The following is a 72,089-nucleotide window of genomic DNA, read 5'->3' on the forward strand; positions in this document are numbered from 1 at the left end:
CAAGCAGGTGACACCTCCATTCCCTCTGACATGAATCCTCAGGACACTGAGGGGTGGGGGAAGTAAAATAAAAGAGAAAAAACACCAGGGTATTCCTAGGAGCATCTTGAGGACTGTCAGGAAAAAAATCAGATGGGACATGAACTCAAGCCCTCCAGCTACAAGCAATACTTATTGCTTTCTCTTTGGAAAATCATTACAGATGTGCAATCAAATTGAAGTAAACTTGGTAAGAGCTTGTGAAGTGAAATCATGTATTCCATTATGAAGCTTGTTTGCTTTTTTTTTTTTCCCTGAGCCCCAGAGAGCATTTTAAGATGCTTTAAAATGTTTTCTTTGACTTAAGTCAAGATTAATTAAGTTTTCCTTGGCTATAACTGGGCATGGCCGGAAACAATGGGATGAGCACGAGGTACAAGTATAAATGGTAGGAAAGAACTCTAACTTTTCATATCACTCCTAAATCCTGAGGCAGATGATTCCAGATTGCAAATTATTAGAAAATTATTAAAGGAAAAGGGAATCTTTTGTTCTCTGATGCTTTTAAGCCTTTCTTTCTGAACACTTTTCTGAAAAAAAAAATTATATCAACTTATATTGTGCCATGAATTCCAGAGGAGTTAGTGACTTCAATAACTGCAAGGATGTGTGGATTTTAAAGCTAAAAGAGACTGTTTTAATCATGTGGGTTGAAGGCTTCCTAACACAGGCCAGCATATCTAAGCCAGTAATTCCTGTGGTGAGTTTAATAACATCTGGTTGAGATAAGCCAAGTGTTTCTCAACTGGGTTTCATAAGACACCTCTTCATCTCAACCTTCACGTCTTATCAGTGCTTATGCTATTCCATGAAATATTCATGGTTTACCAACAGAATAACGGAAGGAATTTTCAGGGGTGTCTCAGAGAGGGAAGCCCTTGATATTCAGCCGACAGAGAGATTGATCTCAAACTGGAGCAACATGAAGGACTTCACTGCGTGTTTGTTGAGGGGCGTCTCCACAGTCCTGGAGATGAGGAGGTGGATAACGAGGAAGATCTCCTGTCAAGCCTTTCAGACTTGCCCGGGGTGTTCATTTTCCATCCTTTGGGAAACCTAATGCATGTTTAGAATATCAGCCTGGCTGGGAAAGCAGGAACAGTTCGTTCTGAGCTGTCCCACACTCCGACCCCTCTGTTTGCTCCGCGTTATCAGCGCGTTGGCTTTGCTTTCCAAACACTCAGAATTAATCACTTTGCAGGCAAACAGGCTGGCTCTGGAGGTTTGCAGTGCTTTCTTCAGAGGGTGGGTTTATTTTGGAGGTCAGATGAAAACTGGCCAAGCAGCTGCCAGAGCTGATGGATAGAATGCAATTTCAGGAATGTCCAGAAATGTTTCATTGTTCTTTAGTTGTTTAAACAAATGGATGCAGGATGAACTCCAGGTTGTGCTGGGTGTGGGCATTGGCCAAGAGGAGAGTTTGCAAATGTATGTGCTTTTATTTGTTTATTTAAGGAATTTCATAATTATTTCCTCTGTTTCTGCATTACTGGAGAATCCCAGGAATAATAACTTTACTATTTGTTGTCGTCGAAATAAATTATTGAAATTTAGAAATTGTTTTGAGAAAGGGTTTGTATGAATTGGGATCTAATGGGCCTAAATCACTTTGCTGTGTTATGGTGACTGCTGAAAGTGCAGCTGATACCACAATAAAAAGTCCATTTTTATCACAAAACAGTAACTACACGTGTAGTGGTGTCTTTTATATTTGAAGATTAAATGGGCCAACATACAGGGATGCACCATGTGAGCTTTTCTTATCAATATCAGCATTTTACGTTTGCAACCTATGGGTTGAAGAGATTTCATTCCAGGCTGGTTCCTGGAAAAAATGCCCCTCCCAGCAGGTTGATTGAATTGGAAAGGAAGTGAAAGGACAAGTTGTAAACCTGGAGTTTCACACACACACAAACTGAGATGCACGTGAAGCACAAGTCGTTTATCTGCCCTGGGAATTAATTATTTCAGGAGTAACAATTTACAGAATGAAGAAGAGTACTGATGACCAAGAATCACTGGAGTGCTGGTATTTAAACAATACATGTATTACAAAAAAATGCTGTCAGCTCAGCAATTAGGCTTCAAAATCTCTCTAGAAACCAGCTACTTGGCTGTTGAAAAGAATGGGGTTGCACATCTGGGAAGTCATGCAGTGTTCAGGTGCCTAAAAATGGCAACTGGGTTACAATTTAACTATAAATAAATGATGAAAAATTCCTTTACCCCACTGAGGCAGCACCAGGCCTTTAGGCAATTAATTAAGTCTTGACAGTGGTACTGGCAGATTAAGGGATAACTTACCTACAGAGTGTTTATTCCTAATAATGGGAGCTGGTACCAGTTCTTAAATTTTAGTTAGGCCAAGTATTGCCTAAATAGGAGAGCGAGGGCCTTTGTAAGTTGACTTGTTCCCTGATATCTTCAGTGGTATTTGCAAACTTTCTCATGTGGTTCTGGTGTTCTTGAAAAGGAATGCAATGACTGTACAACCTGCAGTATGAAATATTATTCATCATTCTGACCTTTTGAGAAGCTTTTGTGTTTTGGGAGGGATTTTTTTTTTTTTTGGGTCTGGCTTATTCTGTGGAAAAAAAACCCAAAAAAGGTATTAAAAAAAATCAGAGGAGGAAACAGTGAAATGAAAAATTAGCTTCTCTGAAATATTTGCTGCGTTAGGGACAAGAGTTTCTTCTCCACCTCATATTTTGTGCTTCTGGGCCAGCCTGTTTTCTTACATTGACTTTTCCTGAACGTATTTTGGTCACATTAAGCAGGCATGGAAAAATCAACAAAATAATTCAGAAACAAGTCTTGTTACGAGAAAGTGCTTCTTGGAGTGTCTTGCTTTTCTGTCATCATATCTGCAGAACAATGTGCATCTCACTCTGTTCCTTCTGTAGGGGAAGAGAATCTGTTCTCCTCGAAGCCTGGGATGGAAATGTCTATCAGTATTGGAATGTGTTGCCAGTATTTCAATTATTCCCTATGTCTATGTCACCTGGATCACCATTTTCCTGATGGAAACACACCCTTCCACCTCTGTCCCTAAGGAGCTCAAATTTCCTGCATCCTTATGAAAGTTGATTGTAGCAGACAATGGGAAGGGAGATCTTCCTGTCACCTCATTATAAGAACCAAATTTGACACCAAAATCAGCAGTTTAGGCTCCATTATTCAAAGAAGAGGGATGGGTGTTTGGTGACAGCCTCTGGAGAAACCTCTCTTTACACCAACAATATGGAGATAATAAAAAATAATAATAAAAAATCATTATTAATAAATAATTAGTCCCAAGGGACCATGGTACAGAGATTTGCAGCCCAGAAAAAGCAAATCCTTTTAGTTTTTGCAAAGATGAGAACATCCCAGGGAGGACCACTTGTCCTGTTGGCATTGGCTGGATCCAGTCTTGCTGAAGCAAACATTTGACAGTAAGGTAATTGTAGCTCAAAGATACTTTTGAACAGGTTTTTTTCTGACATTGAAGGAACAGAGGGAACCAAGTAACTACAGGTTTGTGGTGGATTTAAGACCTAAATCAAGGATGTTACTTCTTGCAAGGGCTGAGCAAAGAAATGTCAGACCTCTCTGTGTCAGGAGTAAATCTTTGTGGCTGATACCCAAGGGCTGGTTATGGAGGTTTTGTGCACTGTGAAACCTGGATATTTGGTTGGATGGAGTGAAAGAAATTTTAGTGGGCAAAAACTTTCCTTCCTCTGGCCTGTGCTCAATGCAGCTGGTCCTGTGCCTGCTCTGATGTCTCAAGAGCCTCAAGACTTTCCCTTCTTTCTAATTCCTGTGGCAAAAATATTTTGCCTCCCAAATAACTTGCCTGCCTTTAGTTACCCAGTAGGAGTGGCTTCCACTGAGATTTATTCCCCTCCTTTGAGCCTGATCCTCCTCCATATCTGCATCAGTGCCCATTGCATTCCCACCTGGCCAGGAGACTTGTTAAACTTCCACTGAAGCCAGCAGGATCCATTTTGTGGCCTCCAGTGGCCAGCTTGGATTGACCTCTGAAGACTAAAAGACAAACATAAATAAAAATTTTAATCTACCACTCCATTAGCAACACACAGTGCAGCATCAGGAAGGCATTTATTTCACATTAAGGATAAAACTGTCAGTAAAGCCAGAATCATTAAATCTGTCAGGACATTAACAGATAGAAATGATTTGGAGGAGGTTGTCAGGGAAATCCCAAGACTGAAATATAAATTATGTTGAAACAGTGCCTATTCAGTGATAAGTTAATGCTCACAAATACAACATCTGCACAGTTTTCTCAGCCCGATAAGTCCTGAAACAATTCCATATGAAATTACAGCTTCTTCTACCAAGACATCTTTCATCTGATGTCCATCCCACTCTTGGAATGGTTTTAATAAATGCACAGAAAAGAACTGGAACAACATCAGAGGGTGATTCATAGGCAAAACCCACGTGCAGTGGGTACACAAGCTTGTTTGTTGAGCAGAGCTGCTGCCCTTGGCTCTCTTATCACAGACTGGAGATAGGTGGGTCAGCAGGGATGCACTGGAAATAAGCTTGAAAAAAAAAAAAACAAAAAAATTGTTGTTCCTCTGCCTCATCAGTTTTGATTATCCTCATTCTTGTTTTTCTGAATTTTCCTCATGAAATTAATAAGGAATTAGTGAGCAGTGCCCTTGCTAATGACAGGGCACAGGGCTTTGCAGCAGACCAGAGTGGGCACAGCCAGGTGTGTTCCATTGGCCACCTCCTCTTGGGGATCCCTCATGTTCTAAGGCTGATTAGAATGATCTGGTCTGAGGAATTGCATGAGCTGCTCTAGTAACTCTCCAGCTCTTTTCTCCCTTTTGACTGACTGCAAACTCCTGAAAAGCATTATCTGAATCTCTGTGGCTCGTTCAGTCCCTGAAGACCTTCACAAACTACAGAGATGGGAAAAGACTATTAAAAGGTCCAATTCCTTGCCAGTGCAGGTTTTCTCTCCAGTGCACACTTGTTGGATTTGAAAAAGCTTATACTTAGTATTTCAAGAAATTTTGTGCTCTTCACTTCCCCAAGGGAGCTCTTATACAATTGGTCCTGTTGGGAAAGTTTCTCCTCCACCTTGGTAATTTTCTCTACCTAGGGGTGTATATAAATATATATATATATATATGATATATGATTACTTTACATATATTTATTTCTGATTTGTTTTTTTTAACACATCATTAAGTGATATGATACCTAAAGCCCTGCACAGCCAACAACTTGGATAAACAATCAGCTCTTAAGAGTCTTTCATTAACACTCATTAATTTTTCCAGCTTTCTTCTAGGAAGTCAGCACAGTCCCAGGGCTGCAGGTCTGGGAAGAGCTAAATCCAGTTCCTTGCTCTGCCATATTCTTTCCATCACACTCTGAGTATTCATTGTTAGTTCTCTTCATTCCTTTTCAGTGCAAATGTTTCGGTTGCTTCTCTTTTCTGTAGCTGTCTCAGCTTTATCAAAATTGAGTCTCACTCTGTTATTTTCCTCTCTTTTTTCTTGTCTCTGTTTAGAGTAGGTTCTTCAATTCACTTTTTTTCTTTTTTTTGTGTGAGTTTGTAGCCTTTCCCAAATTGGTCTCCCCCAAACCTACAACTGAATTTAAAGCCTCCCATTTGCTTTTACCTCCCTGACTCTCTGGGCTAAATTTTTTGGTTAGAAACATTGACAGATCTGGACAACAAGTGCTCCTCTTGAGAGGAGTAAAATTTTCTTGTCTTTATTTGTGGTATGTTTTTGGTACAGGAAATACCCCACTCCCTTTCTCCTGATCTGATTCATCCAGTGATTTCACAGAAAATAGCAGATAATTTGAAAGGAATTATGGCAATTTGTGCCTGGTGGGCTCGAGAAATTTTGCAGTACCTTTCCCTTACTTTTGATGAAAACTCTAAAGGTTTCTGTGTGGGGAGAGATTGGCAGGTTGTTTTTGTTGTTAAGCTGAGACATCAACGTGTGGGTGGAAGAAGGTTTTGTTTGATTCAGTGCTGGGAAACGGGGGGGACTTAATCTTGCCTCCAATATCCTGCTCCTCTGCTCAGTGGAAAACACTTGCTCCAAGTGAACAGCTAAAAGTCTCTGGGAGCAGCTTGATGGTCTTGGGCAGCATCCAAGGACAATGCCCAGAGCATATCTAAAATTGTGTTCTGTGTCTGAAAGCCAAGGAGAAAGAAGGTCTGGAGGCTGCAGCTGCAGCAGGAAGATTTGCATTGCCATTATTAAGCTATCTCAGCCTTGTGTAAACTGGGATATTTTAGCCCTAATGGGTCACCACCTTCCTCTTTATCCTGCCCACTATGCCTGGACTGTGCAGATCCCAAATCCAAAACCATCCAGGGGGAATCTACTCCTCATCCTCATGACTCGCTCGTGTTGGACGTGTGGAAGTAAATTGAATTCTTCATCTCAACAAGCAGTGCAAGCTTAGCTCTGAAACAAAACTAGTTTGCCTAATTCTCTTAGTTAGGGGGTAGAAAGGACACTGGTGAAAATTTAATTCAACTCCCTAAAAAAATCAGAGAAAGAAATATATTTGGAATTTGTCAGCAAAGAAGGGCTTGGCCGGACATGGTGTCCCCCTCATGTAACCAGGAGTATGGGCAGCAGAAAATAAAAAGGAAAAAAGTGCCTCCTGGGAAGCATAGTAACCAAAGAAAGTTTTGTTGTTTTTTTCCCCCAAGCATAATTTTATTTCATATAAAGTGTCATTTAAACTGCAGGAGAACTTTGTCAGGCTCTTCACACGATACCAAAGGATATGCTCCATGTGGAAGTAGTCTGCATTGCATGAGAAATCAGGCTGGCTGCTTAAGTTCAGTGCTGGAATATTTGATAACCATGAGACTTCCAGAAATTATAAATAGTTTGAGTGGATATTTAAGCAGACAGGATGAACTTTTTTAGAATTACAATTCAATTAGAGCCAAAGGTCACCCTTATAAACTTTTAAAATCTTGCAAATGTAGAAGACCCTGCTCTAGAGTGTTTATGTCTGTTTTAAATTTATCATCTCGGTTCCAAAGAATAAAGTATAAGAATTTGGCTAAAAACAGTGACTGAGAAAGGCTTTGCTGTTTTTTTTTGTAATAAGTTTGAGGGAAGATGAAGAAGTGAAAAAGCAGAATTGTTTAAGGTAAAGCATGGCACAGGAATAGTGGGGTTATTTTAAGAGTAATATATATGTATTTTGAAATTATGCTTTCCTAGCCATGTTTGGGAACAGCTTTGTAATGGGAGAAACAGAGGAAGGAGAAGAAGAGTTAACTCCTTGTAAGATGGAGTTTTATGTATTTCTTCAAGTAAGAATATGATATGGAATCTTTTTAACAGCAGTGAACTGAATTTGATGATGGAAGAGGTCGTGCAGCTCACTGTCTTTTCCAAGAAACAGATGCTGACAAAACCACATGGGCCAGCTCAGAGGTTGTGAATGCCATTCACATCCACGCAGAGGAGGCACATGGAATGAAAATGTAACTCCCTGTTTTTCTCTAATATTTGTGCTCGGGGGCTGAGATGGTTTAGGAGATTAGGGACAGGATATGGAAGATTTCAGCCCAGGAAAGCTTTTGAAGCAAGGCTGTGGTTCTCAGCAAGTGAAGAGGCTGGTTTACATTCAATAAAATCATGGAGTTATCTCAGGGTAATTTATGGGGAAACACACATAAGTCTATTCCTTCACGGCCCGATTTATTGCATTCAGCAGTATCAGAGCCTTTTTCTCAATCAGCTCATCAATTTTAAATAGTGGAGTCAAAACTGGGAGCAGGTTATAATTTATCCCGTTGGAAAATCACTCTGCTCATCTCTGTACTCAAGTCCACTGGCCAGTGCCAAAGATGGTGGCTTTTAAGTCAAATGTAATCCAGCTGTTCCTCTCCTGGTGCTCTGTTTGCTGTGCCCCAGGGATTTCAAGTTGGATGAGGCTTCCTTGGCTTTCATGGCCAGAAAAGACTCTAAATTCATTTATTCCCACTTCCTGTACTGTATAAACCATTTGCTGTCATCATGAGAATGTTTCTAGTACTTGCTGACTATATTTCTACTGTCTATTAGTAGACTACTACTAGCATACTCCTGGTGTATTACTGCTTCTCCATTAGTCCAGTATCAGGGAAAAGCCAAAAGTAGAGAAGTTTTGTCTGCATTTTAAAGACTCTGGCATTTGTTGGTTTTGAACACTGCACACAATAGGAAGAGAAAGAATCTGGAAATAATTTCTCACGCCCATCCTACCCCCTCTTTACCCAACGCTCCACACTGACTCTCCGAGTTAATAAACCTGGGTGATGCACCAGCCAGGCAACACAGCATTTGATCTCACTACCTGATATTCATGTTACATAAAACTAAAAGGAAAAATGCAAAAGCCCTGTGGCCAGGCCAGTTAATGGAAATGGAAAACCACTGCAGCCTGGTAGGAAAGAGGAGAAGTTATTGTGGTGCAGTAGAGCAGAGCTCCCTCCCCAGGACAGTCAGGAACAAGCCCTTGGGGCAGGAGCTGTGTAGTCTGCCCTCTGCTCCCGGAGTAACTAAAACCCTCCATGAAGATGTTCATCCATAATTCCTTTTGCTGCTGGTGTCATCTTGATCTTCTTGCTGTGTCATAAGTGCCTGGGTGAGGAATGTCCCACGTCATCCTAATGCCTGCCCAGAGAGAGATAAGAGCAGTCCTGCTGAAAGTCCACAGAGAAGTTTCAGCTACAGATCCCACCACCTCACCTCCTGTAACAGTACCCTGTGGATCCAGGTGGCTGAAATGGCCTTTGTTTGTACTGGAAAACTAAATGGGTCCAGAGCTTGGGGCTTGTCCCCAGCAGGCATGCATTTATATCATAAAATTGCTACCATCCTCTCTAGCACGGTGTGGTTGTCTTCCCAAATTTTTCCTCCCAGAAAGGTTGGCTGACAACTCTTCCAAAACACCAGGGAAGGGTTTAAAACCACCAAAATGCTTGGCTGAAGCACTGGAGCTGAGAACCTCATTGCTGATGGTCCTACCCACTAGCAATGCTGGAGCTCACTGGTTTCTCACCTGAGCTGGTGGAAGGCATCCAGCCACATTCCTGCTGATATCTTGACCTTGGATTCCCCACAAAACGAGTGGATTCAGACAATATTCTTTTGAACAGCACTCACTGTCCAAGTGCTGTAGATACTTGTACAGAAACCTGATTTTAGCAGGGTCCTGCAGGCTCAGAGGCACTTTTGGATATGAGGGTGAATGCAGAAATGTTTGGAGCAGAAATGTAAAAATATCCTTTCTATCATCATGTGGGGCCATGCTCAGTTGAACACTCACTACTACTGGTGACTAGTACAACCCCAATAAACCAGCAGCACTGAATGAAAATAATAGAAAATAACAACAGATTATCAATCATGTTTTGCTTTTCATGTTGACAATTAGTGTATTAAAAGCTGATCCCTGTGGTTATTACCATGAGTCAGTGCATGTCATCTGTCTCTTGGCACTGATAACTCAGCCAAGATCGATACCTGCATCATCCTACCTTCAGGTCTTTCTTTTAAAAATTGTTTTAAATTGCTTTGAGTGGTTTTCTTTTTAAGAACAATTTTCAGGCTTTAAATCTCTCTATTGAGTCAGTGTATTTATAAATCCTAGAAAACAGTGTTTGAATTCTTACTTCTTTAGGCCTGTCTGCCTTTCATGCAATTGTTACTCACCGTGCTCAAACTGCAACCAGAATTTCTGAATGTATTTCCAGAAAAGGTGGGAGTGCAGAGCAGTGGATCCTGTTGGATCACCCAGGAAAGGCTCTGAGAGCTCTGTGGCCCTTCTGTCCTCTACATCTTCAGGTTTGTTTTTACAAGAAATCCTTGACACAAGCCCAGGACTGGTGCACTCCAACATCCCATCCAGATGAGAGTCAGGAATGTGCCTCTGTCAGCCCCCCCCCGCCTCTTTTCCTTGGCTACACGAATTCCCAGTGGTTTGTCAAACCATTTGTATTTTATTTTAAAGCACAAGGCTCAATCAGCCTGTGACCACTGGAAGTCTTCCAAATACCAGTCAAACCCCAGCCTGAAATAAGCTATTTTTCCCTTATTTGAAACCTCCAAAACAATGCAAGCAATCTGCTTTCACTCTGTATCCTCCAAGGCCATGTATCACTGATTAATTTCTGTTTCACATTTTCTAGGACTCTTTTTTGTCTCTTTTCTCGTATTTTATTTCCATGTATTGCCATCATAGAAATTGCTATTGAGAATATTTTGTTGTAATTTAACCTTTAACAGATACTTTATAAGAAATGAAGCGAAATCAGAGTTTTCTTCACTCGGTGTCAGTTGGAACAGTAATAATTTAAAGAAAAAAATAAATTCTGTGGCCCTTGAAAATCAAAGGTTTTCTTCCTAAACCTGTTTTCTTGTGACCCTACACAACAAGAGCTCTGCTGTGCCAGGACATGCAGCAGAGTGTGGCTTTGCCACATAGCAGGAAGCTCTGTAGTGTATTTTGTATTTTGTAGTGTGGTGTTGCTCTAAAGAAATTGTATATGTTATTTAATCTCTCTGAGTACAGGCTTTGCTGTAGACCAGGGCCTGTTGTGGTCAGTGGCAGAAAAACTAACCATGAATCTGCAATTTTAGTCCATGGTAGAACTGCACAGGGGGAAGGAGCATCGTTGAAGGGCAATTTTAGGCTTGAATTGAAGGCCCAGGGCCAAGGTATTCACACCATGGGCTGGGGAAAGCTGACAATCACTTGGAAAACAACCAGGCCTTGGAATAAATTGCTGTGCAAAAGCCCATTCATTAGTTCTCTGGTTTTTAGAGAATTGGTTGCAGCAGCACAAATACACCCCAAGAAGTGCAACCCTGCAGCTCCAGCTGTTTTCACCACCAACAATGGTTTTTCTCCATTATTCCCTCCCAGCACACCACCAGAGATAGCTTCATTGTTTTCTCCTCCTGGATCACTTCCATTTATTGTCCTGGGAAAATCTGTGCTGGCAAATAATATCACCGAGGGGTCCTGACTTAGTCTCTCACATTCTCTATATTCTCAGTTTCGAGAGGATTGTTGCTTGTTCACGTGTGGGTAAACAGGGTCAGAACTGGACCCAGGGCACTTAACTTCACATTTTCAGGTGGTAAAGGACAAATGCAGCTGGAAACTGTAAGTTCACCAAGTTTGTATCCAGCTGATTATTTTATTCTAATTTTAACCTGTGGTAAGAAGCTAAAAAAAAAAAAAAAGAAATAGAGTGGATATTTTGAGTTCACTGTGTTTTTGTTCTCATGAATAACTGGCATATTACTTTGCCAAATGGCACTGTGAATCCATGATGGAAAAGGTTATGCAGAACCCCTCATTTCTCTTCAGAAAAGATACAACTCCTCATAGAAGAGAACACTTCATTTAAAACTGATGCAAGGCACAGCTTAGGCACTTAGGCTTATCATGTATGTCAGACCATAAAAGATGTTAAGTGTGCAGGAAATAAATTCATCATAATCCTAAAATATAGATGACAATTCACAGAAAGATGTTTTTTAATACTTAATATTTAAATATTACATATTGTGGCTGGAAAAACTGTTTTGAGCTACGTTATTCTAAATGTAAAACATCTACATGGAGACAGGCTGGAGTGAATTCAGGGAGACAGCAAAGGCTATGAAGAGGGCTGAAATTAATGAAAAAAGTAAGTTTTATAAATAACCTAATCAACAATGGTGGAGGGGCCTAAGAGTAATCTTAAAGTAATTAAGTGCAATAGAGAAAAAGGAACTCAGTGCTATTACTTCAGGGGAGTTGGAACTAGATAATCTTTAAGGTCCCTTCCAACTCAAACCATTCCAGGATTCTATGAATATAACCAGGAGGATGGAACAAAGAGGAAGAAAATAAGTGATTTAAGCTTAATACAATAAGCAGCTTTATAATCAGTAGGTCTGTCAGGTCCTGCACCCATTTTTCAAGGGTAGTAAATAACTCTTCACAATTAAGAGGTCCAAATTCAGGTTGGATAAAAGGAGTATTAAAACACTGTAGAAAGCAAGTGTACAACTGATATATAAATGTTACAATTAAAAGCCAATCAATATATAAACACCACAGTTAAAAGACCCTCACAATGGTTTGGACTGAATCCATTTGCTTTCTAAGTGTTTGCATCCAGGTATTATTTTTGAGAAGTTTCTTGGAACAAGGAATAAACTGACCCTTTCAATACGACACTTTCAGTTCTGGAATTGTCCATAGCATTTGGCTGTGGAACAAACCCTAATATGTACTGATTGCACTTTCCTTGGAAGGTCTCCAAACCTTCTGCTTAAAAAAAAAAAACAAACCTGCCAACAGCCCTTGAGAAGAGTATGTGGCAAATATTTGGTGTTTTTCTTCTACACATGTTTTTTCCAGCTGTTACTTGAAACTGTGTCTTGTCAAGAAATGAAATGGGCTGGAGGCAGCGTGATGTGAATCAGGCTGTCTAAAATATGTGCTGGGTTTCACCTGAGAGATCAAGACACTCATATTTAGATTTTTACATCCCACTGCAAACTGTGGATGTCCAGTCATATAATCAATGGATTATCAATTATTAAAGAATAATTCAGTTGGTCAAATACGTGCATTTTCCTCAGTTTCAGCTTCAAAAGTCCTGAATCTCCAGCAGTTTTACCCTCTAATTGAGTCGTCTAAAGACAGGGTCCAGTGTCATTTGTGATTAATCTACATGGAAAAAGTGACCATTAGAGTGGATCTACAAATTTATGGACTTGCAGCTGGTTGTCAGGTGGCAAATGGAATCCCAAGTGCCCTTGGCACAAAAATATGGCTCCTTGATACCTATATTAAGGTAACTGAATTAAATCCCAGACCTCAACTCAATAAAGGGGGATCATAGGCACCCAGTTTACATGTAGATATGAGACTTCTGAGGCTCTGAGACTTCTGGTTTTTAGAGCTGAATGACACCAGAAAACATCTTTAATAAAAAAAGAAAGATATAAATCATGGTATTCCTAACAAGTGAATACAGTTTGACAGAGGTAACAAGTTTTTCAACAGGCAGCTTTGTTTCTTTTGGCATGTTTCTTATGGGTTATTGAGTTTAAGATGTGAATATCTTATGAATTCTTAGCTGATCTTGGAAAAGAAATTATAGGGCTACCAATAACAGGACAATATAATCCCTGAAGAAAAGCAAAAAGAACTCATGGAGACATATTCCTATCACAATAATGCCCTGTAAGGTTTTCCCCCCAAATCTTAGCTCATGTGATATCTGAGGGATGTATCCCATGAAGTGAGATTGTGAGAGATCATGTTACCTGGGCTTCTGGAAGTTACTGACCCTTTGAAGTGTGTAGACAACTAAAATACTGAGATGAGTCTTGTTGGTCTTAACTGTCACAGGGATTTGAACCATCCCTCAGAGGTCTGAACCATCATCCCTCACGGAGCAGGGATGGACCAGACGACACCCCGAGGTCCCTTCCAACCTCAACCACTCTGGAATTCTGTGAAGAGGTGAGTAGAGAACAACAAAATTGTTCTGAACATATATACACATAATTTTTTTTTTCAGTAAAACATAACCTGGGAAAAAGTCTAATATGAGATCATGAGAAAATGGAGCAATGGAGAAAATGGAGAAAATGACTGCTTAGAGGTTTCTGTCAGCTTGTTAATACTTATTGAAAAGAAGATAAATATAATGAAAATCCCTGAAAGACTCCGAGATTGAGAGCAAGTAGTTTGCTTCATGTGATAGAAAAGGAGTGAGGTGAGGGATCAGAGGAGGAAGACAAGAGATCAATAACTCCCAGTTAAGGAAACACTGTGGAAAATTCAGGATTTTCCTAAAGCAAGGTAACCAGGATAGCAAGGATTGTGTATTTTAAGATCTGAGACAAAAGAGAACTGATGGAAAGAGCCCAAATGAGATCTGCCCTTCTGTGGATGGACAGGAAAAGCAATATGAAATCACATATTAACTGGAGTAAGGTGGGATGGCTCAGGACACGGCAGTCTTTCCCAGTAACACGGAAACTTTGAAAGCTGTGAGATTTTGCAGCCTACCTCCAGTTCCTCAAAGGGAGGTGAAGAGAAGAAGCCACACTGAGCAGGGTGACACTCAGAGGTGACAGATCCGTGTGCCACCTGCACGGGGTTGGCTGATGGAAAATGAGGCTGTGCAGAGCTGAGAAGGGGAAACATGAGCTAAGTGGTGATGTGAGTCACCCTGACACACCATTAATTATGTTTCCAACCTTGGAATGAGATGGTGCCAGTCCCGTATGTTTGTCGAGGGGGAAAGTGCCAGTAGGAGCTTCTGTGTGTGTCAAAGAGGCTTCCAGAGGAAATCAGGTGAGGCTGAAGTGATTCCTTATGGATGAGTTACATTCCATCCTCACCTGGTAAGAGAAACAGTACTGGGAAAATGTACACTGAGTAAAGTAAATCCATGAAAAGTTCAGGATGCACCTCACCTTTATCCACCTGAAAATGAAGGAGCGGGTTCTTCCCTAGGGAGAAGCTGGCAATTCCAGGGAATGGGCTGCATCATCTCTCTTGGGTGCTGTACTGGGACAAGGTGCATTTCCATCTCTCGGTACCTTCAGGTACTGGGAGGCCACAAAAAGGTCACCCCAGACCCTTTTCTTTTCCAGGGTGAACAACCCCAATTCTCTCAGCCTTGAACCCTAGAAAGATTCTTTATTTTATTTTATGACAATATTACAATGATAATTGTGCTTAATATTCTGATATTCTACTTCAACCCTAACCTCCAGAACCATCTAATCTTCAGAGATCACAAGTGTAGGAACTGGTCTTAAAGCATCTAAGTCTTGCACAGGCTTCATATCCTTTAACACACACAAATAAAGAAGCAGAGGCAGATCAGAAGGTTTCCAAACCAGACTCGAAGATGGTGTTAGAAATCTCTCTGTTTTCTCCTTTTCACCTCTGTAAACTGGATTTACAAGTGCTCTTGGGTAAGACTTCCCTGTCTGCTGCTAATGGGAAACACATGTGCAGACAATACACTGGAGAAAGAGTTCAAGAACATGTTATTCTAGGAGAAACACTATTTATGTGATCCTGCCAAAGATATCAAGACTGGGTAATTGGCAGTGTGTGTGCTCTCTGGGCAATTCAGTACCCACCACTGTGCAAGGAAAAGCTCCTACAAAAGATCTTTATCATTTAGGACTCTTCATTAGGTCTTATTGTCCCTTTCTGTCATAAATTATATTATTAGAGTGAACAACTTAAATGTAAATGAACCTTTAAAAGACCAACAGCTGAGCCTTGACTACATTGTGAGACCTTGAGGCCCCTCCTCTCAAGTGCTCATATTCCTTTCTTACCATGAATAAACCAGTAACACTGGAATTTCTGGAGAGTCTGGGACTTTTGCTGAGCACATGGAAGGACAGAAGTGAACCTTGAACCCCAGATGTTCCTCACCCACCTCCCAGGGCACGTAGGGGGAGAAAGCCTGAGAAGTAATTTCATCAGTTGCTTTGTAATTATAGCTCAAGATTCATGTGCCAGTGTGTTTATTTTCATGCTGACAATCCTTAAGGAACCAAAGAATCCAGTTGTCCATGAACTGCTGGCCACCTTGCAAAGGTAGGAAGGGGTGATGTGGAGTTTCTTTGCATTTCCCAACGTGCCTGCAGATTTCACATGAGTGAAAAAGAGTCAAGAGATAAGGACAGACACTGAACATACAAACCTGAGAACTGGAAAAAATGAAGTGCATCTTCAAAACCCAAAGAAACAAGTAAAACAGAGGACAGTCTGCAAGAATCTGCCACAGAAAAAAGACATACACGTGGATACAGAGAACTGAGAAATTGTTTAATTTAAACTCAGTAAGTGTCAGACAGAACTAAAAAGGCCTCCAGAACTGTATAAACTGGATAAACCAGAAAGACAGACTTGTCTTGTACTAAAATAGCAAAGTTTATATATTAAAAAATGAAAAGACTAGACAGAATGTTGTTCAATGAGCCAACAGCAGTAGAGTTGTCTGTTCCTCTGATGAGAAAATGAAGGGATAAACAAGATCATGTGGTCAGCAGAGGAGACCTTTTGGGAACTGATTTATCCTGTCAGACAATGACTTTATGTCATTCAGTGTTCCAGAGATCTTTAGGGTTCTCTGGGCTTCAGGAAAGCACCAAAGAGAGAAAAAGCTATTCTTCTTTCCCTGCTATCTAATGCTTAGGAACCATCCCATGAGAATATAACACCTTTAGGAGTTCAGTTTTCTGATCATTTTGTTCAGAAAAATTTTTTCTGAACTTGCTTTTGGTATCACAAGAAAGGCAGATTAGTAAATGATGAATAGGAAAGGAATGATTAATTATTCGCAGTCCAATCAAAGTTGTTTTAGTGAAGTCAAACTGAGGCTAAAATATCTGGAAGGAAAGTGCAGGTTCTGTGTGTGGGAGGGGATAAATTTATCTGTCAAGAGGTAAATGAAGCATTGATAACTGTCTCAATGTGAACTATTAAAAAATAAAGGCAAGTGCAACTTCTGGAAGTACAGGGAGAACATTCAGCAGAAGATAGGAAGTGACCTTTCCTCTATAAATTACACCATTTAAAACTTGTTAAATGATGTGTCCAGCTCTGGAGGACACTTCAGAAAAGACATCTAAACAATGGAGAGAGTTCAAAGGAGAACTGCAAACACAATCCAGGGCAGGAAAGCAAATCTTTCACTATTAACTCTAAGAGGCTTAATTTTTAAAGCTTCTTGCAGGGGAGGCTAAGGCACAACATCATCCCACGAAAACCACTCCAGGTTCAGCACCTTAATGTCTCTACCTGGAATACCATCCACATCTCTTCAAAAAAGGTTGGAAAATGTTGTAGCAGTCTTTGTATGTGGTTTTCCAGTAGATTAAAATAGAAAATGAAAATAAACAGTGGCGTGATAACACCTTGGAGCATTGAAGTTCAACTATGTTTTGGGATAGGACAAGGTACAAGAAGTTTCTACGTAAACCCTACAAGTCATTGGATGTTCAGGCTGCCCAGATGGCAGGAGTTATTCTAGGGATAACCATCTGCTTTGCTTTTTTCTGTCCACAACACATCCCTGACACCCCTTGCCTTCTAGGACTAGAAGACAAATGTAAACAAAATAGTGCAAACTGACAATCCTTTGGAAAAATCTGAAATGAATGTGTATTTAATTAGTATGATTTTATTCAATTTGCCTATTTACTGCCCATCTCAGTCCCATTTCAGCCTCCTCACATTGCACAGAGAGAGAGAGGAAGAAAGAGAGAGGGTTACATTTGGTAAAACTGTTATTTTGAATAACTGGACCCAATCCTGTCGTAGTGTGTCAGCTGGGCAAGGGGGAACTGTTTTTTACAGCCACTTCCTTGTCTACAAAAGACAAAATGACTGTAACAATTTGATGACCTCTATATGAATTCAATCATGTCCAGCTGTTCCTTTTTATTTCTCTTGAGATTCCCTCTCTCAGACAAACTGACATTTTTCCTTCCACCATATTCAATCTAAGCATAATTCTCACATGAAACACACAAAGTTGAGCCAAACTTCACAATACTAATTTTACTTGATGATCAGCTTTTCATTCCTAGCTCTTCTTTTGTCTGGATCTGTGGCAGTGAATAACCCAAGAAAACAGGATCACACCCTCATCCAGATCTGCAGCTCTTTGCTAATAGAAATGTCACTGCTCTGTGACGGTGGCAACTGTCCCTGACTTTTAAGGAGTCCATCTGTGCCTTAAGAAGCTTGGGAGGCCCCAAATTCAAGGACAGTCTAAGCCCTCATAGCTGCTATTAACATTCATGCTGTTACCCCATTAGGCCAAGTTACGACCTTACTCAAACCTGCCAAATTCTATTCTATTATTATTCTATTATTATTTCTATGTCTTCTTTCAGAAGAATCCAAATCATCCAGTCTCACTCTTCTTTTCCTCCCATCATTGATCCAGTCACTATGGAAAAGTGAATTAATTGCTGGGACGGACTTAATTTGTGGAACACTCTTTATCCTCTTGCTTGCCTGTGTTGCAAACAAGCAGCTGAGCAGAGACACATCGTGCCAGGACACACATCTTGATGCAAATTCTGAAACCCCTGGGTATTAGATATATTTCCAACTTAGATGCCTCCTTCTTCCAAAGGTTGGAGCAGATTAGGGAGCAGAGGGTTAAATATTTGCCTCTCAAATCCCTTGGAAGCTGAGAGTCCGACCCTGAGTAGTTCTGCTGGATACCACCAGAATAAGGGGCTTCTCCCCTTTTTTTCAGGCCAACTGAAGGGACTTGGGAGGAGATTCCCATCTCCTCTCCTTCCCAGCAAAGGCAAAGAAGAGGTACATGTGAAGAAAGTCATCCTCACTCTAGTTCCATGATGATCTAATCCAACTCCCAAGCAAGTCAACCATTCCTGTCTTATACTGATGGGAGGTGACTGTTGACACAACCTTCTCCTTTTCTCCTCATCCTGGAGCTAGTGGATCACTATCCCACATTATTGCAGAAGTCTTGCTGGAATGAGACCTGTGGGAGGGAAAGAACTGCTGCTTGAGTCAAAGCAGACAACTGGCTGATTTTTCCTGTTTCTTCCTTGTGCGGAAAGTCTCTACCATCGAGTGCCATCCTGCCTTCCATTTTTCCACCCTCCCTGAAGACACACAAGTCTTCCTGCCTTGTAATCCAAGTGACCAAGTGGGAATGCAGAGCAGGGATGAGTCTCTAAAGCCCACAAACTCCTGAAATTCCCTCAAAAGCAGCTAATTGAAACCATTCTCCCTATCAGGTATTCAGAGTTTAAATTCATATGCCTATTGCTGACTTGATTTTCCTTGGGTTTTTCCTTACCAGCCTTGTTTTTCAGACTCTCTTCTTTCCTTTACAGCAATCTTGTGGGATATGACAATGTTTTTGGTTTTCTTTTTAATTCACTTCATCAATGGAATCCTTACTTGGCTAAATGTTGTTAACAGTTAGTGGGCTCCTCTCTGACTGTCTTTTCTTTTCCCATCTCTTAAAGGAAAGTTCCTTCCCAGCCAGCTGAGATGCCACCACATGATGTGCACATCCAAAATCTCTTTCTGTCCAAGCCAAAGGGTTTATTTCAATTCTCTGCTTCGTTTGAGTCTCCTCTGAACACAGACCCTCACCCCAAATTCCCTGTGGGATGCGGACAGCAGTGCAGGGATGGCACTGGATACAAACATATCTAGAGCAAGCTCTAGAACAGCTCATTTTATGTCAGGATCACTGTTTTATATCCATCAGTGAACCAGAGGGCCTTCAAAGGTGTACAAATGATCTTAAGGGCCCTTCCAAACCAAGCCATTTTATGATTCCATGAAATATCCACGTTTATTTTTTCCAGAGTATTCAGAAATGGAAATTTAGGTAGTACTCTCAATAAAAAGAGAGAAGACAGTTGAGAGAAGAGTTTTATCAGCAAAGATGCTTTAGGAGACTGTGCCAGTGAACACAGAGAAGGGGTGTGTGCAGTGCTGTGTTTGGCTGTGATAAACACAACCCCATCTCCACTCACCTGAGTATAAAGAAATAACTGAGTTTAAGAACATGGGAAACTTGAGGCTTCGCTGAAACCCCATCCCTGGAAGTGCTCAAATCAAGGTTGGATGTGACTTGGAGAAATCTGGCCCAGTGGAAGTTGTCCCTGCCTATGGCAGGAGGACTGGAATTAGATGATATTTAAGGTCCCTTCTAAGCCAAATAATTCTGTGATTTGGATTCTATGAAGTTTCTCTATCTGATATCTTCACTGAGATCGAGATTAATTTAATTTTACTTCATCCATCTAGAAGTTAAACACTGAGTTTAAACTGATCATCTGAGGTCCCTCTATAGCTCTTGAAGGAAAACACTTTCTGAAAGTGATTCACATCCTCTTGACACGTGGAAGAGGAAAGGAAGACCTTCTTCAGGATAGAGGACATTGCATTTCCTTTCAATCCATCCTCCTGATGAAAAGTAGCATTTAGGGTCTTCAGTCCCTTCATAAGCAGATCACAAAGGGATTTGCAGGACCCCAGCTTTGTGACAAAGCTATGCAAGCCCAAATGCTACTGAATGCAATCAGTATGAGATGCTCTGTGAAAAAAAACAAACCTTAGCTAAAGGCCTTGCAGATATTTTGCCTATATGTGCCTCCAGGACCACATAGATCTTCAACCTGTAAAGTAACTTCAGAACACAGTTCCTGAGGTTTGGTAGATTTATTGTGTGTGTGCCTGTTAATAGTGTGACTAAATTTAGTTTTTCCTGCTGAAATACAACCACCAGGAAGCTGATTCATTCTGTGATAGTTCACATCCACGAGACTATAACCCACTCCCAGTTGTAACTTACGTTTTTGTCACAGCCAGAGTAGATGCTGACAGACCTTCCTGCTTCCCCAGTGCCAACGTGCTCCGAGCTTGTTCCTGGAGGAATGGGGGAGGTCTTGCTCATAATTTGTGTCACAAACAAGAATAGTAGTTTTACTCATCAAAGTTCACTTTGAGGTAAAGATTTGACCAACACAGTCAATTGTGTCCCTGGTGCAAGGCATCCAACGTGGATGCACAAACATATTCCATGAGTCAAGTGCCAAAAGTGCCTGTTTCTTTCCTCTAAATAAGGGAAACAAGTAGCAGAAAATGGAATGTCTCTGAAGCCAGGTGAGGTTAATGTTACTATTGCTCAGGGCTTTCTTTGATTTAAGTCTCACGTGTGAGTTGCAATAGTTGTTACTCCTTGACCTCAGTCAAACCATGAGTTTTCTGCTCCTGTAATCAGGGGAGGACGGTCCCAGTGAGGATTATGAATCGACAGCAAGTGCATGGCTGTGGGAAGCTGCACCTAAAGATAGTGATGGTTCATCATCAAAACTGAGGATGTCATACAGATCCAAATGGTTGGTTTCTTTGGAAATCTCAGAAAACACCACCATATTGAAGGTTAAATGCCAAGTATGATTTTTTTTTTTCTAAGTGCACGTATTTAGCAACAATTGTCCTTTTGAGTTTCATTTGCTAGGCTCTTGTTCTGGTGTGTTATTTTCCACTGGTTTATGTCTGGAGGGCTGGAGTGGCGAGCAGGTGTTAAAGTTGCAAATTTTAGTTGACTTAAAAAAAGGCAGCATTAGTGTGGAGGTGCAAGATCAGAATTTAAGATGAACCTTGTGAATTGCAAAACTGGTCTGAAGTACAAAGAAGCTTTTCTATAGAGAAAATTCACTGTATTATAATCCTCCAAACACCAGATAAAAAAACTACATTAACAGCAAGTCAAGAGGACCAAAAGAGGGAAGTTTTCAAGAAAATGAGTTGATTAGTGTATAAATAAATGAGACAAATAATATTTAAATATCTAACAAATATTTGAGAGGAAGGCATAAATCTTTTCCAAGGTCCATGTTGTTGGGCTTTCACTGCAAGGGAGATTTGGAAATTTTTGGTGTAAGCACTGGAATGAAACATCTAAAGGCATCCAAGGATCACCATCCTTGAGGAAGGTCTTTAAGACAGCCTAGATAAACTGCTGTCAGGAGGATTGTAAGTGTAATTGGAGATGCAGGAAAGACTAAGGAACTTCCAAGGAAGATCCATTTAGTATGAGTGACATTCTGTGAGACATAAGAGTGCTCTGCCCATAGTGACTTTGTTTTATTGCCTAATCTCCCCAGCCTGTATGAAATGGTGAATTACTTTGCTGCTGCAATGTGATCTCATAGATTTAACAAGTCCAGCTGACACTTCCCAGACTGTGGCCATGTGATAAACCTGACAAAGTTCACCTCAAGGCTTTTTTCTGCTTGGGAAATAGGTCACAAGCTTCACCTCAAGGTCTCCCTTTTATTTTCCTATCAGCTCAACATCCAGTGCCCTATAACACTTGGCAGTTAGAAGAAATTCATTATAATAAAGAAGTCTGTGATGTTGAATCAGCACCTCGGACTGTGCCAAAGACAAGCTGTGAGCCTGAGCAGTGGAGCTGTGGGGAAACAGAGCACAGAGCACACACAGGGATGAAATCTTGGAAAAAAACTCAGGGAAATTACATAAAAAACCTCCCTCCAAACAACTAAATCATCAGCATTGGTGGAGCTTATAGCAGTGGCATCCTCAGCTTGATTTCTTCTGCACACCGAGAAACCAAGAGGACTGTGATCCATACTGAAAACTTTCCTATGGTAGCAACAATGGTTTATTCACCTCCTGTATTTGTAATGAAGGACCAAGGCTTTCATTAGCACAGTCACTGGTGTGTCATGCCCAGTATTCCTGGCAGACTTGTTATTTTATGTAACACAATGTGCAGGGCAAAAGAAAAAAAGAAAAAAAAAAAAAAAGAAAAAAAAATTGGTCAACCTCCCAGTGATGCACTGGACACAGGAAATTCAAAAGGACAATTGTTGCTAAATATGTGCACTTAGGGAAAAAAAAAAAATCATATTTGGCATTTAACCCTCGATGTGGCAGCGTTTTCTGAGATTGCCAGAAAAACCAACCATTTCACAAGCCAACTGTGTTTAAATAACACACAGAGGAGAAGGTTTGGTTGGAGAAAAAGAGGTAAGATTTTCTCCTGTTTAATGGCAAGGGATTCATAGCCCCTTTCTATCCATTGCTGCTATAAGAGGGACATTGCTTTATGCATTAATGTTCCTGCTAAGCAGCAGAGCCTGTGGTTTCTCTCTCCAGCATCAGCTTGGGGAGAAGAAATGCCTAATTTGGAATGTGACAAAAGATGTTCCTGGGGACAGCTGAATTCTCTGTACCCTTTCCCTAGCAGTCCTCACTGTGTGTCAGGAGAGCAGGCAGTGGTGAAGAACTTCATGGTCCATAATCATGGAACCACAGAATCCTTCAAGCTGGAAAACACCCCTCCTTTGTGGAGATGCTGCTGTCAAATTGGGGGTACAGGAGAATCAGGGGGAAACAAAAATCTGGTTCCTGGTGCAGGCTGATTTGTCTGGGAAATTCCCTTTTATGTCTCAGTTGGAAGACAGTAATCTTTATCATTTAATGTCCCAGAAGTGTCAAAAAAAAGGGTAATAACAGTCCTGCTGGTGTGGTTGGCAGGTGGACAGCTCTCATGGCCAGAGAACTGGGATTTCCAGATAAAGGTAAGTGCTGGCTGGAGCTGGGCAGCCCAGGAAGCCTAAAAAGTTGGTTAAATGGAGCCAGTGGAGTGTAGATGTCTGAAATCAAGGACTGTGATTACATTCTGAAAGCTCACACACTGTGCATTCAATAAGACAGAGGACATCAGATCAGTCAGAGACATTTTCATGGTAGATACCAACAATTAGGAGGGACAAATGCCACCCACATGGCTTTGTTGTGCTTGTGATGAAAAATTGTGCTGTACTGACACATTTATCACTGCATTATATATGTTTTCAGGAAGTGCTGTAAGGTCTCTCTCCCTCAGAAGAGAGAAAACTTGAAATTGGAGGCAAGAGAAAACTTGAAATTGGAGGCAAACTCTCTGAGGACATTCATGAGGGATTTTCTCTTCAGATGCCTTCAAAATCTCCTTCAAGAGAAAACAACTTTTTAATCATCTTCTCTGTCCATCTGGATTAAATTGGTCATCGATGTAAATAGGTTTGCCTCTGCTGATATTGAATTTCATTCATTTGTTGTACAACCACAGATTTTGTCCAGTCATATATACACTGATAAATTTTCTACAGTTTTATGATTCTGGAGGGAAAAAAATAAAAATGAGGCTCAACGTATACATATCTAGTGAAAAATTAAAACAAAATCCATCAAAAAGAGAATTATGTTGTCCAGGTGAACATGGAGGAAAGTAGAGATACTTTTTGTCTCTAAGAAAAGGAAAAACTTTAGTCTTTAGAACCTGCTTTGATTTCGCTGAATCAGGAAGAACATAAATGAAAATTATTCATGTGAACTTTATGCCTTTGAATCTTGCTCATTAGAGGGTGACATCCCATCTCGTCTCCCAAAGAAAACAGGTGACTCATGTGGTTGATAAATAACTGCTGATCCTCACAGGTGAGTTTCTGATAATTCAGGTTCAGCATCCCAAAGCAGTTCCAGGGTCCAGCTCAGTAAGGGGGGATTTTGCAGGCTCTGAGTTTTCCATGCAGGGAACAAAGTCAGCTGAGTCCCTAAGGAGGGAATTTTCAGCAGTTGCCATATGGAGCAAGTGGGTGCTTAGACTGGCTGGGAGCAAATGCTGCAGAGGGGGATGTGTCTGAAATCTTCCATCTTTCTTGGATTTAGGAGAATTAAGCCCGGGATTCAGTCTAAAGCCCCTCCCAGTTCCTGGGCACTTTACTCGTGCTTTAGGTGTTGGTTGTGCTCAGGGACCTCTTGCAGAGATTTTCCCGAGTGTCTTTCCCTTGACTCAGTGGCCACCCTGTACTTTTTACAATAGAAAAATGGAAATGTTCTCCTTCTATCCAGAAAAGGAATGGAGCCCAGGAAGCAACTCCTGAATATTGGTGCAAATCTAATTCAATGGCATTATTCTTGTTGGAAACCCCACCTGTGAGCTACAATTTCTGCTTGGAGAGCACTGAACAGAACACAGGGGAAAACATTTTCATTCCAAACAGAAATGCTGGACTCCTTCCCATTTCTGAGATGTTGGAGTAAGATTACATGGATGCTCCAGCTCTTTCCTGTTCCACAGTTTTACTCTTCTCCACGGAGGTGAGAGCTGGTGATGCCCCAGAGGGGTGAAAGTCTACGGGCAGAAATAGGAATTGCTGTTGTCTCTGAAACTGTATAAAATGGAGTATTCCTGGAACTGCTGCTTGCCTGCTAAAAGACTTGTCTGGCAGGGCCACAGGGTAACTAATTCTTCTCAGGAGAAGAATAATTGTGGTTTGCTGAATTTCCCCTGGTTCTTCCAATCGTTTGACTGCTGGACTGACACATATTCCTTCTGCCCTTCAACTTTGACTGTTCCTTCACCTAAGAGGGAAATTCCCCAAGAATTCATGTTAGCCAAAACAAAATTTGCAGTCACTGACATTTGTTTCTTGTTCAAAAAGCAGAGATCCTGAGCAATCTGACGTGTGGGAGCAAAGAACAAAGCCTACCACTCCAACTACATTTGTTTTCTCACTGAAATGTTAAGTGAGATTTGTGCTACAGCCCTCCTGATTGGTTTCAGACAGAAAAATGAGTTGGTCCTGGGATCTTGGCAATTAAATATCCAGTCCTGTGAGCTTGATTTTTCACTCAACTGTCTCTAGTGTAACTAAATCAAAGGGTTGTTGGGAGTACACTGGTTTAAATCATCTGTGAAGAAACACCCCTCAGCTAAAGAACTACTTTCTCCCTCTTGTTCCCGTCAGATCTGTGCTTAATTGCATGTCCTAAACACTTACATAAGGCTAGCAGTCATCTCTCTCTATTTCCAGAAAAAACCAAACCCCACCTTCAAGTGTGATTTGGTGCATAAACTAAAACCATGCCCAGAAAAGATGTCTGCACAAATCCCAGCTTACCTGATGAGCAGGGTTTGTCCTTTTTTTGGGCTTCTGGTGGTTGTGGGCTCTGGGTTCAGAGGCCTCTGGTTACTTGGCCAAGCCCTGGGGTCTTTGTCATCAGCCTGAGTAACGTGGGATGGAGCTTGTTTTGTGGAAAAGTGGCATAATGAGTAGAGCACCAATTAGATCTGTGTCATGGTGGGCATTGCTGAAGAAGTCCAGCTGGTTTCTCTACTCATGTTTTCTCTTTCCTCTTTTCTCATCACACTGGTTTCTCTACTCATGTTTTCTCTTTCCTCTTTTCTCATCACACTTACGCTGCTGTACAATTTATTTTGTCCACAACTCCCTCTACTTCCTGTGCAATAGATTTGTTCTTTTGTTTTCATCCCCTTCTGTTTCCCCTCCTGGTGGTTCTTCTACACACAGGCCAAGTCTGTCTCTGCTCTTTCTGCCCACAGCTGAAGGCTGAGGGGCCCTGGGTATCCTCCTTGTACAGGCAATTAGTAACAACACAGCAGAGATGATCATGATTTACTTCACATCACAGCATAGATGGAAAAATTGGATAATAGCTCCACCCATCTCTTGTATATGTACATATTCCCTGGAACCATTTCTGTCTTTAATTTATTTCAGATTTTTTTTCTCTTTTCTGTCTGAATTATTGTTTTGTTGAGTTACTGTGGCACCAAGTCCCAAAATATAAAATGAGAGGTGGGTAACAGTTATGAAGAGACCAATGAGGAGTCCCAGGATGAAAATACAAGTGTGAGGTGACTTTAGTTCAGCACCAAGGTGAGTGTCCAACCTGCTACTCTTAAAGCACATTTAATTTGTGTGTTGTTCACATATTACACTGGTCAGACTAAAGATCTGGCTTTCCTGGTACCCAGTCTCTGGTACAGGCCAGTCAGGGATATTTAGAGGAGACTGTAGAAATCAAGGAACCATTTTGCAGCACTTCCCATGGCTATTTTCCTGGCTTCTAGAAATTTTCCTTTCAGGGATTCTTTCTCACCTTGTCAGTACTGATACAGAGGTTGCTTGGTCATCCAGTTCCTAACTGTAGGAAGAAGTGAGTAAAGAGGGAATTTCCTGTGGATAGGGCTGACTATCTGGGCAGCTCCATCCCACAGGTGCCAATTTGGGACAAATGGAAACTCTTGTAAACTATTCATAGAGCTCTTTCTGTGTCCAGTCCCCTGAGGTGTGTGATACATGCCCTGTGTCTTGGGCACCTGTTTGGTAGGTCCAGAGAAGCTGCTCACTGAAGATCTCCAAGTCTCAGAGGCGGTTTGCAGTAAATAAAAAGTTTCACTGAAAAGGATACAACTAGAATCTTGTATCAAAATTCTACCATCTACCATTATTTGGCTAAATTTGATTTTTGATTTGTCTGTCACGTGGTTCCTCATTGAAGTCCCACTGTAATTAGAAGGGTAAACCCAATAACTGAATTATTCCCCTTTTCTTTGCTTTTTCCTTTTTTCACTGGTACAGTTCTGTTGTGTAAGTGCATTATAAAACAGAAGGAAATAAAGTTGGCTATATGGAAAATCAAGAACATCTGATGCCTAGGAAGAATAAAAACTTGGGGGTGACAGGCTGCAGACATCTGGATTCCTGTTTAAACAGTTTTCAGCTTTGTCACTGAATCATCTTTTGAAAACTGAATGTATTTTAAAACCCCTTATTGACTGTCTAATACTATCCAGGTGTGTGTTTGATTTTTCCTTCTTACTGACATATTGTCCAAATGAAAAAGCCTTGAATTAATTTAAGTATAATTTAGAGGACATTACCAGTGCATTAAAGCAAGAAGAGGGAGAAAAAAGAGGAGGCAGAGAAGTGGGCTGATTTTAAACACTCATCCTTCAAGAGTTGGGTCCAGGAAATCAGTTCCTGACTCTGGATCAGATTTTCCTTGGTTTGAAGCCGGAGCAAACGCCCTGGTTTACAGATGAAGGTGCCCCCAGCTGTTAAGGCGGGCAGAGATCTGAGAGCACAGGGGTTAATCCGAGGCGTGTGTGCAAGTCCCGCTGAGATAAACCAGGCACTCGGACCTTTTGCTCTCAGAGACACTCTGGCACTGCCGGGAAATTCATTCTGTCTGCAAAACCAAGCATGTAATTTCCCTTCTCTCTTGCTCTCCCTTCTGTCCCCGTCTCTGGCCAGTCCTGTGGCTCAGAGGCAGCAGCCAGTCTCCCTGGTGACAACCGGGACAGCTGAGTGGTGACACACAGGTTTTCACTGCAGGAAGCCCCCAAACTGACTTTTTTAACCTACTGGTCAGAAGAGGAAGGCTGGGGAAACCCTGAAACACCTCTGTGCTTTGGAGAGAGAAAAAGTGAAGAAATGACATAAATTAAAATAAAATAGTAAAAATAAAAAAAAAACCCCACAGAAAAAACAAACACCTCCCCGTCAGCATCCGACTTGCATCCACAGAAAGCTTCCAGCTTACACTCAGTGTTATGTCAGCTTTACACAGAGATTAAAACTGATCCCTCCTCAGTGAACACCAGCTTGTGTGAGCCGTGTAAATCCGCAAGTGTGTCCGTGCAGCCGTCCGACTTGGCATCCAAACCACCTCCAAGTCCACAGAGCCAAGAGAAAGGACATTTCTACCTGTTTCCAAATGAAACAGAGGTGCTGAAGTCCCTGGAGCATGGATTTAGTTGTCAGTCTTATTTACTACTCTGAGATGTTCTCTGCTGCCGCTGAAGCTGAGCGTGAATAACTCACCAGCCTGCACAGATAACTTTGCTTTTTGTTTCAGTCCGGCTCGAGACAGAAATCCCATCAAAGCTTTCGTTCCAATCCCTGTGCTGAATGATGACACAGGAGTTCAAGAAGTAGAGGGTAAAAAAAATTCCTGAGGCGCTCCTAAAGATTTTTCCAGGAATTTTTAAAAGCCTCTTAAAAACGGCGGCAGAGATCGAACGCTGGTAAGGGAGGGGAAAGGAAAAAAAAAAGGAAGAAAAAACTTTGGCAGGCAAGCAGTGTCTTACATCAATCTAGCAGTCAGCATCTATGTAGATGTTCTTTCCTCCTTTTGTGCAACACCCCTTCCCTCCTACAGACCACCCAAAGCCCTATAAATAATCCAAGGACTGTATTTTTCCTCCAGATTTCTCTTCAGACCTCAAAGGAAAAACTATCAGGCAGAGGAAGGGAGAGAGGGTGAAGGGAAAGTAAGGAGGGGAGAGAGAGAAAGAGGAAAGATGGCTAGTGAGTTCAAAAAGAAAATGTTCTGGAGGGCAGTGGTGGCTGAGTTCCTTGCCATGAGCCTCTTTATTTTTATCAGCATTGGCTCGGCTCTGGGCTTCAGCTTCCCCGTGGTGGGCAACAAAACATCCACGAGGTCCCAGGACAACGTGAAGGTCTCACTGGCTTTTGGGTTATCCATCGCTACCATGGCCCAGAGCGTGGGCCACATCAGCGGGGCCCACCTGAACCCGGCTGTGACCCTGGGGCTGCTGCTCAGCTGCCAGATCAGCATCTTCAAGGCGCTCATGTACATCCTTGCCCAGTGCCTGGGGGCAGTGGTGGCCACTGCAATTCTGTCAGGAGTCACCTCCTCTCTCCCAAACAACCTCCTGGGGCTCAATGCGGTGAGTAGAAACTTTTAATTCCTCCTTCTTTATTTTTTTTTTTTGTTTGTGTTTTTTTTTTCCAAGTAGAAATGTAACACCTGTAACCTGTGCAGGGGGGGGGGTGATGGTGACCTCAGGCAGCCAACTGCTTATTGTAGCAGAGAATTCAGCCCTGCCTGATTCCAGGATGGATCTGTGTCATAGGGATGGTCCTTCCTCCCCACCCCTATTTCAGAGATTTAGGATGTTCTGGTCAGGATGAGTTTTGCTTATGTTCAGTTTTTTACATCCAAGTTGCTGAAAGGTGGTTCTTGACAACAATTTAACACTGAAGTCTCTGGCAGTTGACTGATTTTCATGATTCTGAGGGTCTCTGAGGTGACATGCTGATTAATGAGCATTTACCAGTGTTGTTTTGGCTTCTGTGAATGTGGTTCATTTTCAATAACTAATTAATGGTTTGTGTAACCTGATGACGACTGCAATGAAAACCTGTGGGAGCAGGGAGAGATGTGTAGCAAGAGAAACCCTGTCCACAAAGCTGTGAGCTTTACCTGTTGCATTAGGCAGAGTGCTCAGATCCTGCCTGACACAATCCCAGCTGCCCTTTCTGTGTATTTCTGTGCAAAAATGGGACAAACTCTGAATTCTCAGGCGAAAAGATGTGAGGCAGCTGCAGGTAACAGAGGTACAGGTTTCATCCCACTCCCAGCCAGATGCTCACATCATGCTGCCTAAAAACTGCCTGCCCACAACTCCTCCTCCTCAAAATGTTGTCATTTTGCTGTTGTTGTTGTACCATAATAGGAGAAAAAAAGGCTAAATACACTTTTAAACTTGAAATCATCCCCCTGTCAGAGGCAGTGCTACAGCCACTGCATTACACACAGTACTATAAATGGAAATTGCCTTCTAGTCACTTATTTCACCTGATCTCTTAAGAACAGGTATTTCACATACTTTCTGTAGCCCCTTTCTTGCAGAATACTTTTAACTTGAGCTAATTTGAAAGATGTACCTAACTGAAGGGATATTTGGGACATAAAGCTGCAGATACAGTGCATTTTCTGAAATAATCTAGGCAAAATATTAATATGATTTTTGCATGCTGTGGCATTACAGCTAATTCAGAAGATGAGCCAGTTTTTGAAAATATAATAAAACCTGATGTTAAGGTGATTCCTGAGCAGCTCAGTGTCATCCACCCTGGTGTGGCTCTGAGTTGGCTGCCTTCCTCCCTGGAGCCTGGTGCCTGCAGCTATTCTGTCCTGCCACCGTCTTGGAAATTCTGATGGGTTGACTCAAAACACTTTGGGGAAGAAAAGTAAACAATTTTATTGACTCCAGAAGGCTCTGTCTGTGTGTGTGATACACGATCTTTTCCTCTGAAACCACTGGCAGAGGGAGCAGCTCAACCACATGGGACAGGGGATCCACCCAAGTGGTTTCCTCGAGAGGTCCAAGTGCCATTAAACACGGGAGGTCTGGTTTCGGTAGCACTTAAGCTTGGCCTTTCCCTTTTGCTTCCATAAAATCCTGATGACTGGTTCTTTTCTCTAACCAAAAGCCCTAAAACTGGCCATTTGTAAAGGGGGGTAAAGGTCTTCTTGCTCCTCAGTCAGTAACTCCCCGAGCTACAAAGGCAAAACCAGGCAGCGTTTAAGTCTCCATCATATAAATTTTTACAAATTTGGCCACAGTTTCTGTGCAATGAATTAATACAGTTCCTAAAATCCCTGGTCTCAGTGTTTGTCATTGTCATAAACTCAGAATTTTGAATTTTTTTTTTCTTTTCTCTTTCACATCTAGTTATAAATGTTCTGGCTAGAGGAGCAGTGGGGAGACCTCCCTGGGGATGGGGAGGGCAGCAGCTGCTCTTCTCCCTTGCAGGAAAGAACCAGAGAGGAAGGGAAAGTAAATCCATTCATTTCCCAGTGACAAGCTTGGAGTGTCTGGGGAGGGGAGAACTGAGAGGGGAGTTGGGCCTGAGCTGTGCTTGTGCAGAGCTGTTCTCAACAGGGCACATCCTGAAACCACAGCCCAGCACCAGGTGCCTCCCTCAGCAAACACAGGACAAGGAGAAACCACGGACAGTTGCTTTTATGTTATGCTTTTTAACCAGAGGACAAGGAGGGGAGGGACAGAGCTGGCATCCCTGCCAGATGCTTTGTCTTCCTGCCCTTCTTGTGGGAAATGAGGTGTAGACTCACTGCTGGGATGGTTGTTTGATAAGGTTGGGAAGAGGGCTTGGATGTGTGGGACTTCGTTCTCTGTCTTGACCCTGCCATGCTCTTGGAAAGGTGGTTTTTTTTAACAGAAAAAATGGAAGCAGTTTAATGGAGTGAGTGTCCATCCAGTGTTCCCAGTGGATACTGGGTGGGGTGCATGCCTGAGTTTAGATTTATCCTGCCCAGCTGTAGGTCCTGCACTGAGGGACCAAGCTGAGAATCCATTTCCATAGGCTTCTCTCTAGTTCACAGAGAAAGAGAGACAAAGAGAGGGACTTCAGCCTTTAGATCCATTAAGTTGTCCTCCAGAGACACCCAGATCTTCTTTGGCCTGATGAAGCTCTAGGCTTGAGATCCTCTGCTAAGTATCCAGAATTAAGTGGGATAAAATTGTGTCTTTCTCATTGCCCAAAGAGAACAAGGGAAACACAAGCAGATGAAGCACAAAACCCAGCCATGGAAGGTGCAAGGCTGAAGAGAAAGAAGGGAGAATGAAAATGCAGGATGTTCCTTTAACATGTTCCATATTAAGATCTGTTTTACACTAAGACAAGCAAAGCAGTCACACATTAATAGTTTGATCCAAACTTTACTGAAGTCAAAGGAAATATTTTTAGTTACTTTGGCTGATTCCAAGTAAGACATTTTGGACAAAATTCAGGGAGGTATTTAGATTACTGAATCCTTTTAAAACACTTAACTTCCAATATATTCTAGTAGTGGTGTGGGTGCCAAAGTAAAAACTTCAAGAATTGGAAAAGCTGAAAGAGGGGTATGCAGTGTGCTTGCTCTCTGAAAAAATCAGATATTTTTCCTTGCATCATATTGTATCTTTTTTTGGAAGTTGATTTACTACACGTTACAAGTTTCCATTAGGTAAAACTGTAAGAATAGAGAATACCTAATCCCAAATGCACTCATCTGCCAGCAGAGCTGGCTATTGTCTAGTGAGGACAGATCTGTAGTTTGGATAATGGAAGAAACTATGCAGCATGAGCAGTTAATGACCAACAGAGAGCTCAAGCAGGAAGGACGGGTGAGAGTAGCCTCCCGTGCTTTAAGGTAACACAATATTTGCTGTTCAGCAATGATTATCTGGAGAACTTTTATCAAGCTTTTAAAAGCATTCTGAGGAAATTTCTTTCGCTCAGGTTAATTTTATATATTCAATTAATCAGAGTTTGTAAGAAACGCAGACGCCGCTTTACAATTTCATATTTTCTGTGTTTTGGCACACGGACTGGAGTGCCAGGAAATGTGCCCCCTAACTCTTGGGGCTATAATTTAGAAAATATTTGAAAACTCTGCCTTCAAAGTCTGTGATGAAAGATATTGTTTTAAAAGTTAGAAGTGGATCAAAAAGTATAGGCAAGAAAAACAGACCTGAAGGTAACGTTGCTCGGGTAGATAAAGAGAAAAGAAAAACAACCAAGAATAACAAATAGAAGGACTTGGGTTTAGAAAACACTCAGTGGACTGATAAATGTTGTTTGTGTAACTGAAGTTCTTTCTGGAAAAGACAGGAGAGATCTGTGGTCAGTGGATTTGGAGGTTTGGTGCATTTTGTTAAGGCAGGTGAATAGTCATATAGATGCTATTCCTGGAGCATGGAAAGTCACCTGTTGCTGGAACACCCTTTGGATTTTCAGTGTGACTGGCTGTGTCTCTGCCACTACAGCTGAGAGGAGTGTCCCCAAATCTGGATCAGCTGTGGCAGAAGAATTTGTTCCCATATGGGTGCAACATCCTCTGGTGACAAACAGTGCCCAAATCCTTTCTGAAAGTCAGGGAGAAAGGAAACCTTTGCTGTCCTTGACTCTTCACACCAGGGCAGTATCTGCTGCTTTGAGACACCTTCCACCCTCACCAAAGTCTCCCCACGGAATCACAGAAATGTGGAATGGTTTGGTTTGGAAGGGACCTTAAAGCCCATCTCATTCCAACCCTGTGCCATGAGCAGAGACACCTTCCACTAGACCAGGTTACTCCAAGCCCAATCCAGCCTGGCCTTGAACTCTTCCAGGGGTGGGAATGAGTCCTCTTTCCATAACTCATCCCACTAAGTTGGATTGTGATCCAGCACCAGCAGAGCAGCTTAGAACCCTTATGCTGGAGGTGTGTTTTTTTTCTCTGCTGTCGATATGTTCCCCAGCTCCAATCTTATTCTGGTATTTGGGGAAGATGAACAATCTCTTGTCTCCAGGAGACTGGAACATAGGATGGGGCACAGGATACATGGATCCTTATCTCCTGCACATGATTTTATCTCTAGGGCATCAATCCTAGTGATTTTTCTCCCAAAAAATTTCCAAGGCACAGAGACTTCAAGTAAAAACAGAAATTGCCCCTGCACTGGGAATTCCCTTTCGTAAAGTTAAGAGCTGCCACACCTTTTAATGGTATTCCTGGGTCAGCGCTGAAGTTTTTACCCTGATATTTCTCGTTGAATCTTTCCAATCCTTTAGAAAGTTCTCTCAGGGGGCGTCTCGGATGGGAATCACCAAACTCCCAACATTTGGTCCAGCCCAGTGAGCCACTGGTGGCCCTCTGACCATGGGGATCAGGACTCGCTTGGTTGCCCTCGATGACTCAGTGTTTGCCCTGTGATTTCCCTCTCTCCTCTCGCCCGCGCCCTGCGGGTCTGTTCTCCTTCAGCCTCAAATTAAACAAAGGCGGCTTGAGTTGGAAGAACTTCCAAAATAAACTGAGGGCTTGACAGCGTGAGTGGACAACCGAGTAAGTGATGCTGCTTTTCCTCTGAGTCAGTGTGGAAAATTGCAGCTCCAGAGGTGCCGCTGGATGGACGGGACACGCAGCTGAGTTGTTGACCTTTTAGCGCTCGTTAAAAAATCCCTGGATGCCTTTTTTTTTTTTTTAAATTTAGATTATATACTGTGACTTTCTCCAGCCTCAATGCAGTCAGGAGCTTCATTCTCCCTGTCTCTGCCCCCTGCACTCCCTATTTTTGATCCAACATAGGCTTGTCCTGCCAGGCTTGTCCTCTACTGGGGCACATCTGCGTCCTCGAGCACTGGGGCTTTTACAAGAAGTCACCACATTTTTTGGAGCGAGCAAAACGGTTTCGATGCATGAGACTAATCTGGGATTTTTATTTCTTAACAAAGAGCTGTCACAACAATGGCTCATTGTTCAACGTCAGTTTTTGCAGCAGAGGCCTTTCATGGCCTGCCAGCATTGTGTTGGATCGCCCCAGGCCGGGCAGGTGGGACACAGGAAAGGCACCTGCTCAAAAACTGGCCACGGTCTTGGCCTCTTTCTAATGAGTTCACACAGTGACAGCAGAAACATTTGGGCTGATAACCTGATGGTTATCACCCATTCTCTGGAGCATTTTGGGCTAACGGGTTACAGCTCCAATCCTTATCTCAGATCTCAGAGCTTATTATCTAATTTCCATTTCCAATATTTGCTTAGTGCTTCTATAATAATACAGCCCTGTCCCGAGATTTTGGCAGAGAACACTCAGGGATGCAGCAGCACAGCCACTGCTGGCACAAGGCAAGGCCTTAGTGATCATCCAGCAGCATTTTGGTGCTAGAACAGAGGGGTTAAAGGGGGGTTTTGTACCATGGTCCACATCCAGAGGACCCGAGGACATCTGGCTCACTGTTTCAGAAATGCTCTGCAAGACTCAGATTAAAATGCCCTTTATTTATTTCTACATAGAAATTATAGAAATTGATTAAAGGAGTGCACAGGAGGTTGCAAAACATTGAGTTGCCATAGACCTAAAACCATTATTGATTTGGTGGATAAATTACTATTGTAATTCAAGTGGAGTCATGCCGGGATTTTCAGAGAACAGTTTCTTTCTGTGTTTGATCAGCTGTCAAACTAAGTAGGATAAAGTGTGAAATATAAGGAAATTCATTTTGCCACCACCCTTCCTGACTGGTGAATAAAAAGTTAAAATGGTTTTCCCCTTCCATAGGGTTCTATGTGTTGTGCCATATGTATGGGATATTCTGTGTGTACATGTGTTCACACACCAAAGTGATAGATCTATCTCTAGCCCAAATTCCATTTTTTAATTTAAATTAAAAAGAATTTAAAAAAAACACTCTGTTACTGGGTGTCTAAAGCTCTTACATGGCAAGAACCACAGCCTGGGAACAAATGGAAATTTCCACAGTAAACATGAGAATGGATATTATGGATCAATTCTGGGTAAATTGATCCAATGGTAAGAAAAAACATAGAAGTTTTTGTAGCAGAGCTCATGGGCTTCAACAGATAATGTGAACCTTCAGGGAGTCGAGGATAACATTTCTTTAATCAGAGAATCCTAAATAATATCACTATCCGGGCTGTATAGGTATTTTTAAGAGAAGCATTTTTAAAGCAAGGATACCAAACCACATCACAAGTACTAAAGGAAGAAAAAATAGCCCTTGAAAAATTTCCTGTTTGTCTCAAGAGGAAATTGCCTGTTTTCTTTAGAGCAGTGGTACGTTTTTGCTTATTTGTCCATTCTGTAGCTTAATCGAGAGAATTCAATAGCAGAGAGGTCTTTACCTGGTACCACAATTGAAAATGCCAAAGAAATCTTCATTCTCAGAGAAATCCCTATTCCAGAGTTAGGGAAACCAGTCCAAGCTATTGTGCTTGTGCTCAACTTTATAGAGAACAAACAATCTGTATGTTCTGATCTGTATTTTTAAATTTCTGAATTTCCCTGCCCTTAGGTGTTGTCTCTTTATTACAGGTAAGCAGAGGCAGCTTTTCCCTGTGTGCTGATCTGGTACCTGTCACAGTGAGACCTCATGGTCTGTGGCTGTGCCCGTCAGTACCTCCAGAATAATAATTATGCAGATGTCACAGAGCATTTGAATGTCTCCTGGAGGTTTTCCTGGCCTGGCTGGGAGCAGCAGGCAGTCCTTGAGTATTTATTAATGTGTAACCTGATGGGGAAGTACTGCTCTTCCTGGCATCCAGAGCCAAGGCTGGTGCAGGTGTTTATCTGCTGCAGCTCCACTGATGAGATCTGAGGCTAAGGCAAAACATCGACCTGTTAGATCAAATATACAGAGCCTGACAGGCATCCTGGAGGAAACTATAAACAGCAGGAGGGCAAAAATGCAGCCTGAAATCTCTGCAATGGGTTTCTCTTTTGGCATTTGTAGACTAGAAAGGAGCAAAGAAATGCTCTGTGTGCTTCCCTGGATCACCCCCGTGCATCCCCTCTCGAGGAACCACTGAGAGGTATCACAGAAACCTGAACTTTTCCAGGCTCTTGACACTGACTCTGAGCCGAGGGAAGTCAGTGGATGCTTTCAGAGCAGAACTGTGGCACATTTCCTTACACACATACACAACTTCTCCTGAAGGCAATGCTGACTGTGTTTGGAATGAGTAAGGTCGGGTTTGGCCCCTTTTCCTTCCTTTGTTATGACTTTTTGCCTGATGAACAAGGTGGTGAAATGAAGGAGCTGGAACTGTTCCCCTGATTCCTGAAATACGTTGCACATACTCAGAGCTGCTTTTTAACTCCATGGAAATGCCAAGGCTGCAGAGGACTGACTGTATGAACTCCCTCAGACATGGAAAGTTTGAAAACTTCACAGTTTTCCTGGAGTGTTTGTCTAGAAATATAAAATATCGCCTTGGTGCAACTGCCAAGAACCATATTGTGAGGTTTGTGCAAATCCAGCTGGTTATTCCAGTAACAACATAGAAAGGAAGATCCTATTAGGCTCAAAATTCAGATATTCCCAAAAATTCTCCATTGAAACACTGTCTCCTTTTGGGATGGTAATACAGGAGATCACAAACAGCTCTATGATATAAATGAGTGCTTCACATGTTACAGAAAATTAACTATTTGCTAGATAAAGAAAAAAAAATAAGAAACCTCACAATTCCTCATCCTCTCAACAGAAGGTGTTTATTTCTCAGCAGCAAGATTTAACAACCAAAAAAAATTGCTTCCCCAAAAACAACTTTCCCAGAGGCACATGAAAAAGTGAAAGTGTAAATAAGACAAATGGTCTGTCCCCAACCAGCTGTGCCAAATGCAAGTCCTATAGAGGGACTGACTTTTACTGCCTGTCACTGGCCTGACATAAAAACTTTATGTGCTCTGGTTTAATATAAATTAAACCATCTCTCTTCTCTTCACCAGGCTGCTGTGACACAAAGCCCTGGCTGGTTTCTCCTCAGCCCTCAGGGAGGGTGGGAGGAGGGAGGTTAATCCTGTTCCTGGAGGGTGTCTGCTGCCCAAAGAACGGAAAATATGATTTCTCCTTTGGGAATTGAATGAGTCTCCTTTAGAGCTCTAAAGGCTGTATTTATAGGAAGGATAATCTAACAGAGGACAATATGTTTTGTCCCCAGGTTCTGCTGAACGTTTCTGTTGTTGATCTAGGACAGGATCCAAAGCTAATTCATAAGCAGGTTCTGAGTGCTCCTGTCATATTATTTTAAGTGAAACTCTTTAGATCTTTGCCTGTCTCTACTTCCTAAAAAAATGAGACTTTTGTACTCTCTGAATCCCTAACACTCAGTGGGTATAGAAACATCCATTTCACAGGGATATTGTTAAAGTGAATAACTGCAGTTAAATAGCCAGGGATAAAATCTCTGAATAAATTTTGACTATCAATTAAAGGAAGAGTTATAGCTATGGAGATCTGGGACAGAATTCCAGCAGAAAAAAGGTATGTTATCAAGGTGGAAGTTATCGAATTCTTTTCATGACAGAGCTGGAGCTGAAAGAGTGAGAAAAGTCTGAAAAAATGGCAGGTGAGGTAGAAGGAGATGGTTTGCAGGGAAGTAGGGACATGAATTTCTGAGGTTACATTTGAAGAACATTGTATTGAAGAACTTTGCCCAGCTAAGCACTGAAATGATAGTTGGGATAAAGAAGCATAATTAATATTTCAAGCAAGGGGATGAAGAAGAGAGAATGAACCATTTAAATTAATGTGAAGGCTTTCACTTATTAAGAAAAAGAAGGAAAATCAAAGAAGGGAAAGTTCAAGCTGCAGGAATAAAATGCAGTAAGACTGCAAGAGTTTGTGTTTTTTTAATAAAATACTAAAGATCTGCTTTTAAGAAAAATATCTGCCATGGCAGAGATAAGGTAATAATTTAGTGGGGATGGCTGAGATATGCAAAGAAAAGAAGCCCCAGCCATTAGTGATGTTATATGTCTCACTAAATTGCTTTGCCCTGAATTTTCTCCTTCTGAAGCACACCAGCCAGCAGGGCTTGCAGTGGTGTTTCGTAAGAATGGGGAAAGCTGACATTCCCCTGCTAAAAAATAGACCTCTCCAATTCCAGAGGCCTATGATTTTTCAGGAACAATGAGAAACTAATCCCTGTTATATGAAAGTGAGCTGGACCCTAGAAGCCACAATCCTGGGTTTGTTGGATGAGGTGGAGCACAGCACCACGTGATGGAACCACCTTGCATAACAAACTGTCTTATCCATGTAACGGGAAACAGGTTTGGACTTGATATACTTTTGGTCATAATGAGAAAAATATGAAGGCACCAGAGAAGTACACAGTGGGGTTTACCTTGGGCCAGTTTAATTTCCTGTCCCCATTTCTCTTCTGAAGGCGGACAACGGACAAATATCCTGTCCTAAAAAATTATTTAAAAAAAAAAAAAATCAAAAGGAAAGAAAACATACCATTAATTTGCCCAAATTGTTGCTGTGGAAGTCAGTCAGCTAAACATGGCAGCTAAGGGCACTTCTGAGAAACAAATTCCACAGTTCCTGCCTCCTGTCTGATGTGGAGAACTGGAAGCAACGCGACTGCTCCCCATTTCCTAGGACAAAAAGCAGGTGTTCCTCTCAGATGGTTACTCCCATGTTCATGGCTAGATAATGATTTTTCATTAATATTTACCTCAGGTTTAACAGTCCTTGTTTGATTACAGCTCATGTCTCTTGAGTCACTGACCTATATGTGTTGTATCACTGGTAGATCTGTTCAGAGCCTTCACGGGGATTGATCCACCACTTGATGTTCCTCTATTTCCTTCTGTCACCAGCTGCTTCTAGACATTAACTCAGCTGAGCCAGAGCAGCACTGAGGCAATCCTGCCCCAAACCTTCCCCTAGGAAGAACCTTTCCAAAGAACTAAGGTCCCTTATATAATATTTCAGCTTGGAAAGGACCTCGGGAGGTCTCTGGTCCAACCTCTTGCTCAAAGCAGAGTCAGCACTGAATTCAAACTGGATTTCTCAGGAGCAGCATTAACAGATAAAGTTAATATTTGAATGGGGACCCATTCCATCTCCAGTAATGCAAAGCAGAGGGCTCCAACTTGCCTTAAGTGCTTCCTTAGGTCCCAATCAGTTGCATCTCTGCAATCCAGGACCTTTCTGGATAAGATTTGATTTCTGTACATTTATTGAGTTCCAGCAGATTTTTATTCCACGAAGTTGTTCGGATTCACAGTGAACTGGGGTAAAAATATTAATCATAGAATCATTATTGTTGGAAATGGTGGAATTCTGCTCACAGGATACACCTCCCTTGGTGTGTCTACACGGAGGTTTCTGCTTGTCATCTGGGTGCTGTGACAGCCAAGAGAGAATTACTCAGTGCAAGTTAATGCAGCCAAGACTGATTCAGCTGATCAGATAAATGTATCTACATTTAACTCTCAGCTCTTGCCAATGATGTAACCCATTTCTCATGTGTGTTTCTGGTCCCTCTTCTGTCAAAATAGTGCCTTAAAAATGAAGTTTCGTGGAATTATTCATGTGAACAAAAAAGGAGAAGAAGCCTGGATAGACTCCTATGGGAAGTGGGAAACTGTGTTGGAGATGAACGTGGGCCTGTGTGCTTCATTTTCAGCCCTTAAAGTGTATTTGGTTCCTTCCAGCACTGAATTTACTCAAGTCTCCCAAGTCTGAAGCATGAAAAGCTCAGAACTGAGCTATTCCCTGTCCTCTGACACTTTTTTCTGTGACTTTAATGACCATTTTTGGGCTGGGATGAGAAGATGTCAGAGACTTCCAGCAGATTCATCAAAGGCAAATGTCAACCGACAGACCTTGTGACCAATGAAGGGAAGAAAGTCACTGCAGTGTGGGTACAGTCACTGGAAAAGGCCCCCTTCACCCCAACACTGCAGTAGAGGTGGCTGTTTATTATGTTTTGAGGCATTATTTTGTCTATTTAGGCACCAGAGATATGGTAACTTCATATTCTTGATGTTCTCTGTAGCAGACTGCCAGATGTTAAGACCTGCTATTGATTTTTAGTCAGGTTTAATGCACGGTACTGCTTCCTACTAGATTTGGATTAAGCTTTAGACAGCCCTGAAGCTCCTGGAGCCAGGTATCCTACAAAAATCCAAGCTTCCCTTAAAAAAACCAGAATAACAAATGGAAAATACAAGGGAAGGACAACAAAGTCATGTTGGTTGTGCTTACCTGGTTCTGCCAAGAGCTTAAACCAGCAGATTCAAAAGGTGCAAAATGAGTCTTGTTGCACTGTTAGCTGGGTAACACAAATACTCTGTGAACAAGGATGATATAAACATAAATATACACATACATATGTGCATTTTAACTTGATACAAGGAGGTGCACCTTCCCACTCTCCCCGTTATGCCACAGCAAAGCAGAACTTCCAAGGTTTGCCTGGGTTTGCCTTGCTTTGGAACAGGTCCCAGAGCCTGTTCCTGGCAGGCTGTGTAAAATTACACACTGGAGGAAAGCAAGAGCTTTCCTATGACATTTCCAGGTTTTCTTTGATTCCACACAGCCCGTCAATAAGTGTTGATTAGCAGGGGGAATGACCTCAAGTCACGTCAGCTGGAGGATGTGTTTTTCCTGGAGGGAGAGGAAGAATATGATTTCCACCTCTCAAAGAAAAGGATTATCAAAGGTTTTTAAAACACAGTTTTGCTCTGATTGTCTTTTGTCTTTTACAGAAGCCCTTCCAACGAAGGGGAAGCCTAATGGTTTAATCTTTTAAAATGTCAGGGTTTGTGAAATGTTGACATTGATGCGTCAGATCTCAGATATGGATTCTCTGGGGTTTAAAAGTTGCATTATGATAGAAAAGAATTTAGTTTGTTCTCTGCTTTTGGGCGTGTGTGTATCAGTCACTTATTTGCTAAGACACCTGGATTTAAGTTTGGCCATTTGGCCTTCCAAATGTGAGTAGGATTTTCCAGGGAGTCTACAAACCATATTCCAAAATTACTTTTGATATCAGGGAAATGCATTTGAAGCCTAATTTATTGAGATCCAAAAATCTCACCATCTTTGCAGTGAAAACCAGTGTTTATTTTTAACAGGGGATGACTTAAGTAATAGAACATTAATTTAGAGATATATCAGGAATTCAGCATGAATTTCTGGATCATGCAATTTTCAGTGCTGCCTCATACATATATATCTATGTCAGACTGATACTTCTCACATGTAAGTCCTATTAATGCTGAAGGTTTCATTAACTGATTTCAGTTTCTACTGTAGGGATGCTGAAGGAACCAAAATATCCACCATTTCAACCAAAATTCCCTTCTATTTGGGGATAAACTGCTTTTAACTGAGAGGATATCACACCTGCATATGGAAGAACAAGACATAAAAATATATTATTAGCGCTTCAGATTAGCAGGACTTGGAAATCAGTTTATTTGCACTGTTTTTATGTAGCTAATCAGATTTGTGCTGACTAAAAACTGAGATTTTTTTTCAGTGCTTAAAAGTTAGATATGATGCTACTTTGTCACAGAGAAGAAACAAGAAAAATGAGTAGAAAAGGTGGACAGTGAAAGAGTTCAGTTAAATGTCTTTAAGTTTTAATGTCATTGAAATATTAGTTTGGGGAAAATTAAGGCGTAAAACCACAAAATCAGATTTATGGCATGATTTCCCATAGTTTCATTATTCTGAACAGATTACAATAACATGTAATTATAGTTTTGCCATGTATGACCCAGCAATTTTCAATGCAGAGGCTCTGACAGAAGGGATAACCTACTGACAGCAGTATTTTTGAGCAGAAGTTTTGCAGAGTTTGCTTCCTACTCCGAGTCAGTCCCAGTCTCAATTTCTCTGGCCTGTGTCCAAGCTCATGTTTCATCCTGTCCATGCAACTGAGTTATTTCTGCTTGACACCAAGTTATTCAGCTCAGTAACAGTCTTGCCTTGACTTACTGAAGACACCACTGAACACAGAAATTAGAAGGAGAACTCAAAACTTGTTATAAAAATGTTTTAGCTCCATGGTTTCTTGTTAAGCACAAATTTCCATCAGTACTCCTGAAATATTGGCATCATTTCTAGTCTGTAATGTTCATTTATGTGATTACTGTGGTTTCAGTGTGTCATATAGCATTTACATTTATAAGAAACTCTACTGATTTCATGACTAGTAATACCATTGGAATATCTATGTCTGCCAGTTTGAGTTTTACTAGACAATCTGCTTTGCTTCAGGAGGAAATTGAAACATTTCTCCCATCAACTCCTGAATTGTGGGTGCTCTTTTATGGATCCCAAAGAAGTTGAATGAGGTTTAGTTTAGGTCTAAGATGCCAAAAAGAATCTACATGTGAGTTAAGTCCCCAAGCTCTTTGTAGTCAAATGAGATCTATACAAAATAAAAGACAGAGCTTTCAGTGATCACCTACATTTCATCAGCTGAATGGATCTCCTCTCCAATGATTACATCCATTACCTGTCCAAGTTAGAGATACATTTCCTAAATATTGACATCAAGAAGGTTTTTAGTCACCTGTGGTCTTCTGTAGAATCTGTGTTATATCCACCAGTCCCACAGAAACACTTGATATCTCAGGTCATTTCACGTGGCATTAGAGGAATATTTTCAGCCAGTTGATTCCTGGTATAGGTATCTTAATATTAATGTGGAAATCTCAGAAGCAATGAGTGAATGCCCTCAGGCACCACAGGTCACTTCTGAAAAAGTAAACCCTGCTGAGGGAGAATCTCTGACTCATTTGTTTCTCACGTGTAGATCAGTTCTGTTCTCGTTCTGTGCAGTGGTTGAGTGTCTGCTTTGTCTGGATTCAGCAGCCACTCAACCATGGTGAATCACCAAGGAATTTGGTTATGCCTAGACTTGACTACAGCAGTGCAAGGTTCAAAACTAATTTTCATTCACTTTTTCTTCCCCCCCTTTTTTTTTTATTTTCCCCCCATTAAGCAAAACTCACCCGAGGAAAGAAATGGCTGTGCAGGTCTCCATTTTCCTATTGAGAAAATAGATCCTACAAAAATTTGTTACACTGGTTGAAGTCAGGTAGGAACATGAAGTGACATTGTCCTTCTTGTCCCCCTGCAGCTTTCAGAGGGAATCAATGCAGGCCAAGGACTGGGGATCGAAATCATTGCCACCTTCCAGCTGGTGTTGTGTGTCCTGGCCACCACGGACCGGAGAAGGAACGATGTCTCGGGATCAGCACCCTTGGCCATCGGTCTCTCTGTTGCCTTGGGGCATCTGCTTGCTGTAAGTTTTAGCCCTCACAGTTTGTACCTGCAATGTCCCACCCCGGGACGAGCCGGTGAAGGCAGGAAGATGATGGGGCAGCGATAGTTTCTTCCTTCTCCTTCCACTTCTGAGACTCTCCCTGTTTCTGCAACACACATGCCCCTTCTTTCGTGGGCTGTGTGGCTGTGGCAGCGAGTGGTGAGGTGGCACATCTGGCAGGCACTGCCATGTAGGATCTGTTTTCCTGATGGGACAGGACAAACCTGTGGCAAACATTCTTCCTCCTTTCTCCGAGGAAGAATGGGTGGGGTGAATAAAGCTGTTGTGAGCATCCAAACCCTGCTGCAGGCTGCCACCTGCCCCGCTGTGAAATCAGGGTGCCACATGTGCCTCACACTGGTTCTCTTTCCCCCCTCCCAGATCGACTACACCGGCTGTGGGATTAACCCGGCCAGATCCTTTGGCTCGGCACTGATCGCCAACAACTTTGAAAACCACTGGGTGAGTTGGATGTGTTTCTTTACTTCAAAAGAGCCTCTGAATATGCATAACCCACAAGATCAGAAACATTTAAACACGTATCAATAGGACCAGCTCAGAGAGCTGCCATTTCTATTTCATTTAACAACGAAAAGTCTCCCTTCGCTCCTGACCAGCCTCAGGCAACCAGAAAGTCCTCAGGCTCATTCAGTCTCTGTGTTCAGAGTAATGCAGTAGATTTTCTTTGGTTATTTCCCCTTATATTTATTTATTTTGAACATTTTACATGTTTAAGCCTAATTACACAAAATCCTGTGTTGTGTATTTATTGTTTAAACCGAGTTTGTAAAGTGCTGCTGCTTAATCTGGTAAAACCCAATTTAGGAAGATTCTTAAGCAGGTTTATAAACTGAAATGGATCATCCAATATTTGAGAGCCAATAAAATGTTCAGCATCTTAAAGTTTTAAGTGCCTGCTTATGTGTTTTCAAGGATAAGTGCTCTGGAAACACTATAAATTTTAGATTATTCCCTGTGGTTCAATGTGGTTAAAATGAGCAGCTTCACAAAAATGTATTGATTTCACCAAAGCTCAATAAAGAAGGCTGATAAAAAAGTTGTAAATGAGCATGTGTTCTTGAATATATAAAATGTAGCTTGTTCCAACTCTCCTACTCATGATTTTGGCAGTCAGTTGCATAGGCATTGGTGGAAATCGAGTGATACTATAACGGGTTGTGAAAATTGTGGGTATGGATGTCATTTTAATCTAAAGAATAAAATACAAGATAAGGATACTGGGGAAATTTTAAAATATTTCCCACAAAAATTTCTATTGGGATTCTAGCGTAAAGCAACTAAGCTAGTAGTTGGTATTTTCAGAACTTAATAGAAAAATTATTATCTTTTGTGCAGACAGAAGGAGATGGAGGTAATAATTATGTTAGACTAGTGGTATTGCTGAATAAAAGAAAAATTTTTCAAACTCAGTGACTCTTTGGCCTTTCAAATCCTTCAATGTCATCAGTTATTTCTAATAAAATCAACCTGTCTACTAAAATCCTTTTATTACCTCTCCTTCCAAACTTCACTTGCCTTGAGTGGTTAGATCAGTTCAATTACAGCAATATCACAACTAAAGAGCAGCTAGTAGGAAATTAAGCCTTTAATTAGGTCCTCATTGAGTAATACTTTCAAATTCACTCATCACTGGAAGTTAATGGGAGAATGGAATCTAATGCCCTGTTGTCCTTGAAATTCTGCTCTGCTGCCAAACCTACCTGGAGCAGCAGAGAAGTTTTAGCAGTAGATACTTGATTTTAAATGTCAGAACTTGGCAACACAGTCACAGTTATTCACCTCCAGGTCTATCACCAATTCATGGTGAGAAATTCCTGATCTCCTGCCACGTGGTTAAGTAAACATTCAGGTTTCGGTGTAAATTTAATGTTCTCAGAGTAATTTTTTTCTGTGAGAACGAGGAACTTTGCAGAAGAGCTTCAAGTGTAGAAAGACCTGATGCATTAACTGGGCTTGGATCTGTGTTTCAGATCTTCTGGGTTGGCCCAATCATTGGAGGAGCAAGTGCTGCCCTGATCTACGACTTCATCCTGGCTCCCAGGACCAGCGACCTGACCGACCGCATGAAGGTGTGGACCAGTGGCCAGGTGGAAGAGTATGACCTGGAAGGAGATGACATGAACTCCCGTGTGGAAATGAAGCCCAAATAACGGAGGACAAGGAAGGGGGGAAAAAAAAAAAGAAAAAAAAAAAAAAGAAAAAAAAGCAGCACATTGGTTTCCGAAGATTTTATCAGTGTTACAGACTCTTTGTAAACCAGCAAGCAGTACTTTGGTTTTTTTAATTCAATACGGTTTTCCCTTTTATGCCCCCAATCCTAATAATATATTTTTTTTTTTTGTATCTGTGGTTTTTCAATTATAGAGTCTTTGGGCCAAGAAGTCATTTTTAGACACCTTTGCATGAGCTAAATAAATTGGGCTGAAATTTAACCCCTCCCTTGCTAGCACCAAATTTTCTGGTGTATTTAGCATGGGCAGTTCTCCCACCACATAACTCAGTAATGATAAGTAGTTCAAATGACCAGTCTGTTTGCTGAAAGAATAGATATTGAGGACAGAGAACCATCATAATGTGGGACTTACATCTGAAAAAAAGCATTTATACAAAAATGCAAGGCTGGTATCTAATGCCAGCAATGCGCAGGAAAATCTATCTCAAATCATTGTCCAAAAGTCTCTTTTGGAATGAAAGGCCACTAAAAATTACTTGTTATGTAGAATTAACCGTAATTTTGTAAATGCTTGATCTTCTCTGATAAAAGTTTAGCAGGGTAAAAATCTCCAGAGTCCCGGGATCCTTTAGACTTTCTAATGTTTTCACTCTCCCTAAATCTGCATCCAGCTCATGGTGAGGGGAGAAAATATGGGACAAAAAAAATGTACAGATATGTTAATTCCTGGGAAGTAATAACTAGAAGTCAAATAGGAGAGTAGTAATAACAATGGCCACAAGAACAACATGGTGCCAGTGTGTGAGCGGGATCTGATTGTTCCTGTGACTACTCTGCTTTTGTTCATCTTATGTAATTTATCTGCATGTTTTAGAGCAAAACAAGGAGAAAAGAAGTCCCCTTTCTTTGTGACCCCATTCCAATAGCCAGCGCTGTGACATTCAGGGACAACAAATAGATGTACACACAGTCTATTTTCTAATGAGGGACAAATACATACCTGTGTGTAAGTCCATTTTGGGGGTCGTTGCTTTGTTTTTTTTATATATATATATATATAAATGTTTATATATATGTTTTATACAGAAAGCCTAGTATACTGTTTTGTAAGAAAACAAGAGCATAAAGACAAGTGGAAAGAAAAGAATTGCAGCATTGCTTAGCAAAATAAATGACACTGGAAACGTGGAGAAAATCAACACTCTAAATGATTTGGAAGACTATTTTCTGTTTTTGGTTTTGTGTGTGTGCTACTTATGATTTCCTGAGTAACCCAAGGCATTAGCTGGTCTTACCTACTAACTGTAGAATATAGTTAAAGCAGATACATGCTGATATACTTGTTCTGCACTAAACAGTTTTCCGTAAGAAATGAGGCCCAGGGGAATCTAAATAAAAATCAGCACAGTCCAGACAAACACCCCAGGGGCAGTGGGAGGGATGTCTCCTCTTAAAGAGACAGTGAGGCATGGGAATTGAGAGAGGATTGACACAGAAATCCATATGGGTTGGATCATTTCATCAACTTGAGCAGATGTACAATGAAAAAAAATAAAAAAAAATAATAAAAAGGAAAATCACCAGCAAAATAAACCAGAATACATTTTATCTCTCTTGTCTACCCTTGGTGTGCTATCCCATGTATTGTCTGTGTGCATAGAGCATGATTGGGTTTTGGGGTGGTTTCAAAATAAACAAAATCGGTTGTGCTAACACAAGAACTGTTCATGATTCTTGATTTTTGATTTGCTGTGTAATACAGTGCAATTTCATTTTCTGTACCATTCTTCAGGTGGTAAGACTGAGGCAGTTTCTGCTTTTCCACTCCTGACTGCTCCTTTGATTTGATGCTACCCTTTTTGGGGAAAGGATGTTCCTTGTTTTTATGGCAGGCAAAGCAGGCCCTCACCTGGAATTAAACTCTATCCAAATTATACTTAGAAATGAAGCAGATCCCACAACGTTCTACCCACTTTCCAGAACATCTTTTCAATTTTATTTGCTGTTGTCCCAGTGCATCCATTGACTCCAAATTAACCTTTTTTTGCCTTACAAAATCTGAGCCAGACCAGCTGCAGAAGTCACCCAAAGTGAACAGTTTGTTTTGACAAGCTTGAGGTAAATTAACACTGCTGGTGATGGAAGAAATGTGAGATTCACAATTTGTTCCTTAGGCTACACCCTGCAAAGATCTATATCTTGGCTTATCTTCTGCACTTCAAAGTCCAAAACTTTGAAGACAAGCAAGACTGGCTTCTCCTTTAGGATGTAATAGGCCTATGTCATGTTAGCTGCACTGGCTTAGGATCACCAAAATAATAAATAAAATAGATTAAAGATGTACCATAGTTGTTTCACTAGTGAAAAAACACTAAAGAAACAACCCAAATCAATGTAAACAAACTGTGATTTTTTTTTTTTTTGGTGTATTTTATAGAATCATAGAATCACTGGAAGTTTTGTGTTAGAAGGGACCTTAAAAATCACCTAGTTCCAACCCCCTGCCATGGTCAGGGACACCTTCCACTAGACCATTTATTCACAGTGATAATGTTTAAACAATTTAGAGTGGCTCTTAAGGAAATTAAATTAAGAAAAAAAAAATTCAGCAGCATTCCAGGCTTAAACCCCTCCCTTCTTCTTGAAGAAAGCAAAGCTTAATAGTGCACTTAAGGTGCTTTTGTAGTGCTTAGATCCTGAACTGAGAACAGCAATTCAGGCCATGGCTGCTCACTCCTGGCACAAAGGGTTTTGCTTTGTGCTGGACAAGAACACTTCAAATTTATTATCATCTCAGTAAAATATCGGGAAGACACCCAGCAAAGGAATTAAAAGCACGAAGCAGCAAGTATTGAAACCCACTTGCAAATGTCAAGTGAGCAAATGTCATCAGCCAGAAACTCAACCAAATCTCCCTGACAGAGCAAGCCTGGGACTTAAACATTTGTTTGAACAGCTCCCGTGGTGTAGCACTGAGAATTCCTGACCTGTGGAGTCATAGGAGTTTTCTGGTGATTCCCAGGCACAAATCTCTATACTTGTTGCACATTCTAAGAGCAAAAAAATCGCAGAATCCTGGAATGGTTTGGGCTGGAAGGGACCTTAAATGGCATCCAGTTCCAACCTCACTGCCATGGGCACGGATGTGACCCCCTAGATGTGACCCCCTAGACCAGGCTGCTCAGAGCCCCATCCAAGCTGGCCCTGAACACTTCCAGGGATGGGGCAGCCACAGCTTCTCTGGGCAGCCTGTGCCAGTGCCTCCCCACCCTCACAGGGAAGATGATAAAGGGTAGATGCTTCCATGGATTACCTGGGAACCACCTACCATGGTCTCAGTAGCCACCCATCAAGCAGCCCACAGCACATAAATACCTGCACTCCCTGTCAGTGACAAAGCAGAGGGAAATATTCCCGAGTCAAGGAACATGATTTTCAGTGCCTGTACGGGCCATCCCAACTAACAGTCTCCCAAACTTTTCCTGGGCAATGTTGAACAATGCAAAGATGATCCACTTAGTTTTGTCTGAGGGCCAGGTGTGATCCCAGGGGTGTGCAGGGGCTCTCACTCTGTGGTTTAGACAGCTGACAAATTATCTGCTGTTTTTCGTGTGTCCTGCATGAGACAACTTAGAAGAAACCCAAGGAAGGTGCTTTGGATTCACCCCTGGAGAAAGCCCTGTCACTCTATAGGCAATTGACTCTCTAGGCAATCTGTGGAGATATGGTTCCTAACTTTAGCCATCTATCTTTAGAATTAAATACAAGTTCTGCCTTCCCATTGTAACTGTGGCAATTTAATTTTAGATTTTGTGTTACTCGACTCTACGTAGACTTTTAACAGGTGCAAGTGAAGAAAGGCAATTGAAACCCAACATAATGACAGCCAATACTCCAGGAAGCTTCCATTGTGCTTCCATATCCACCAGCTGCACCAGCCACAATTCACAGCTTCATGTTTTTAAAAATTAGAATAACACAATAATACTAATGCAGAGTTTCTCAGAGTATTTCAGTGTTTTCCCTTCTCTTACCCAGCTGAAGTCTGGACATGCCAAGAGTCACACAATAAATTATATTAAGAACAAGGCTGTTATGATTCAGTTGAAGCTTGGGTTCTAGTAAACATCTATGACAAGAATGGTTCTGGGTTTCATTCAAGCCTTGATGTCCTTGAAAGTACCATATTTTGGGTATTTAAGTTGTCTCACGTTATGGAAATTAGCCAAGAATTTCTTCTGGGGGAGAAAATATGCATCCTTTTATAGACTTTCCAAAGCTGGATTGTGAAATCAAACCTCTGTTTAAATAGATTAATTGCTAATTAGTCATTAGCCACTGACAAGATCACATAGTGTTAGATTCTTGAAATTAATGTGTCATGTAGGGTTATGAACGATGTTCCTGAAAAGGCGCAGTTCTTGTCGACTTCAAGGTTCCCTTTTGCTGTTGGACAAATCTAATATGTTCAGATCTACAAAGAAAATTAACAGGCTAAATTCTGATTTGACAGTAGTAGGACTTAGTTTAAACCCTCTCAGTGAAATCCTATTCTTGCTGAAGACACAGTCATAGTCTGTTATTTGTTTTGGAAGAGCAAAAGTTGACCTCAACTATTTCTCAACTTATAAAACCCCAATTCACCATCATATCAGTTATTTATTGCTGTGTGTCCCTGTTTCCTGGTAAAACTTTCTAGGGACCTGTGCTCCTGACCGCTTCCACGTATCCATGGACACGTGCCCATGGCATTCCTGTTCCTCTACAGCTATTTAAGTCTTTGGATGTGGATGTCAGGCCTACTGCCTGTAACACTGTGAAAAAACATGGCATACTTTAGGATTTGGTAAAGGTTGAGCACAAAATAAACACAGGGAAAAAGAATAGATGGAGAGAGGTGACACAGGGCACACAAGGCAACTTTTTTGTGGACTTTGTTAACACTCAGAAGGATTCGTTCTCCGCTCACCTTGGCTGAACTCTACACCCCACTGGCACTGAGCTGTGCCTGCCTGAACGAAAGGTCTGCACCTTTTTCAATCATTGTGTTATGAGATTTATAGATTTTGTTAAAAAAAACAATCCCAGAAACTCAATACACTCCCATGTTCATGATTTCCTGGACTTCCTGACCTGTCATGCTCTAAAGTTTGCCATGAATTGCCCTCATTGTGCCATTTCCTCTGTTTTGTTTCTATTCTTGTCTTACAGCAGGGATTAAGAAGCTTGTGGAAAATTATCAACATAGTGATATTATTTGCCCATTTTTGGGTAGCATTTCCAGAAATTTATTTCCCCCTTCTCTTCTTTTCCTCCACTCCTTTATTTTCAAGGCCCTGAGAAGGACTAATAACAGTGAGAGGTGATCCCTCCATTTAATCTCTTCTCCCTTCAGCTTATGCTGAAGTTCCCCATTTTAGAGGGTGTATCCTTACTCCTACACAAAAACCTGGAGGGACCATTTATTAACTCATTTTTTCCTTGCCATTGAAAGTGAAAAAAACAATGTTCCCTTGAAGCATGGGAGCCAAACAGCAACCCTTGGCAAAAAAGGGGCTGTTAAGTGCAATTGCTGGAAATAGTAATAGTTTTTCTTTTTTTTTTAATTTTTATTTTATTTTATTTTATTTTATTTTATTTTATTTTATTTTATTTTATTTTATTTTATTTTATTTTATTTTATTTTATTTTTTTCCCCCTGAAAAGTACCTGGAGCACTTGCAGGTACCAATGTGTCCAAAAGACGACCGTCACTATAAAAACAACAAGGTGCAGAACACACTTGGTTTCCTGATCTACAATTTTTTCTTGTTTCATCATTTCACGTTATTGCTTAATGGAGAAGAACCTGGCATGAAAGGGGAGAGGGGAGAAGTAAAGGATGGGCCTGCCTGATACTACATCCCATCAGTCCTGTGTGGGAAGAGAGGCCACTTGTACTGTAACTGTATTTTCTGTCTTGCAGCCAGATCTGATTTACTCAAAACTGTTTTAACATTGTTCAAGGAGTGAAAAAGGATCTGAGTTCTATTTCTATCTGGCTTTCCAGTGCTTTGTGTTGTCATGGTAGCATGAAAAGTGTTTGGTGGTACAAGGGAGGGGACATTAGTACTTTCATGTGTGCTGTGAGAGATCTGACCTCAGCTCTGGCTGGTCAAGACTCAAGCCAGGCAAGGGAGTGATTCTCAACCACCTATTTCAATCTGTGAGAACCAGAAAGATCTGGGTAGTGCCAATTTGACACACATTCCTTGCTAGTCCATGTCATTCCATTTCTGTTAATCTTCTAGAAGTGTACTTCAACGAGTCTTTATTTGCAAAGGTGATTAAGGAAGGAGCCCTGAACTCACATTCTGCAGTTGATTTGCCACAGGTAGGTATTTTGTCTGTGGGGTATTTTCTTTCTCATTCTTGTCATTGTTGAGGCTGCCACATCTACATCTTTTTGCAAGAGCCTTTGTCTATAGAAGGCAGAGAAAATGTTTAATGAAGGTAGGTCCACATTTCCTTGTCCACAACTCGCAGGCAAAAGTCTTGAAGGAGTGGGAAAGTTGTACTTCACCACTGCAGAACCCCAAGAAAACACCTGCTCAAGAACTGTCAAGGAAACTCTTGCCATAAGCAGTTTGGATGAAGCCACCTTGGAAGGGGAGGAGGAGAGTTTTAGTTGTTTGATTACAGATCCTATCATACTGTTTGCCCTTGGGTTTAGCAGAGAAACACTGGGAAATTTCATTTACTAATACAAACATATCCTGAAATAATATGTCTTGGTGACGTTTTGGGAGGGAATTACTCTCAGTTGCCACCTCTCTCTGTCCAGTGGGCACATGGAAATGAACTTCTGCAAAGTTAAAATCAAACAAGATGAATGACACTTTTGGGAAGAGCCCTGGTCCTCTCAATATGTGGAATCTGGGAGTGACTGTTTTCAGAGAACTTAGAGAAATTACTGATTTCTGACACCTGGTCAAGCTTTGGCGAGAGGGAAGCTGTGGACATGTCCAGAACTTGAACTTTTGGCTTTGAGGGACCTTAAAGATTACTGAGTCTCTGTGTGAACACAGTGATTCAGGCACTTCAGTTTCGTGAGTTTGAGTTCTGTTTATGTCCTTTTTCAAGTACTGTGCCTTGTCACATGAGGATTTCTCACATGGATTTTCAAGCATTTTGAGCTTCTATTGCCTCTGACCTTTGTCAAAACATCCAATGTGGTTAATTATTATGCTGGGGTTTCCACTGCATGAACAATAACCTCTTTCTTTCCTTAAGGGATTGTTTGTCCAATTAACCAGTTTTGTCCAATATTGTTAAAAAGCCTTGACTTTGGCTCCCTGATAAATAATAGCTGTTTCCTGAGCCCATTCAAACATTGAATTCATTGTTGTATTTTAATAATAGCCTCAGAAATACTGTAGGGTTTCAGCACCATACATTTATTCCAGATATAAATCAACATAAATGATTTAAATAATGCACAGTTCTAAGAGATTCAATTAGTAAAGTCACTTGAGTGTTTTACATGAATAAAGATAATGGAATAGAACTGGAAGAGCTGTGAGGCCTGCAGATTTAATTAATTGGCCTGCAGATTTAATTAATTGGCCTGCAGATTTAATTAATTGGCAATATGTGGGATTTGATGGTAGCTGAGGTATGGAAACCAGTGGGATCCCACACTCTTGTGCCAAGCTGGATTCTCAGACTAGAGTATGACTTCCATGTGACTCAGGAAAGCAAAGTGTGCAGATGTAGGTGTATAAAATCCTGTGTATGTAGCCTCACATATGGAAAAGTGTGTGGGCCAGACTTATGTAAAATTACTAATGAGTCTGTGTGGAACACACTTTTCCAACTCCTGTTATTCCAGCAAAGATGTAACACAGTTCTTGGGTGAATTTCGATGGAGACTCAATTTGCAATTGATATTAAATTCATAGACATGATTTGGACAGTTCTTTTTATTGCTTCATTTTTTTTAATTTTTTTTAATTTTTTTCTTTTTTGTGGGAGGGAAAAATTTATTATTTCATGATGTATTCTGTGGATGTTTTGAAGCAGATTATTATTTTTAATGTTTTTGAGGCACAGTGTAATTCTGTTATTCCAGAGAAGATGTATTTGGACTTGCAAGCCAAGACATTTAAATTTAGATGTTGGCAAGGTAGGAATCCACATGTGAGGCAATTTTTTAAACATCTATTAAAGTCAGTGCAGGTCTGCTGAATTCAGTTAGGGAAATGTGAAAACTATTCAGATCACAAAATCAGGTTTAGCTGAATAACTGGAAAATTCCCTGACAGTATCGATCTCAATAGACTCTAATAGATTCCTGTCTCCCTTGTACATGCCTTTGCAGATATATGCAAACAACATCTACAGTTTTTAACAAAGTATTTTTAAAAAATCATAAATTTTTCAATGAAAATAAAACCATTTGCAATATTTGACGTAGATCTTTACACTCTAGTTTTGAACTCACAGCTCAGTTTAATATCTAAAGGGCAAATATATAAATGATCAAAAATAAAATGTAATTCCTTGCCAACATGAATGACAAGCACTAGAGAAGACTTTAAATTAGCCCTGTCTGGTGAGAAAGAAGGATTTTATATTCAAATGTGTCAACTGCCTCTTAATCACATCTAGATATAGACAGAAATTATTTGCCTATATTGAGATAGAAATCCAGCAGAACATTAACACTTTGGTTGTCTGATTAATCTGTCCCTCAGACTGGTGGAAGCAGATTGTTCTGTGAAGATTTTCAGGATCTCAGGCTTTTATGAGACATGGGACAGGACAGCCAAGGCAAAATTGGGGCGTTCCCTGGGAATGCTTGGAGCCAAAACCTGCTCTAATGGAGGTGTAGGTAGGAAGGGCAGCCCGTGGGGTGCCAGGCTGTAGGAGAAACCTTGAATTTGGGTGTATAAAGTAATGTTTCTAACAAGAGGGTGAGTGAAATTTCTGAGTATAAAACTTTATCTGTCCATTTCTATGGTCCTCAACACCCACCTAAATCCCAGAAATGACAGTGATGCATTTTTTCCACATCTTCCTTACCCAAATTCAGCTGGTAGTTCTCTCAGCTGGCCCAACTGCTGCCTGGTGGCTACATATCAAAGCCTGAAACCTCCTGGTCCCTCCATAGATGAGTTTTCAAAGGAATGGATGTTCCATTAAACACTCTCATTTGTACAAAATCAGTCCTGCCTCCGTTCCTGCTGCACTTTAATCCCTCAGGATCCCTGGGATGCTCACAGGGGCCCCGCTGCTCCGTGCACTTCTGTTTAAGGCAATCCCCCGAGGGGTGGTAACTAAAGAAAACCGTCTGCAACCTGGAGTTTTAAAAATAGCAGCAGATGGCTGGAACTCTGCCCCCAGCTGGGGCTGCACTGAGCAAAGGCTCGTGAACGATTTCAGGGTCAGCCCTGCACTGTGGGAACAAACAGCCCGAGTTGTGTTTGAACTGGAGGCTGAAGAACGAGCCACAGCAGGAGCCGTTCTCTGATTCTTTTCAGGCACTTTTGGAAAGGTTGTTCTGCTTTGTTCCTTCAGCCAAGCAGGTTGGAGATGGGACTGAGCTTGCTGCACTGTGAACATTCCTTGTCAAAATGCTTCATCCCTTTTTGCCTCTCTTCTTTTTCCCACACCTCATAATATTTCCATCCTTTTTTTTTTATTATTTCAGACCTTCCTCATGAACTTTTACCTCAGCAGGATTTGCTTCTCCCTTGTTCCATACTGGAATATGGACCAGTCCCAAATTTTAGAATCATAAATCATAGAATGGTTTGGGTTGGAAGGAACCTTAAAGTTCATGGCATTCTCACTGTCCTGCCACGAACAGGAGCATATTTCACTAGACCGGGTTGCTCAGAGCCCCATCCAACCTGGCCTTGAACATTCCAGGGGTGGAGCAGCCACAAAGTCTCTGGTTTTAATACCTCTCTTTGCTTAGTAGCTGTCCCTGATGATGATGCATTTCACATCTTTGTCACTGCCTTAAATAGGAATTTGTTGTCTCAGGTCTCCAGCATCTTTCCTCACTGACTTTCAGGGCAGATGTTCTTCACCCATCAGCTCACCACGCAAACAATGCTGGGACTGCTCAGCTCCCACCATCAAACTTCTCACAGGGCTTCTGGCACCTCCTGCATTTCAGGCCATAGCATCTTCCTTGCACACTCTGTATTCTCTGGACTTTCTCCATCCTGCATCAAACACTTTCTGGAACTGAAGCCTCTCCTCCTGCTTTCTCCTCTGTTTTAGCCCCAATCAAAATCAAAAATCAGCTCTAAGGCCATCACTTAGACCAGCAACCCCAATTTACTCCAACTTGGCAAAGGGCTTGAAAATAGAGTTAGATTTAAACCTGAACTGCTGGAAGGAGACATTTGGGAGTAGGGAAAATTGGGAGCCTCTTCTCTCATTTTCCCTGCTAAAAAATTCAGTAGCATTCCCAGTTGCACAGCTTTGACTGGGACCATGAATGATGGAACCTTTCTTTTGTTTCTATTTTGCACTTTGTCTTGAATTTCCTTTTATTTTCTTTTGCCACAGAAGAAAGCAATTTTTCTTAAATATATCAGATTTAAAAAAAAAATGCCCTGAAGCATTTTATAGACCTGATTTTTCTTCTTAATTTGTGTCTAGGGCGTTTTCATAGCGTCCTGTAGAAATTACAAACTACCTCCCAACCGGCTGAAAATACCTGGATGCCCTGCTTCATTTCTTGCTTTTACCCAGCCATCTCATTAGAAATTGAAATGGCAATAAAAATTAGGGTGATAAACAAATAGGGACTTAGCAAAGCTCAGCTACCTGAAGGCAAAGCTCACATCTTGTCCAGCAAGCAACAAACATTCAGTGACATCACAGGACATGCAAGTGACCCTTCCAGTGATGGAGGTTTGCAGGATGTTTGTGCTGAACAACAAAACCTCTGATCCCTGATCTGCCAGGGCAGGACTTGAGGCCTGTGAGGCTTTTGCAGAGAGTTATCACTGCAACCTGTGAGCAACAGGAAGGCTGGTGAGTGAGTTACTCAGTCTGCTGCTGCTGGCGTTGTGTCACTGAGGAACACATCTCCTCCTCCGAGCTGAGAGGGAGGCAGGAAATCTAAACCCAGGAGTTCCTCCAGCAAATGTCAACTGCGAACCTTTTCTCCTTGGATTAAGTCATTTCAAGGCTTTGTGAAACAGCTCAAAACAGCCTGAAAGGGGGCCAAAAGAAATGAGGGCTGCTAGACTGGGTCACAGCTGTGGCTGAAAGGTTGACAATGGTTGAGGTGGGAGAGGGAGGCTGGAAGAATGAGACCAACAGGGAAGTGTTGCTGCCCACGCAGATAAGTCACTGGGTGGAAAAGCTTTGCCAAGCAAAGGCTTGCTGCAGTGGAAAGCACATTGTATTCAGGGATCACAGCTGCTGAGTATCAGCCCTGAGAGACAATTGCTCTCCTGCACCGGGGGAATTTATAACATTTAGTTCCTTTGGGTGCTTCTTGCAAAGCATCCTTTTTACAGTCTGGGAAAGAGGGACGAACAGAACACACTGTGATTCAGCAGAGGAGAAGTGCCCTTTGAAGACAATCAAAAAGCAGCCTGAAGATGCAGGGAGGGGACAGGACCAGGACAACTTGCCAAGGGAAATTGCCACGATCTTGGCCTATGTGTGTTGGACACAGCGAGGCTTCTCCCAGGAGCTGTCCCTCCCCTCCCTGACTTTTACCAAGGACAAAGGCTAATTCTTAATCTCCCAGTGTGACAGAGACAGTCTTGGGATGGGGATTTCCCTCCTCCCGCTCCCAAGGCCGGCTCCAAGGAGGTGCAGAGACCCTTTGACGACTTGACAAAGGTCTTTCAGCACCATCCAAGTGCATTTCTCGGGCAGACCCTTCTCCCTGTGAGTGGGGAGGACAGCCAACCTCCTTCTTCACAAAGTGGCTCTGTGCTGTCCCTCTGGCATCCGGAGACAGAGCTTGTTACCAACCAGTTTGAAGGACTTTTTAAAAAAATAGATCCTTCAAACAAGCAGAAAAAGGAGACAGTGAGACCCGAGTGACTTGCCAGGAAGTTCAGATGGGTGGGATGTGCAATGAGTTTTCTCCACCCCTACTCACAAAGAGTTGGAAAGTGGGGCTGCCTGCCTTTATTAAATAGGCAGCAATGCAAGGAGCTGGGGGAGGACGGGGTATCACCAGGGGTGGTTGTCAAATAAAAGGAAAAATAATGATTATTTAAACTAAACTTGGAGCAACTCTTTTATACGGTCTCATTAAATGCTGGTCTCTGGAAAGTTTCAATGGTTTCACAGGCACCAAGAGTGGGAACCGGTGTCTCAAACAGCATCAAGGTGATTTTTTATGTGTCAAATAAATTTGCAGCTTCCACATGACCTCTGGAGACTCTGTCCCAGTCACATCTCAGTGTCTGGAGCAGTGTGTGGATGTGTGTGTGTGTGAGGGGGTGTGTGTGTACAGGAGTGTTTGCATGTGGATGTATTTACAGACACCAGTTCCCAGCCAAGGGCTGGGGTGCAGAGTGCCAGCTTGGGGCTCAGCCAATATTGTTGTGTTCTGGGAAAACACATAACGAGAGCTCCTATTTGGGTTATGATAAGAGTCCAATTTAATCACAACAGAAGCCAAAGTCATCCCAAATTACAGCTCAATGCAGGCTGTGATAGCAGTGAGGTTGCAGCATGTAGTTTTCAAAGAACATGAGCTAATGTCTAGAAAATGAGAGTGGAGGAAGGGCCCTAGATTTTGCTTCTGGCCCAGCCACCAATTCCATTATGGTCTCAGACAAATCACGTTAGGCAATACTTACTATCCTGAAAAAAAAAAAACCAAACCAAACAATATCCAAGTAAGAGCTGGTAAAAAGAAAAAAAAACAAAACCAAGACGTCTGCAAAAGTTCAGACTGTCCTGGTGTCAGACTGTAACATGCACCTAAATATGGATGGGGAAGACCAACACCCAAGTTGTATTTTAGTTCTTCTGAGATGAGATTTTCAAAGATGTTGGACTAAACTAGGAATTCAAATCTCGACATTATATTCTGGGGGCTTCTGCCTCTAATTCACTCACATTTCTGAATGTCTATGATATGTGATAGCCTCAGTTTTCCTCCCTCTGATGGAAACACAACTTCTATGCTGAAACAGGGGTAAGTATCTGAAAATTAATTGTCTGTGTTTTTACAGCAACTCTATCACTAACAGCAAGCTCTCTCTGAATATTTTAATATTAAAACTGCAAAGCAACATTTTATTGCCATACAAAGTTACTGTGAAGTTTCATTACTTAAGACTTGCAAATACTTTGAGTTATAGTTTTCATATCACATTTATTGTCATTTTTATTGACATAATAGCACAGGATGAAGTCATAGTCCACACTTTTAGCTTAATATCAATTTCTTTGAGTTTGAGGGTTTAAACACTGTCCTTGCTTCACTGTAGCTCTGAGGGTACTTTTAATATTTTGAAAAGGCAGAGCAGTGCCTTAGCAAGATCTCCATCATACAATATAATATGTAACAAATTAAGAGGATACTTGGGTGTCCCACTAGATCTGATATTTTTTCTTTCCTCTCCACTTTTTTTTTTTTTTAAATTCCAACCTCCTAGCTATAATTTTTTATTTTTCTTTACTCAAAAAGTGTTCTGTGTAGTGGCTACAAAGAAAAGACCACAACGTGCTACTCTCTGTATGTTGTACCAACTCTTCTCTTGAGAGCTATTATCAAGCAAGAAAAAAGATGAAACAATAAAATATTGCTTTGAAGAAGGCTGTAGTTGACCTATTCCAATTTCCTTGCCCAAGCTGGAAGGATGCAAAAGAAATAAACTCCAATTTACATTGAATATTTGAGCATTTAAGATACCTGACTTTCTCCATTAACACTGTGATTTGGTACTTCTGCCTTCTTGGAGCCTTTTCAAGGTTTTCTAAAAAACTCTCTCACTTTCATAATGTCTCAAGTATTTCAGATAAGTTGAAGATACTATTTATATAGGTTTTCTACTTTTTAAATAGAGTTTTCAACTCATTTGTGCTCTTTGTGCTGGCACTGCTCTGATTTCGCTGATGATTTACAACCAAACATGTTGCATAAACAGCTCTCTCTCTTCCTTCCAAACTGTTCTGCTTCACCTTCCTGAGAATTATTGCTCAAACTCTCACATTTGGTAAGAAGTTTGTTTTTTTGTCTGAGTCAAGTGGAATGAACTCCTGACCTTTTCAAACTCATCAAAGACGGATCCAGTAGTAAGAGACTTATAAACAGACAAGTTCTTGTGAAACCACCAGGGCTGCAAAACTGTCACCCAACGACTGGTAATGGCCCATGCATGGACTGTCAGTGTGAAGAGGATGAACGCGTTGAGGGGTGGGTTATCTTGCACCCAGAGGTGGTTCTTTCGGCAAAAGAGATTCCAAAAGAGAGAAAAAAAGAAAATAAAAAAAAAGAAAGAAAAAAAAAAGAAAAAAGCTGCTTATTCTATAGCAAGAGGAAAATCAAAATTCTTTAAAAATTAAAAAATTTAAAAATACATTTCCTCTGCTTTCTTCTTCTTTCTTCTTCTTCTTCTCCTTTTGCTTCTTCTTCTCCTTTTTTTTCTTCTTTTCTTCTTCTTCTTTCTTCATCTTTTTCTTCTTCTCTTTCTTCTTCTTCTTCTTCTCTCTTTCATTTTTCTTTTCCTTTTTGTTCTTTTTCTTCTCCTCCTTTTTCTTCTTCTTTCTTCTCCTTTTTCTTCTTCTTCTTCTCTTCTTCTCCTTCTTCTTCTTTTTCTTCTTCTTCTTTCTTCTTCTTCTTCTTCTCCTTTTTCCTCTTCTTCTCCTTTTCCTTCTTCTTCTTCTCTTCTTCTCCTTCTTCTTCTTTTTCTTCTTCTCCTTTCTTCTTCTTCTTCTTCTCCTTTTTCCTCTTCTTCGCCTTTTTCTTCTTCTTCTACTTCTTCTTCTTCTTTCTTCTTCTTCTTCTTCTCCTTTTTCTTCTTCTACTTCTTCTTTTTCTTCTTTTTCTTCTCCTTCTTTTCTTTTACTTGTTTCAGTTATTAAACTGTTCTCATCTCAAATCACAAGTTCTATTTTCTTTTCTCTCCTGAATCTCCTCCCCCCTGCGAGCAGAGAGGGGATAAACCATGGTTAAACCACGACAAAATTTAATGTTACACATTTTACCATCTAGACACAGCTTCTCTCTGGGCTGATCCTCAGAATTTCAGTAACACCCCGTGAATGGGTGTGATCAGAGACGAGCAGGGATTCCGTGACTCTGTGATCTGATAACTATGGTGAGATGCCTTCTGCCAACACAAAAGGCTACACTTCTGGAGACACAAATTCCAGTTGAGACATTCTAGTGTTCTGTGCCACACAAATCAAGCTGTTCCTGACACCTCTCTCTTTCTTATCCTCACCCAAACTTCAGGTCATGTAGCCACTTTGGTGTGAAAATCGCGCGTAGTTCTTGGGCAGGGACAAGGTGTCAGGAATGATTTCACTGCTTGGAGCTTCCCAGGAAATGAGATCCACATGATGGCATAAACAAGAAGTGGTGAATCAGTCTGGGAGGCAGATTTCTGCTCTTTCCTTTCTCTTCACGTCGGGGGGAAATGGGTGTTCCTTTGCACTCATCAGGGCAAAATAATCCATCTCCCTGTAACTGCTCCTTTCAAATGCCATGCATTGTTACTGCACAGTGAAAGGGTATTCCCACAGATTCCTGCACCTCATTGCTACATGTTGTACGAGATTCAGATAAAGAAGGAAATTTTTGAGCCTTCTTGCTCATCCTGCAGGAACACACCAGAGGAAAATCGCTGTTTCCGCAAGTTCTGCCATCCCTGTATCCTACACCACCAACTTCCCAGAAGTGACTCAGATTCATAAACGTTTTCCTGCTCCTGAGAAGGCTCCTCTGATAAGTTTACAACTCTGCTTTGTTTGCAGCTGATTTCTTCCTGTAACAAGCCTCTCCCCACCCTGGCATGGAAGTGGTGATTTGATAGTATGTGGGTATCCTGACACAGCAAGAGGGGAGGGAGGGAGGGAAATTACTACACTTCCCCTGCTCAGCTCAGAGAGCAAACGGGAAGTTTGATGACTTTTGCTCTGTCAGAGGTCAGTGGGTCACACTGGCCATTTCCAGTATTATGATGGTTCAGCCATTCTCTGCCCTCTCCTTTTGTCTTTCCGAGGAACAGAGCTCGGGAAACCACAAACCCAGGATACTCCCTGCATTTTTTCTTCCTGCAGGCTCGTGATCAGATGGGAGAAAATAAGGGTAGAGGCACCTTTGACAAAAATGTCAAACCTTTCTAGATAACTCCCACCGTTCTAGAAAAATCCAGCTCTGTGAGCAGCAGGTGTAAAATTCTCCAGGATGTTTCTTACTCTCTTTAACCCATCTTTGGGTAAAGTTTCACGTTCCTTTCAGTCACATTTAGGTCTTAAAGGAAGGGAAGCCTTTGAATGGCATTGGCTTAACGTTAAAAGAAAGAAGAATCTTTAAAATTTTGTTGTATTTAATTTTTTTTTTCCCCACAATATTCTTATTAACACTGCAAGTTTACTATTAAATAAAACAGGACGACCAGAGTTTGCTCAGACAAAGCTGCTAGAATGAGGAAGCTGGGCAAGTAAGATCAAGAGAGAAACCTCAAAGAACTGGGAGTGTGATTCTAGAGAAAAACAGAGATTGGTGATGAACTGAGGGTGGCTAAAATAGATGTTACATAAGAGGCAAACATCAGTTACTACTTCTCCTCATTTCGGGCAGAAGAAATGGGTTTACAGACAGCAGGGAGGAATCAAATCAAATATTAAGAAAAACCTCACAACTACAAGGAAAATTTCATAACTACAAGGAAAATTTCATAACTGCAAGAAAAACTTCATGACTGCAAAAAACCCAGGCTTGGGAGTTGGTTGCCAAGGGGAGGATGTGAATCACTGTCTGCAGATCTTTGTAGTTAAACAGCCATCTGTCATAGAATTAAATCTCCAGTGTTGTAGTGTTAGATTAGGGTTAAAATATTTAGTTACCTTTGTTATTGTAGCTACAGTGAGTCTTGAATAACTGGAATTCATAATTTTGGATAATGCAACAGAAACCTGCCTTTTTTTTAACGTTTCATGGTTGGTTTATTTTTTTCTTTTGTTATGCCCTCTGTCTATGAAGGTTTGTGTAATAAAACAACTGCTACATTTTGCTTTTCCTCCTATTTATCCATCATTGAAAACCATCAAAATATGGGATATGATGGGGTAGGTGGAGAATATATCTTGTGGTAATTTCAGTAAATCTGTTTGCATCTCAGGAAACTGAGTAACCTGATACTCCCTCGGAAGGAAAAGAGGTGCCTTGGTCTAAATGATAGTGAAAAGAAATGTCATGGTGAGCTGTCCCTTCTCTGCTTATCATCAATCATTAAATCATCAATTAAAATCTGACAGTTGTGCCTTCCTTTCTTGTCTGTGGGAAATATTGATGTAGTTTTTTCCTTACCCAGGGCTTTAATCCAGGAAGATACAAACTTCTGCAGGGTACCAGAAGCTTTGTGGAGTAAGCAAAAAGAGCAATGATCAATTCTGATTTTAAAGGTAGGGGGAGATTTTTAAAGAATGGGAAAAAAGGGAATTTGTGAGGTGAGGGTGGGGGGGGAGACTTTCTCATAGAGAAAGACCTTGAGTCTTTGTAAACCCCTGGGTAAAAGATGGAGCTGGTCAGGGGTCAGACACAGTGGAGAAATTAGATCACAGGTATCCTGAACCCTCTGAAGAGGCTGGAATGGCTAAAACAGAGACTTTGCTTATTAGATTAATCTCATCTTTTAACTTTCTACTGAGCCCTGAAGATGGCTCCAGGATTTCAAATATGTCATTGTCAAAAAATTAAAATAAATCCCTGATCTTTCTAAAAAGGCAGTTCAAACCTGTACATGGAAAGACATTTAATCTGATGGCTAGTTGGAAAAGAATCAGAATTTATTCTCCCCCCAAACTTGAAAATGTATCACAAACATCACAGTTCAACCATTTACACACTCATCTACAATTTCATACGCATATAATTCTTGTTTTCCTTCAAAAGCTTTTATTCCAGTATTTCCCTAAGGTGAACAATTTGTCCATGCTGAGAACTATTTCTATAGTACTTAGATTTGTAAGGAGAGAGAACTTCCATGTCATTATGTCATTCCCTCAAATAAGGGTCTATGTTGCAAGATGGGGTAGTTAATTATGGTTCTCTTTTCTCTTTAGTCATTCCTGAATTACCCCGTTGTGTAATTACTCAGTTACTACGGTGCAATCAAAATAATAACATGTTTCTTACTTTTCTCATTACTACTGTAACCAATACAACCAGAACCCTCACTTTTTGGCCCAGAATGTTACAGTGTGAAACCATCTGCAGAATAACCACAGGCACAGGCTTATCTGTGGTCCTCGGGCCACCAAGAGTGACCAGTTGACTTAACTCACCCTCGTGACACGGCACAGTCAGCACCATGATCACTGAGGTACCACTGAAATTCATTATTGCCTGTGCTCAGGGCTTGCTTTCCTTCCAGTTTGAGCTCCCATTCCACCACGTCCCGTGTAAATATGTCTAATAATTTCTAAGTCTCTGGAAATTAAGATCTCAGGACAAGCAGCCGGTTGTTGAACTCACCCAAAGTTTGACTCTTCTTCTGCATCTCTTCCCATTTGGTCTGGAAGCAGAATATCACAAGCAGACTTTGAAGTTGGTGTGGTGGGTTGACCCTGTCTGGGTGCCAGGTGCCCACCAAACTGCTCTGTCACTCCCCTTCTCAGCAGGATATGGAGGTGGGGGAAGGAAAAGAGATGGAAAACACTCATGGGTCAAGATAAAGGCCACTCAGTAATGCAAGAGCAGAAGAGCCTCATGCAGAAGCAAAGGAAAACAAAAGATTTATTCTCTTCTTCCTACCAGCAGGGGATGTCCAGCCACTTCCTGAGGCTTCAGTGGAGCTTAGGGGTTGCTCAGGAAGGCAGACATTGTTTTAAGGAATGCCTCTTCCCATCCCTTTCTCTTAACTTTTGTTGCTGAGCACATGTCACACGGTATGGAATATCCCTCTGCTCAGTTTGGATCAGCTGTCCTGACTGTGTCCCTTCCCAAGATCTTGCCCACCCCCAGCCTACTGGGGAGAGAGGAATGCTGGAGAAAATCACAGAATCACAGAACAATTTGGATAGGAAGGGACCTTAGAGATCATCCAGTTCCAACCCCCTGTCATGGTCAGGGACACCTCCCACTAGCCCAAGTTGCTCACAGCTCCATCCAACTGGGCCTTGAACACTTGCAGGGATGGGGCAGCCACAGCTTCTCTGGGAAACCTTTTCTAGGGACTCACCACAGACACAGTCAAGAATTTCTTCCTAAAATCTAATCTAAACCTACTCTCTGGCAGTTTGAAGTCATTCCCCCTTGTCCTGTCACTCCATACTCCTGTAAATACTCTCTCTCCATCTTTCCTGTCAACTCCCTTCATGTCCTGGAAGGCCACAATTAGGTCACAGCAAAGCCTTTTGTTTTCCAGGCTGAACAATCCCAGCTCTCTCAGCCTTTCCTCACAGTAGAGCTGCTCCATCCCTCTGATCATCTTGGTGCCTCCCCTGGACTCCTCCAACAGGTGGATGCTGTGCCAGCACTGCTCAGCAGTAGCCAAAATACTGGTGTGTCCCCAGCACCTTTCTAGCTCCCAACACACAGCTCAGATGCCACGGGGAAAATTAATTCCATCTCAGCCAAACCCAGCAAAGGCAGGGACAAGATCCAGGCTGAAATCTGGACACTTCATTTTCAGCATCGAAATATATGTTTGCAGGGGGAGAAATTTCTGTCCTAGGCACTTATTTTCCTTGTCCTAACGTGACACCCGTGGATATTTGAGAAATGCCAGGGTACTGGAGACACCCATGTTGATGGATTCAGGGAACACCTGTACTATTCCTGACCAGCTGGAAGTTAGGTAGGACCAGAACAACTCGAATATCAACACAGATGTTCAGGTAACCGAATCCTGTCCCAGATGTCTGGACTCACATTAAAGTCCATGGAGACTTTTTCAATGTGTCAGGAGGCAATTTTCCATTGGGAAGGTCAAAAAAGCCACTGGCAAACAAAAAAGATATTCAGCCATCCTTTAAAGGCAAGAGTCCAACCACACTCTGCTCACCCCAGATCATGGGACAGCATTAAAAAGAATAGGATTTGTTAATGGGCAGCACTGAGAGTGAAGCAGAACCACAGTCCTGACTTTTCCAGCTTTCACGGGTAATTAGTTCCATTTTTAATGCACAGTGCTCAGGTTTTGCTGTTAGTCAGGGGAAAAAAAAATAAGGCCAAAAAATAAAGCCTCGCAGATGTCAGTCATCAATCCACTTTTTTCCAACCTCTCCCATAATTAGAATGATCAGGGATTTACTGATTATCTTAACCTTTGGTCAATGATACAATCCAAAAAACACTCATTGCCCTTCCCAAAGTAAAATTTGGCTGTGCAGTGGCTTGAAAGGAATAAATAAAATTTTGTAAAAGAATGGGTTATGCTTAGGTAATGAAACTACTCTCCACCTTATTAATTAAATGCAAATGTTCCTCCACCAATGATTTCTGCTTAGTGCCTCATCAGGACAACAACAATTTATTACACCATACTTAGGAAAAATCCTCATTACTAGCCTTTTCAGTTATATATATATATATATAAATAAAATATGAAGGCAACTAATCTGTTTCCATGGGGTTCTTCAGTTTATTATTAATATTCTACTACTATATGTGATTCTATGTATCTTATATGACTGTGCTAATAATTGTCCTGTCCTCCATTAGGCTTTAGCATTCAATATCTAGAACATCTTTTATTGCACACTCTTTGCCATTATTTGTTATTAATATTAGTCAAAAAAGCCTAATATAACTACTTGATTTCTAAATCTGTATTGAGTATGTGGATTTTTTTCTCATTATTTTCCACAGTTTCTACTAATGTTGTATATAAAGGATCAATAATTCATTTACAGCAACACAGAAACTTCTTCATCAAAAGGTGACATCATATCTCCTCTACATTAATCTGGATTCTAGAAAAGAAAAAAAAAGAGCAGAAAAACTGTCTTTTTTTTCATTAGTTTCTGAACTTCTGAGGAACAAAAAGAGGAATTAAATTCTTTGTTCATTCCAGTTTGACTAGGAAATTAATTACTGGTAAGGATGTGAAAATGTTACAATGTTATAAATTGGTTTTTTCCTCTCAAATTCTGCTATGGTTCAAAGGCTATTTACTTTGCCCACCCCTGAAGACAACTCTGTTGGCAGTGCACTTCAAGGACCAATCTTCTGTGACTGCTGGAAGTCCCACAAAGCACAGGGCTTGAAGAGACTTCAAGACATCAACCCACCCACTGTCCATCCCCAGGGCAGTCTCAGCCATCCCTCCCATGGATTTTTGTCTCATATGTTTCAAAAACCCTCCAGTGACAGAGACTCTACATTTTGGTCATTTCATTTATCAAAGTCTTCAACCGTTTTTACCACCAGAAAGTTTTTTGCCTGACATCCCACCCACAATTTTCCTCTCACAGCTTTAGCCAGTGTCTTTTTTGCCCTATCTGGCATGGCAAAATTATTCCTGCCTCCTTTCCAAAGGTCCTTTGTAACACAGGATGTGTCATGTCACTCTGGTGGAGGGGAAGGTGACCCTGTCCATGGGAGGGGGTTGGAACTGGATGATCTGTAAGGTCCCTTCCAACCCAAACCATTCTGTGATCCTGTCATTCTATGACGTGTCCCCTTCATCTCCTTTTTTGGCAAAACTTTTTGACCTTTCCCCTGCCACTGCAGCTTCCTGGTGTCTCCTCAAACCCTCTGCTTGCCTCTAAATTATTTCCTATAGATCCAAAGCTTCCTTGAAAAATACTTCCTAAATTATCATGATAATTTGACTGCTTACCATCATGAAGTTTTGCTTTATGTAGGAAATAAGTAATACTCTCATTTATACACCCTATAATTTTGCCTTTCTCCATTACTATGACATCACTGACATTATTTACTCACCTTATGTAGCCACCTGGGCCATCAAATGCTTTCCTGGAGGCTCTTTGGGAACAGCATCTTCACAGATTGTGTTTGTGCACTTGATAATTTCCAGTGGTGCTTTTTGCTGCTGTTTCTGTTCTACTTGATCCTGAAATTATTAATGTAGAAGGTGGATTCCTCTCCTTCTCTGATATAAGGCAATGGCAGGCTATGACAAGCATGAATGACAAACGTAAAAAGACCATTTTTAGATCTTCCAGGGTCTTAATGAGCAACTGATTAAATGAGAACCAAAAGAGAGACATTTTGGCCCACACAGTGATCATCTTCCTGTATAGGCTGGAGAAGGAACTGATATATTTGGTGCTGGAAATGAATGTTTGGCTGAGACAACCTTGCACTTAAAGAGGAAACTAAGTTTCCTCACCTGAAAAATTTCAGAGATTTAATGCCAATTTCAGAAGGCAACTAGCTTTGGAAATTAGTGTTTAGTGCATTTATTTATTGATGTCAAGCCCAAATAACAGAAGTCGTAAAAAACCAGCAAACAGTTCAAGAAGATGCGTCATGAACCACATCAGGAATTTGAAAATTATCTTCTGTAAAACTCATAAGAAACATGGACATGCTTCACAGAACATTTTCATTGACTTTTTTGGATTAAAAATTGATTTTTATTAAAATTCCAGTTAAACATTTTGATTATTTTTGTGGTACAATGGGCAGGCAATGGTGAACATTACACAGTAGTTAATTAATGCTGATCAAATTGTTCAAGACTTTTTCAGAGGAGAATGGTTTTCCCAACTCGTAATCCAAAGTAAGCCTAATCAAGCTGAAAAATGTATTAATGTTTCTTAGTTATCATTACAAAAATCCCTAAATTTTATTTTATGTTTCTGTCCAAGGACTTTGTTATTTTAAAAAAGTATTTTCATTTTATATTCAACTTGTGTGGGGTTTTTTGTTTGGTTGGTTTTGAATTTGTTTGGATTTTTTTATTTTTTTGATCTTTGAGTTTTATTTTTCCTCTGAAATAGAAAACCACCACCCTCCAAAAATTCTGTTGGGCCTGTTGAGAAGATGGAGGGTTTTTTTCTTCTCTAGGTGATTGTAGAAATGACTGATATATAAATTTTATGAATGAAGACTTGTGTGGAATACTTGGCAGAATAAAAATGTTCTTGTTACATTAATCTTTGTATACTAACAGTCCTAATATTGAATTGCAGCCTCAACATTTTGTAACAAGAAGATGGAAAGGAAACTTTTTTCCCCCCTGTAAATCACGAAAACAAGTCAAATATCATGGATTAAAACTCTGACCCTTCCAAAGATGAAGGCAATAAATGCACATGGGAATCCACTTCAATCTCTAGTTTTTCCTTGCTATCATGCCATTAAAAATATAAGCAATCTATTTTCATAACTAAGGATTGCACAGATCACAGAATCCCGGAATGGTTTGAAAGGCACCTCTGGAGACCATCCAGTCCAACACCCTTGCTAGATCATGAGTGCATGAGTTTATGTTTTCTGCATCTGAAAACTTCTGTTTTGTTTTGGGTTTTTTTTTCCCCTTAAGAGAAGTGTTAAACCCAGCACTCAAATGGCAAAGTCACCTGTCTGAAAACACCACCTGATGGGAGCCAAAAAACTTGGGTTTAGGTCTGTCTCAGCAGCTCCTAAAACTGGCCCCCCTCCTCTCCCAGGGTTTCCATCCCTTTTGCACTCACAGCATTTCCAAGGGGCACGGGGGGAACTGGTTCTGCTGGGAAAGGGGGGAATAATGTTTATTTCCAGTCTGGGTCAGCTCCCTGCTCCAGTTGCCTGCAGCACCCACAAATAGCTCTGGCAGGGAATAAGCAGCCCAAAAGAAGTCGAAAGGAGGAGGGAAAGAAGTGCTGGAGCACTGTGTGGTCAAGTAGCTGTGCCACAGCTGGGCTGCCAAGCTCTAAAATTTATCCCAGTGGAAACAAAGTCAACCGAGCACACTGCTGCAAACCCCCAGTGCACAAGTGCTTAACGAGATTTAGCTTCATTTAATGTGATCAAGAGTTAATGTTCTGCATTTTGAACTGCATTTAAACAGCATTAGTTGAAATCCTTCCGCTCGTTTAATTCATGGTGCGAGAAAAATGATCTGACACTGCAAAGAAAAATTGATTCAACTGCATAACTATAACTTTGCATATTTTTCGTCTTCAGTGTTAAAACAAGAATTCAAGGCCACATTTATAAAACTCCTTCAAGTTCTGGGTTGTCTGAACTTTCCCTGCTTCGAACATTCCCTTTTTTCCTCGGAAACTAAACATTCGTTTGTCACGTCTGCACAACAAAATCACCTATTCTTGGAGCTGTGGTTAAATGACTTAGACCCAGCCTTCCTCCTCCCCTCCCCTCCCACCTCTTTCCTCTAAATTTTAATAGTTTTAAAGAATTGTCATGGCAATAAGAGACTCTGTGAGACAATGGTAGACACTGAAATTTCCTTTTATTTCTTCATCAATTTGCCTTCAGTATCACGAACTTCACCATGACACTCTGTGCCCATGGCTCTGACCTTGGGAGGCCAAAAAAGCAGTCCTGGCTCCATTTTCACTTTAGACATTGCTGATTGGATTAAAGAGTTCAAGGAAAATGTCACTTGTAGCTCTTCTCTCAATGTTGAATTATAATATCTTTTACTGGGCATGATCCTTGGGAAATATGAAGCTGGAGCAATGTCATCTCAGAAGCTAAAACTATTTAACTCAAATTGTTTCTTTTTAGCTTTGGAAGATCCATGGGTTTTATATATCAGTGAAATTAGTTAGGTTTTTTAATTAATTAGGTTTTTTCAGGTAAATTACGAAATACTGATTTATGGTATTAAGGTTTCCTCCAGCTTTCCTTCATAAGAAAATTAAAATCATAGAATGGTAGAATCATGGAATGGTTTAGGTTGGAAGGGACCTTAAAGATCATTCAGTTCAAACCCCCTGCCATGGGCAGGGACACCTCCCACTATCCCAGGTTACTCAGAGCCCCATCCAGCCTGGCCTTGAACATTTCAGATGTAGATTTATCTGTGTGTAAATGTCTTTGTAGCTACAATAGTTTGTCCAGAGATGTTGTGGCTGTCCCATTCCTGGAAGTGTCCAAGGCCAGGTTGGATGGAGCTCTGAGCAACCTGGTTTAGTGGAAGGTGTCCCTACCCATGGCAGGGGTTGGAATGCAATGATCTCTGAGGTCCCTTCCAACCCAAACAATTCTAGGATTTTATGATAATGGGGGGGATCTTGCAGAGGGAGAAAAAGTGGCATCAAAACCCTAAGAGTTTGATATAAGTTTTGAGATGCTGTTCTATGTGTAGGGAGAAGAGTTTAGAAACAGGGCTGGCAGGGCTGTTGTGGAATCAGCCAGGATCTTACAAACTACACGAGCTGGTAAAACAAACTGAAAGCATTCTGCAAAAAGCTGCAAGGGAAACCTTGAGAGAGTTGTGAAAATGTCAGGCTCTCACCTTTGGGAGAGCCTGCAGGGAGAAAAACAGCTCCTGTGCTGTATATTCCATCTCTCCTCTGCAGCTCTGCCATCCAAAAGGCAAGATGCCACCACTAGAAAACTTGGCAGAGGAGCTGCATGGAATAGGGAGTGTGTTGGTGATGGAGGTGATGAGAGGAGAGAAAATGTAGTAATTACTGATCTACTAAGTGCCTGCTTCTGCCCAGGAGAAGTGTGGGAGCAGACTTGCAGAGGTGGTGGTATTCAAGGCTGAAAAATTTGGATAGAACTGGTAGGAAGTGAGAACTTTGTGCCTGTGGAAAACTGGTCCTTCAGATGTGCTTTTATGGTGAAAGTAAGCAGCTCAAAGTTCTGTTAGTTATGGAGGAAACTTTTTTCTTTAAATGAAAAAATAGTTGTTTTGGTGAAATAATAATAAAGAAAAGACTCATAAGTGCATTTTTT

General features: G+C 41.2%; 1 protein-coding gene and 1 long non-coding RNA gene across 2 annotated transcripts; one reads left to right on the top strand and one right to left on the bottom strand.

The window, feature by feature from the left end:
- Positions 1-25,817: 25,817 nt before the first annotated feature.
- Positions 25,818-39,644, bottom strand: LOC135404597 (uncharacterized). The gene is made up of 3 exons (XR_010425718.1): positions 39,304-39,644; positions 38,914-38,980; positions 25,818-28,492 (listed from the first exon to the last, which is right to left on the bottom strand). It is a non-coding gene; the product is annotated as an uncharacterized LOC135404597 (long non-coding RNA).
- AQP1 (aquaporin 1 (Colton blood group)) lies at positions 28,638-47,778 on the top strand. The gene is made up of 4 exons (XM_064639324.1): positions 28,638-29,161; positions 43,678-43,842; positions 44,245-44,325; positions 45,855-47,778. Exons 1-4 carry the CDS (start codon positions 28,772-28,774, stop codon positions 46,032-46,034), a joined length of 816 nt encoding a protein of 271 aa, XP_064495394.1. The 5' UTR covers positions 28,638-28,771; the 3' UTR covers positions 46,035-47,778.
- Positions 47,779-72,089: the final 24,311 nt, after the last annotated feature.

This window comes from Pseudopipra pipra, chromosome 1 (assembly GCF_036250125.1).
Source record: "Pseudopipra pipra isolate bDixPip1 chromosome 1, bDixPip1.hap1, whole genome shotgun sequence".
In the NCBI taxonomy this organism is placed as follows: Eukaryota; Metazoa; Chordata; class Aves; order Passeriformes; family Pipridae; genus Pseudopipra; species Pseudopipra pipra.

Excerpts from the sequence above, each read along its gene's own strand:
- AQP1 (XM_064639324.1), top strand. The coding sequence starts at position 28,772 with ATGGCTAGTGAGTTCAAAAAGAAAATGTTCTGGAGGGCAGTGGTGGCT. Across the intron at positions 29,162-43,677 it reads ACCTCCTGGGGCTCAATGCG|CTTTCAGAGGGAATCAATGC; the intron begins GTGAGTAGAAAC and ends GTCCCCCTGCAG. Across the intron at positions 44,326-45,854 it reads ACAACTTTGAAAACCACTGG|ATCTTCTGGGTTGGCCCAAT; the intron begins GTGAGTTGGATG and ends TCTGTGTTTCAG.